This window comes from Eurypyga helias, unplaced genomic scaffold, assembly GCF_000690775.1.
Source record: "Eurypyga helias isolate BGI_N326 unplaced genomic scaffold, ASM69077v1 scaffold40319, whole genome shotgun sequence".
Lineage (NCBI taxonomy): Eukaryota > Metazoa > Chordata > Aves > Eurypygiformes > Eurypygidae > Eurypyga > Eurypyga helias.
In genome coordinates, this window is record NW_010274825.1 from 16,620 (window position 1) to 83,941 (window position 67,322).

The following is a 67,322-nucleotide window of genomic DNA, read 5'->3' on the forward strand; positions in this document are numbered from 1 at the left end:
GTCAGTGTCCAGCCAAAGTATCTAGAAGCTTGGCATGATGGTTAACATGATCAACAAAAACCCTAAAACCCAACCTCACCCTGAAAATAGAAATCATTTTGTCTCTGTCTGTTGATACCAACAATAAGGGTGGTGAGGTTCTGTCCACACTATTTTTCCTCCAATTCTGTAATGCACTAGTGTTTATGTCCAACAGTTCTTTCAGAAAGGTTCTCTCGTATGTATAGACTGTCCAGCTAGTCACATACATATCCTTTTAACGTCACAGGCAAGGAGAGAGGATAAATAATCCACGCATGCCAAAGGCAAGGAGGAGGGATAAATAATCCCTGGAACAACATCACTCAGCCCAGAGAGGAAGGCTGGTTCTACTGCATGTGTCCCTCCCAGGACTGAGAAATTGCTGTGAGCATCCCCAGAAGAAGGTTTTGCACCCCTTGGTCAAATAGTGTACAGATGCTGTTGATCCCGAGGCTGGCCGAGTAGATGAGCAGATGGGGACAAGGGGAGACGTGGCTGCTGGCAGCAGGCAGGCAGATGGGAGGAACGACAGTTCGCAAGGTACAGGGCAAATTCACCCTGCTCGGTGCCACACCACCCGTCACACACTCCTAGAGAGCAGAGGGAGGGCTTGGGAGTACCTTTAATTTTTGGTTTTAGGAAGCCTATGACTTGGGTTTTTTTAATTTTAAATCTGGAAGTAAGAAAATCCTACAGCAAGATTTCTGACAGATCAAATATAAATTTACTATGATTCTATGAAATGGGAACACTGCAACGGCATGTATTTTTTAAGAAGTTAAAATTAAGTTATGAGCAGCTGTTTATTCCTATTAAATGCTGATTTTTAAGCCTTCCTCAGAACTAAATCTGGATTTTTTTAATTTTTATTTTTAAAAACCTCAAATCCCTAATAAGGACTTAGATTAATACATTTCAAAAGCCATAGCTGCTTTAGTACAGAATGTGTCTCACGATTACATTGGTTTATACACACATACAAATCCTATTGATGTTCATGTATCACTAAATATCCCAAGATAATATTTTAGGATTAAGCTTCAGTATTAATTTTTTTGTGTAAAGCATCCTTTGATTTAGCATTAGATTTACAGAGGTCCCATTACTTAATTGCACTAAAAATCACAACAGCATCCTGCAACTCCAAAAAACATCGACCAGTTTTGGTTAGGGATGTGAAATGATATGCAGCTCTGTGTGAGCAGATCCACTGGGACCTGAAGCTGGACTTGGGAGGGAGAAAAAGAAATAAGGGATTTGTTCCTGTGGGTACTCTGTCACTGAATCCTGCCACTGATATTCTCGTAAGACATTGTGCTAGGGCATCCACTAAAGAAGCCTCAGACTCCTGACATAATGTCCATCCCCTCCTCATCCAAGAGAGCCTGTTTTTAGGCAGTAGAGTCTGCCCTCATTTTCACCCCAAGCAGTCTTCCTATTTTTGTGAAGACAGGGTAAAACTGCTGTTTTCATTACAAACTAATTAAAGCAACAGCCAAATCACAACCCTCCTTCAGAGCAAAGCAAAACTACTTATGTGCTATTCTTCTTTTTAAAAAAAAATTGTATTTTCACACAGAAATGTGATGAAAGCCTTCAGGCCTACCTCTTTGGTGTAAAGATATATATGAGTAAGTAAGTGACACATTGTAAGTTTTTGGGAGAGTTCAAAATCTTTACCTGGACTTAATCTTTGCAACTGACCTCTATTCCTTGTCCAAGGCATCCAATGCATCTGCACCTCTGGCAGCATGTAAAATAAACCTTGCTGATAATTAGGCCAGTTTTCTGACTTCATTCCCTCACCTCTGCTGATAAATAAAACTGAAACAATATAAATGTCCACATGCTTTCACGTGGATCCTTCATTATTTACAGCTTTCTTGAACATATGTAGCTGTTCCGTTTGACGTTCCTGCAGTCAGTTGCTTGCCATTTTCCTCGCTTCTGCACCAATACACAATTTCTTCCTCTCTTTGGAAACTGGTAGGACCCTCTTCTCCAGTTTATGTAGGTTACAGGTTCTCCTCCATTCCACTCCCAGTGTCCAGGATTGACTTGGTCATTCAAGCCTGTGTGAAATCGATAAGACCAAATCAGTGATGTTTATTGTCTCTGGAGCCTGTTGCCAACAGAAGCATGTCGTTCTACCCCATTGTTACAAAATGCATACAATATTGTGCTGAGAGTTAAAAAAACCCCAACAAACGTGGAGGAATACAACTAAAATACAATTTAATATTTCATAAGGCCATCTGAATCACAATTAGTGCCATCTGAATAAGGGAAAATATACTTCACATTATTGGCTATCTAAAATGTTTTCTCTCCTTCCATCCGTTGTATGTCTATCACCTCCCAGATTTCTCTTTTCATACTTAAGATGCCAAACAGCATGTTTTATTCAAGTCTAAGCAGCCTCAGATGCATCCAGATTCCTTCTGAAAACTAAATCCCACAGATCTTTGTAGACCTTGTTTACACTGTTGAAATTAACAGTTGTAAAATTAGGTTGTGTTAATTAATACAACCTAAACCACATCTTTTCATGTATCCTCTGAGTGATTAAGACCAACATCGGTGGCATATTTTGAGACATGACCTGCCTTCTTAGCTAGAATGGTCCAAGATTAGAAAATTGACACAATGGTCTTGTAGTCTTTATTCTTAACAGAGGATTTTATTTCTCTCAGGCTGACAGAATCATGATACCATTAAACATGATCCCAAAATAATGGTAGTTTTAAATGTTAATTTAGTATAGCTAGTAAATCCATCTATGAAAATTAATAAGAGCTGAAAATTGCATCTTATTTTACCAGCTAGTATTTCAAAGGAAAAGGTTTCAAGGCAAAAACAGTCCAGCAGTAGGCAACACGATAAATTCTTCTTTTTGATAAAGACTTATAAAATTAGCCAGGTAAATTATGGCTTTCATCTTATGCCTCGCTCTGAAATAATAAAAGTGGTAGAAAGTTGAGGAAAATGCAACGTTTGGAAACCAGGCTGAAACTGCTGCAGCAGTTTCTGCTTCCCAAGGTGCACAGGAACTTTAACCCTCAGAGGGGACAGGCGGCTGATGTACTTGCCTATCCAAAAGGGCTTCCTCCCGCTGAAGTCCCACAGCCACTGCATGTGTTGCTCATTAGCCACGCTTGCTAGACTCCCCAGGTATCTAGGCTCAAGGAGAGACGACACAGTAATTAGCATTCCACAGAGTGACAGACAGCTCCCAGCGACTTACCAACAGGGGGCACTGATTCTAGTATAAAGCATATAAATAACGTTTCACGGGAAAAACACTACTTACTGGCATGAAAGAATAATTACACGAATATAAAGTCTTAAAATTCTGGATTACTTGGAGAGGAAAAGTCCTAGTCTGATTCTTTAAATCAGCTGGGCAACTGAAAGAGAAGTATACAGAAAATGTGTGCCTCATACTCACAAGCTGTGTTTTAAACACAATCATTGGTGGATTCTTTTCTTTAAAATAACTATCTGCCATCAATAAAATCCAAGCCACTGAAAGATACAACTTCACCCATTTGGTAGTAGAGCAGACAATATCTTTTTAAAATCGTGTTCTGACAAAACCAAAGCTTTGAATAGCACAGTTGTTAAAATCTTGGCCATGTTTCAAAATGCAGCTAAGTGCATGTAATGTAGGGGTCTGGCTTAGACTTCTAGTGTGGTTCTGAGAGGTAATGCTGGGTTGTCCACAATGACTACGCATTTACTTCAGATGGGAGAGCAGTTGTGTATTAACCAGACTGTTCCAGAACGAAGACAATGCAGAAGCTCTGCTCTCTGTTTGTGCTTGAAGTATGCCAGCCCCAAAGGAGGACTTGCAAGCCCTACTCACTGAGTGGCCTTGCCACTGAAGTCTTTCAACTAGTACCAAGCATGCAAGCACCAGCAGGCTGCTCTTAAGCCGTTTAGAAATCAGGCTAAATCCTGAAGCATTAAGAGACAAATGGCATCCTTTGCATTTGCCAGGAACTGTCAGCCATCAGTGCCTCCACTTTCTTACTTATTCATCTTTTTGTCTGCCTTGGTATCATGTCACCTTTTTACCTGTCACACCCTCTGATTCTGAGCCTCTGCCGTTTCTGTTCTCCCATATTTCTGACTGACACTCAGTCTAACGGTGACGCCAGCCTCTTCAACCTCCCAGAACATCCTAGGAGGTGCTTGATGGGGCCCAAGTAAACAACACTGCTCACCAAAATATATTTTAAGAGAGCCTAGCACTTTTCTAGCAGCAGAGTAAGTCAATGGCATTATGAGGATTTTGCGGCTTTCATGACTGTTGCCAGATAAGAGTCAAAAGTTCAGTATTGCTCCAAGGAAGGTAAAAAGTGTCTTTAAGAGCTGGGTCAACAATCAGACCTCGAATGGCATGGCAGTCTTGAATCCACTATGGAGACAATGAACAGATGTTGGGGTGCAAGCCCACCAGAAGTCTCCTTGCCAGTAAGAGATCCATGCCTGGATCTCCATTCCCATTTGCTGCCTGGTATCTCTTCTAATAGTACTGCTCCTGTGGATGCCATATCATGATGCCTTACAAGATGGGGAAGCAGGCAAATTTTACGTATTCAGGATGAATTCACAGTGGTAGCCCACAATATTCTGCACAGTCCCTACTGCAGAAAATCCAGACCACTCCTTAGTCTGGGCACACAGGGGGGATGGTATGGAACCCATTCATTGTAATGCTGATGGTTGCTCCAGCTGCAAAGGCTGCCTCCATTGCTCTTGCAGTCAACAAAAGCAGCAGTGGATTCACCCTCTGACCTGCCAAGGCCTGCAGGACAGCTGAGTGTCAGCCCTCACAGGCCCTTTGATCATGGCTGCCCTAGACCAAGCACTGCACAGTAACATGGGTCCCACCAAGGCCCTCCTAATTTCTGTCGTGGTCAAAGAGCAAAGCGTAAAAGATCTCGTTGACATCTGTGCACAATCTCCTCAGGTGGAGGTGTGGCAAGATGGCCTCAGAAACGCTGATCATCACTTCACAAATGGCAGACTGTCCCAGCAACTGTCTGCTAAGGAACCTGCTTATGGTACAGGCTCCCAGAGCTGCATCCAGCGAAGCTCCTAGCAGAGGATTTGACTGTAGTTCTCATCGCGGTGAAGTTTCATGCGTGGTGTTGGTGCCAGTGTGTCCCAAGGATGACATGCTTCCACACTTGAGAGCCATTCTACCAGGCACTGAATCTGCAGTGAACCAGAAGCAAAGCTGTTACACTGACAAAAGCTCTTAGAAAGTTTTGTGCTCCGTCTTCTTCCTCAGACAAGTGCAGGAAAGCAGGCTCAGCTAATTCAGGGTGTCCTCCCAGGGTAATGTTCATCGGCAGGATGCCATTCCCCATCACAGTGACTGTGCTTGGCCACTGTCCAAGCCTGGGGCTAAGGAGAGATTTGGGCAGCAGTATCCATGGTACCACTACTGGTGAGCAAACCCAGAAATAGGGCATTTTATTTGGCTTCTGCCTAAGGCCAATCAAAGCCCTGGAACTATATCGTTTACTTTAAGTAAGTATAACTTAGTCCTGTTGTTTCAATTGTTTCAGAAAATATGAAAACAAAGAGCATCAATGTGTATCAGTAACTGCTCTATCATTCATGACGTACAGGGGTGGTCTGAGCTATAACAGTTTCAGACTTCTACTTCAATCCAAGTACCAGTGAGAGTCTTGAGCACTGGGAAAGGAAAACGCTGAAATAATTATAAGGTTATCTAATCTTTTCTCCATAGGACTACTTTCTAAATACAGCCTGAGAAACATACATGACTGAAGAGAGAACAACCATTCTCATTGTTGCACTTCGTCAGGGGTTTTGATGTATTGCAGGGAAATGAGAACAGTCCTGAAGGAACATAGCACTTACAATTATATTACTAACTGCACCTCTAGGCAGAGTGCCAGACACAGGAACTGACAAGATAATGTTATTTATGGAGTTACGTAAATCTAACACTTCCTAATTTAAATTACTCTTGAGAAGGGGTCCTAATGTCCTATTGAAAAAAAAAATCCAATCAAAAATCATATCGTTGATTTCAGTGCTAAATAAGTCTGTTTGAAATTATTGCTGTGTGCTTTAAAATTTTTGTTATCAAAAGCATCCATCATCTTAGAGCAGTTGCCCAAATTAAGGGAAATATTTTGGGTAGTGACTGACCCTGAAACGGTTATATGCAAGTGGAATATGCAAAACACTGAGTACAATGCTGTCTTTAGATTAAATTATCCAGTACATTTAGAGCTCTGTACCATTCTGACAAATTTAACTTCGGCAAAAGCACACTTGACTGGCTAGCAGGAGGACAAACTGCTGCAGTAAATCCACGTCCTGTACTGACGGTAAAGATGGGGAGTGACTGAGCGTCTCTGCTTATCCCAGGCTTTTGTTTGATCACCAGGGAGTAATCCTGGTGCCTTGAAATAGGTGTCTAGTGTTGCTTACGATGCCTGGCGGTATTCAAAACATGCAGGCGAGGCTGACAGACACGACGGAGCCCTGTGCTACTGGAGTGTCAGTTGGAAGTCAGACAAGGGACACTGGGCCTTCAAAACGCTTCTGGGTATGTGAACCCCTATGCTGGAGTCACAAGCAATAATATAAGTTCCACCAGTCACTTACAGAACTAGCACAGCACTAGGAGGAGAGGCGGCAGGGTCCATCACGCTTTGCACTAGGTGACAGAGCCGTCATGAAGGGTCTAACCTATTATTTTAGATGTGGTTCTGCCTGTGATTCCCAAGGACTGAGGCCATGTGCTGCTAATATACAAACAGCAAACAAAATAACAGCCCCTGCCTTACACAGCTGGCAGTAAAGGATCTGACTATATTTAAGGTCTAATTAAATGTTTGACTTTGAGAAGATGAAGATGTAATCCAAATAATAAAGCAAAGGAGACAACTCTGGGCTCTGTCTGTCCAATAGAGAGTCCCTTCAGTGGCAGCAGTGAAACCGTCTCACGTGCGAGTGACCCTGGCTGCACTGACCCTTGGGGAGGACATGTTCCTACGGGATAAACAAGAACTGTAACATAAATCACCAAAACTGCTGCTAAATCAGGCTGCTGTGGGATTGCTCAGCCGTAATATCCCCCAGATGCTCCTCTTTGTGTTGCCAAGGGCTTGTGTGTACAAAGCAAACCTAGAGAAATGTGTTCTTAAACCACCTTTCTCCCCAGTGTATTGGAGAAGGGTTAGAAATGGTGCAAGATTTTTAGAGCATTTAGATGAGATTTTTTTCTACCCACACTACCACGATGGCATACAGCAACCTGCATCAAGACAAGCACATTTTTGTGTCTGCTTCTATCCTTGCACATGGAAAATGAAGAAAAGTTTGGTATGACACCTGCAACAAATGGGTCCTACATGTGTCAAAGCTCATTAGAAGCCTAAATAGTTTGCATAAGCCAACATACATGTAGGCATGTCCAGACAACAATTGTTTCTGCAATAAATTGATAGCATTGTTTTGATGGAATAGGTTGGCCTCAAATGTCAGGATAACAGTGTTTTTGCTAAGAGGTTAGGAGGATGACTAGCTGGAGGCTGTTACTGAAACAACTTTAACAATGCTTGTGCTTTTTTCCTGCTCTACATAACAGAAAAAGCCTAGCAATAAAATTGAATAGAAGCTTAAAATAATGCCATTTTTGTAGTAAAAAAATTATTCTTATTTTTGAGTTAAATAGGCTCATTTACTGAAAGTCAATTCTAATATTTTAATTTAATGCCTAATGATTTTTTATCTATTAAAAAACTGAAGATTGACCTCTGTGCTGATTTTATTTGTTTGTTGGAAATACCAGATATTTAAATGTCAATAATAGAAGTATTAATAACAGAAGTACCACAATTGGTGGTGATTGCTGGCAGGGAGCTGGGCAAATGCTCAACATAAGATCTATTAAGTTATCTTTCTGTACCACTTTTAAACATGTGCCTGAGGTTGTAGTTTTGTAAATCAGTTCCAGATGGAGGACAGGAGGTACTCCATTTACCAGGATAAAGCTTTCTTAGTCTGTGGTAATCTCACATTAATTGAATCATCACTGTCCTAGGATTCATTTGCTTGTGGATTCAGTGCTATGCCTCGGCTTTTTGTGTAGGTGTTTAACGCTGTCATTAATTTACTGTTGTTCAGTTTAACTTCTACATTGCACATTATAGCCTTCAGCAAGAAGGCTACAAATAATATAGGTCACCAGGAGCACACTCTTATAGGAGATGGGGAACACCTCCCAGCCAAGAGTTTCCCAAGGGATCAATTGAATGTTGAAGCTGCCAGAAAAAAACAAACAAACAAACAGACAAACAAAAAACCCCACCAACTTAGAAACAAACGAGAATATTCACATTTTACAGCTTTGTTTGGGTAAGTAACAAAACAAAAGCAGGCTATAGAAAGCCATTTCAGAAGCTGAAATTTTAAGTAAAGCAATTAACAGTGTGAGATTTGTGGTGAGCTCACAAGAGCCAGTAAAATTTACATTTTAGTAAAGAGTAACTTCCGTCAGCTCATGGGTATTAGAACTAAGACTTTCCTTTTACCTGTTACCAAGACAACATAATCTGACATAACTGGGTGGAATGAATAAATATTTGTTATGCATGCTTGTCCATGTTTCACGTTGCCTGCATGAAACACTTATGAAAGATACTCTGTTTCTTTCATCTCTCAACACTTCCCATTTTCATTTTTCATTTCATGGGGTAATGGTCTTTTATAGCCCCTCATGTTTTTCAGCCTGGTCCTCCACATGCATGATCGCAGGGTAAGCTCAATGGAGAGCATTTCTTCCAGTCCTTAAACTATCACTCCTAAAACCAAAATCACAAAGCAATCCTCCAAAGAGTAAGATTGGCAGATTTTCTATTGCTCTCCTACTTTGAGACAATTTATTATTATTATTTTGTTGTTGTTGTCATTGTTATTATTATTTTTACTGTTGCTGTTATTGATATTGATATTATTTATATCCTTAATATTATTGATATAATCAATACCATTAATATTAATCAGTATTAATAACCCTAATAATTAATTGATTAATTAATTAATTGATAATTAATAGCTCTAACCCTAGGAAATCATCCTCAGTGCAAGATGAACAGCTTCAGGAGTTCATGTTGTGATCAAGATAGCATCACCACCTGAAATGTTATGAAACTAGCAATATTTATATCCGCCGCTGGGTCTGAATCCCAGGGCTTGTTCTGTTCTGGGGAGAGCTGTGCAGCACAGCCAAATTGGGGCTTATCTGAATGAGCTTGGCCTCGAGAATAGCATTCAGTTCAGGGCAGCCACAGTGCGCAGCAGACACATTCACTTGGAGAAGGCTCTTACTGCTCTCTGCAAGCTCGAGCAGCAGCGTTCCAGCTGACTTTGTGGTTCACTACCAGGAAGTAGCAGCTGCCTTCGTGATGGCTCCATCCAGAGGGACACTTCTTCATGCTTACCTCCTAAAATAAAAGAGGAAAAGGCAAACCAGAGTCCTGCTCACAGTGATCTAGGTCTGTGCGGTAATAACCACACTGAAAGCTGGAGTTGCTGCTTATGGCCTCCCCAGAATTAAATTAAACATGAAGTTTGGTGTGTATCTGTAGAGTTACAGCATTGCTTAAAAGATGTAAAGAAATAAATGCCTGCCAGAGGAGCCTGCAATTCATAACGAATAGCGTTACAGGTGACACAAGGTTTCAGTTCCAAAGATCCTCTGGAGAGACCACATCAGTTTGGACACCATTTTCTGTCTCCTGCAGTCTGCGTAGGGAATACAGAGCAACAAAATCCAGCATGACATCTTACGTGGTGTTGGGGATGTGTGCTTCCAGAATACTTAAGTGAGCTAATTTTACTAACTCACTCATTCACTCACAGACTTCGTTCACTGACTGCCTCAGGCCTACATCCCCACAAGCACCAACATCAGTGTCCACGTGGTTCATCCAGGAGCACCGGTGGGTGACAGAGAGGAAAGGCAACCCCAGCAATGAAGCCCTCACCACATCTCTGGGAATCCTCTTTTTTCCGGTGACAGCGAACTTGACTCTGGACAACTCTTTTATTCCCTGTACAAGTCAATGGTTGTTACAGGACGGTCCTTTGTTTGAGAGTCTCAGTCATTGTGGACTCCATGCTCTGATTTAGATGCATACTCAGGATGACATTTTTACCTTGCTTTGGGAATTCCAGAATTTCCATATTATCCCATCACACTGAAATAACTTTTGAGTGCTTTCTTCATAATGCAAGAGACCTTTTAAATCTGGAGTACAGGCCTTTGGAAAAGAGTAAAAGTCCTGGAAAGAGAAATGTCACTTGCACATTCGAAGGAAAATAATTACACACAAAAAAAAGCCACATGAAACAGATTTAATGGGTCTTATATTAAAAATTTATGACATGAAAATTCTTCAAGGGTTGAGTTGTTAATTTATCTCTGTATTGGATAAGCTCAGCTTTGGAGTGGGAAGGGCTAGGCTGCAAATCTCAGAGGTGTTAACTCATTTTGTAAAACAGCATGACTGAAAACAGATGGTGAAAATGCGTATGAAACAAAACATCTCATACCTGATGTCTTGAGCTTGGTTCAGATGCTAGTTCTGCCTTATCAGCTTGTGGGATTTCTTTCTTCCTAGAGGAGGTGACATACATTTCTGGTTGTTCTTGGTTATTTACTGACACATGAGCCTTCTTGTTTGGTTTAGCTGACGAGGTGCCATCCTCTATTTTGAGTGATACCAGCCCATGATACTTTGTTTTACGGTGTCACACACAAGGAGGAGAGGGAAAAGAGAGAGTTACACACACAAGCAACTCTTAAATAAACTCCACCAAAAAAAAAAAAAGGCATTATTAGACAAATTGTTGCAAATCAAGGAGAAGTGACACCGAAGAAAAAAGATACATAGAAAAATGAAGTATTGGTCATAATGAATAATTAAAGTTGATAAAGCCTGAAAAGAACAGAATCAGAAAGATATCACAGAAATGTCTGAGCAATCCTCTTACTTTGAAAACCACATCAGTTCCATTTCTAAATACAGATGAAGGATGAACCTGAAAAAGGTAGAGCAGCAGAATGAGATGGGGATATGCAAATACAGAATAGAAGCAAAAAGACGTTATGCAAGATTTACTGCAAGATCTAGGTTACAAATCATGCAGAAAATATCTTGGGTTTAGTTATTTCTCTTTCTGAATGGAAATGGATCACCTCTGAAAACAGCCATTAAAATTCACACATTACAAGTGTGTTTATAAACAGATTCCATTAACTTGTAAGATCACAGTAGCAGAATGTTGCTAAATCACCTACTTAAACCATTGATGTAGCTTAAGCAGGAAAAGCAAGAGGTGAGTTTTAAGTAACTGTTCCCTGTTTAAACTAACAGTATTTTCAGCTTTACATCTTCCAGAGCAGATTCACAGCTTCTCTACATCGGCTTCAGTTGCTTCTTCTAGCTGACACATAATTTAGACAAGATTCAAACCTGCATAATTGTTTGATGCATGTTTCCTCCCCCAACTCTGTTCTTCCTCTCTTACATACATGGATCTTCAAAATATTTTTTTTTTTTTTTTAAATTCCACACCCCTCCCCAACCCTCCCCCAGGGTTTTTAGATAGCTCTCAGCTCTGACTCAAGGCAAACCCAGGCAGTGGTTACTGTATGGCCAGGTAAGATCACTACAACAATATGACAACTAAATGAAGATATCAAATCCCAGTGAATTCACAAACCACTTCATCCCTGCACTACAGAAGTGTCTTACTATTCTGCCATTCCCAGTGACTCTCAGCCTGATCCTGGACTGATTTGCCAAGTTCTGTTCCTGCTGTGAGTCCCTTCCGTGCTCTCTCATGCCTTTGGAAGGAGGCAGTAGGACCCCTTCCAAGGGAGCAGCGCCAGGCCTGGGAGGTGATGAGGAGCCCGAGGAAACTGGAAACAGTGTGCTTCTCCCCCAGAAGTCGTGCTTGCTTTGGCCAGAAGAATGAGAATAGCTGCACTGACCTGAAAGCAGAAAAAATGGCAGATGGTCAGTTCTAACTGCATGAGCAGATAACTGGTCATGTTGACATGGGCACATAAACAGCTTGTCATTAAAAGTTGGATGATTCTTTCACTTGATGTGGTTGATTTGCTGTTTGTTCAGTCCTCATTTGTGGGGTTTGCTATGCTACGACTGCAACTACTACCTGTATATGTATTTTTATACAAAATGCGTCTGTCTACCCACGGATCAGAGTTTCAACCAAGCGTATTCTGAAAATACCTGTTTTCATGTGTAGGTTGGGGTTTGGAGTGCTGTTTGTTTGGTCATGGATAGACAGGTATCTTTAACTAATTTTGGTGATACTTCCATCATGCCCACACAATTTTCTCTTCAGAAATACAGGACACTATCGTTCCTACAAAACAGTTGTGTCACTTAAGTCCTGATTTACATCATGAATGTTAAACAGAAAACAGATCTGAAATTTTAAATGGAATTTTTGTAAAATGGAGCCTAATTTATTGCAACATAGGTATTTAAAATCCTATTTCACTGAGTGCTAGAAGAAACAAAACACTCTTCAGCTTTCAAAGGACTCAGCTGCTTTGCTACTTGTTTGTATATTTCTATGGTTGCTTTTTTTTTTTTTTTTGGTGTGAGTTTAGGCACACCACATACGATCACTAAAAAAAAACCAACAAGAATGCAGATATAAAAGCCTAAACTCTGTAATGATCACTGCTGTGTACTGTTATGTTGTGGACCGTGTTTGTTAAGCATTAGAAATGTATTTCTGAGATTTGGGTTTAATTGTTAGGTTTCTTTTTTTGCGAGGAAAATAGATCTTTTTCAGAGGTGTATAACAACCGTTATACAACAACTGGCAAAAAAATTCTAATAGACCTAAAAAACATTTTTTTCCCCACTTTAATAAATGAGAACTGGACTCGTGTTGTTCTGAAAAGTGTTTTCCTTCCTTGCACCCTTCTCATTTTGTACTTGTTGCTTTCCCCATGCTGTGTTTCCTAAGAGGATGAATACGATTGTGTGAGAGAATAAAGGGTCTGCAATTGTCAAGCCTGTTTTCTCTAAAAAGAAATTAAGCATTTTGATCTGAAGGTGAGTGTTAGGAACAACTTGTGGTTGAAAATAAGTAGCTGCTCAGCCAAGATTGTCCCACCTTCTTAATGATGAAGATCAAAAGAGAATACCTCCTTTTGAGTCCAAAATTTTCACTACAGCTTTTGTCCGGGTGCCAAGAACAGCATTCACAGGGGAGTTCAGAACTACTTCAAAGACTTCATCATCTTCCTCTAATCCATCATAGGTAATTGCTATATTCCACGTCTTGGTTGACATTCCTAACAGAAATAAACATTTTAATTACTCTTTAAGTGCTATTTCAATCAATCCAGGTGTCAAAGAAATATATTAATTAACATGTCTGCAGCTAGAATGGAGTAGCTGGTGTATGCTATTGTGCTCCTACCAACTGACTGGACTCCTGCTGTTCTCCCAAATAACACCAAGTTCGAATTTGTTCCTGAGCAATGATGATTCAGTTCAAGTGCATACACTGTAACAAAAAGCTGCTGTAGATGTGGGAAATGGCACTACAATATATAGATTTAGGGCTTGCATTGCAATTTTCGAGAGAAAATGTATTTTATGCTTTTTAACTTGAAATCTTAATTTTAGAAACTCAACAATTATTTTAAATACCTGATCAAAGACTATCTTAGAGTCAAGTACAACATTTTGGGCAGATTTTATACTTGGTTACAAAATTTTTTATTCTGTTTCTTTCCTTTATTGAGTAACTTCAAGCTTGCACTATGAGAATATGAAAAGATCATTCCAAGGTAAATGACTAGGCTGGTTATTACCTGAAAGGATACAAAATTTGTTGAGGAAAAGTCAGAGGCAGCGGGACAGAAACAGAATTCATTGTACACATTGCTGTGAACAAAACATCTTGGGAACTATTTTGCATCACAAAGTCAGTGCTAATGTCCAAAATTAATATCAAAGATAGATGTGCAACATTGTCAAAAGAAGATGACTGCATCCTTATGGCACTTCGCATAACCTCTATTTCTTTGCTCCTTTCCCGTATGAATCCTCTAGCCAAGAGAAGCTGTCAGTACAAACACACTCATAAATTTGGATAGGGTCATCTTGTCCTCCTTCCCATTACAATTCATTGATTGCAGTCTAATGTGTCGATCAGTCCGGTCGATCAGCATAGTTGAGATCTGTTTTTAAAACAAACCTATCACCCTTACTAAATAATTAATAAGTACTACTAATGGATATGTATCAGACATCTTGAATTTAGAATTAAGAAACTGATGCCTTGAATGTAACAGTCTGGAGGGTCCTTCCCTAGGGCTAAGCCTAAGCAAAGGACTTCTGAAGAGGGATACCCAAAAAAGGCTGTGATGGAGCTCATCTGGCTTAACTGAGAAGCTGGCCAGAAAAGGGGAACAGTGTGTATCTCTCCTGTCCACCTTCACAGTTAAATTTTCATGTGGCTTTCCAACATAATTAGAAAGACAATAGCAGTAACTCCAAACTGTCCCATGCTTGGAGAACCTGCATGGGCCAGCAGAAATGGAAAATTCTAGTAAAGGGCCTTGCACCAAAAATCTCTTTGCAACAATCTCTAGCCATTTCATTTCGGAGGTTAATGAGCTTGACTGCATAGTATGTTAGAGGAAAGAGAGCTAGAATTGTCAGCAGTACAGTATGAAGGAGTTTCTACTCTGGTCTCTCAAATCTTTCTTCCATCTTCTAATTTAAAATTAAAAATAAAATCTAACGCTAGACAAAGTGTCTCAGAGAGTGGTTCATTGGTTTCAGAGGTTTCATGTGTGTGTCACGAACATTGGAATTTAGGGCAGATTTCCACCTTCCCACCCTTTTTTTTTTTTTTTTACTGAGGTCTGGTGAGTGTCCCCCTTTGTCCACCTCTGAAAACTAACTAGCAGTCACTTCTTCTAAATCTTTATGTAAAATATGTCTTTCTCAAGATGGGCTGTAGTGGCACATTTCTGAAATAGTCAGAATGTGATTCTAACTGAACTTAAATCTACAAGTTTTCCTACAGGATAGCCAAGTGTATATGACTTTATCCATAGGATGCTACATAATCTCTGTAGCATGCAATGTCTTTTTAAAATAAAGAAATAAATAAAAAGCTTAAATCATAAAGTAAAAATCCGTAGGCTTTGGGCTGGAATTGGCTTGTTATATTCCCTATATCTGGTTTTGAAATGCAAGTAAGCACTTAAAATAACTTTTACCATCAAAATACATGCCATTTATTTCAACTTTTCACAGATTATATGTTTTCTCTCCTCAGTAATCACTGTGACTTTCTGCCATTGAAATCTTACCTGGGATAACCTCTGCTGGCATTGGAGACAACATTCTGGGAGGCCTGTATGGACCCCGTTTTCTGAACTCAAATAAATCCTGGACTATGCCAACAGGATGTGCTACAAAAAAATTCAGACTTGCATATGCAAAGGAAGTGATTATGACAGCAAATTGCTTTTCATTCCCTATTTGTACTATTTTTATGGGCAAACCCAAGTTTCTCAGGTGAAGCAGAATTTCTGAATAGTAGATTGTGAAACTCTCACCTGGACTGGTTTTTGCCTAGATCCAGGTAGACACCCAAAGCATAATAATGATATGTGTGCACAACAGAAGAAGATATTTTTCAGCAGCTTCACATTTGTCTTCATTTTTATTATTGAATCTCCCCCAGAAAAAAAAAAAAAGAAAAAAGAAAAAAATCAAGCTCATTTTGGTAACAGAGTTACTCTAATTTCTTGAGATTTAAAGCCTCAGCCAAGGTCAGAGTGGTGTTACTATACAGTGCAAGCAGAGGTGAGCTCTGACACTTTTCTGGTTCTTGTGCACCTTTCTGGTCTTGGATACCTTGCCTAACTTAATTTGTACTCAGTTTTTTTTCAATTTGACCAGCATCTTGGTCAAATCTTTAAATCTTTAAAGCATCTTACAGCTCAGCTCAGGGTGAGTCCTACCCGGTGTAGCTGTGAGGAGATTAGGAGACATTATTTCAGCACTTTTGATACTTTAAGTGATGTAAAGGGACCATACGCCATCTCACCCTAAATAAGAAAGATACTAATTCACTAAGGAAGCCCACAGCACATCCAGAAAATGAGTCCAAGTGTCTTTAATCCTATTCAGCTTCACTAGCCACAAATATAGAAAAGATTTTATTCTCCAAAATGAGAGTTTATACTTTCAAAATCAGGGGATTAATTTTTATATTATTCAGTGCACTGGTTCATACCTGGATCGAACTGAACAAGCTTGGAGGGAGTCACTGTAAAGTCCTTTCCCAGCACAGCAGATATTTCATTGACCTGAGAATAAATCAAACAGTAAATGCCAAGCTGCAACGTGTTTCATCAAGCACCTACACTCTGCTGTGTGCTGAAGCTACGGTGTGCCTCTCTGAAGAGTCTCAAAAAGACATGCCAACCCATGCATGTTCTTAGACTGAAAAAAAATAAAGGCCTAAAGAATAAACCTTGTGATGTGCAACTGTTATTCTGTCCTTGCTCATGGTTTAAATCTCAAAATTAAAAAAAATTGCTCATCATAGATTTTTGCCTTGTCCTCTCCCAGATTGCTACATGAGAGCATCAGATAACCCTGCTATTCACTAGGCCTGGGGACCAAGCCATGAAATTTGTGAAGGCAAGCTGCCCAAAGCCTGTTTTACAAAATTATAACCTGCAGCTTTCAACCTATTTTTTCTGACATAAGACAGAGGCTGTTACTGAAGATATAGGGTGTTCCTTAAACTTTTTCCTAGGCTGATGGCGGTGGGGGGAGATACAGGGGAGGCTGCCATGACTGTGGAATTGAAGCTCGCATAGTTCTTTGGGTCTTACTGCCTGAGCAGGAGCATGGGAAGTCCCAAGGCCCAGAGTTGCCCAAAGCCTGGATTTCAAAATGGCAAATTCTGGAAATCCAGCTTCTGAGCACAGTGCCAGAGAAAGCTGCCTGCTCTTTTTCAGAAGGTTGTCAAAACTGAAATGCTGCTCCAAAACATTCCAGTTCTGGTTAATCAACATTTCTACTTAAAACTTGGAATGTTTTGCCAGGAAATTTTCAGCTGTCTGTACCAGCAAGGTCGATGTCCTGGTAAGTCTGGTTTGAATTGCATGGCCTTCGCTGGTCACTGAAATACCTTTTAAGTCTGAGGAGACTAACAGACTCCACCACATATTGCTAAGTTTCCATTTGGGAGCTTGGCTTTTCGCTTTACCTTGACTGCGATAAACGCAGACTCTGCAGAGTGTCCTGTCCTGGTGATTTTCAGAGACACCACTCCCACGCTCTCACACACTTCATATTCAGTCTGTTGCATTTCAATGCGAGACCACCGCAGCTCCAGCCTGCGGGAGAGGAGGGAAAGATTGTGTGAAGCCAAGCCACCTCCCGGGCTGCCACCACCCCATGCTGGTCTGGGGTTCGGTGAGAAGCCATCTCTCTCCTGGCTGCTGATTTAGCCAATACACATACCGAGTCTTTGTTTCCAAATCAACACATTTGTGTGATTTGGCTGATTAGAAAGAGAGAGAGGTGGTTAGTCAAGCCCTTTCAGTAAACCCCTGGTCTTTCCCAAACCAAGCCTGAACCTCGTTTCATAACTAGACGGGTTCTGCAGTAATTTGGAAAAGAGCAAAGTTTGTCTGTGACAACAAATAGGCCAAGACAAGCTACCACTGATTCTTCCTGCTTCCCTTTATCCCTCTGGTTTTATTTTAGCCTCAGTCTGTTGTATTTTCTCTGAAATATCCTTCTTTCTTCCCACCTTCCTTCATCTTCCCTCTAACTCTCCTCCTCCAGAGTATAGGTCACAGTCCAGGACTTCACTGCTTCTCTGTGAGTCCTCTCCCCATTTCCCTTGCTTTAATACTTTGCTCTTCAACCATGGTACTTTGCTCTTCAACCATGGAAGTGGCTGAGTTTGGGCGTCTCATACAATGAATTTTAGAATCGTTTATAAAGGCTGTGTCCAAATCTCTGAGGATCGCATTCTACACACGGTAGCAAATAAAGGTTTTGCCTTTCTAAAAGCTGTGTTTAAAAATTAATAAGACTCAGAGACCAAAAAGAAGGAAAACGAGCTGTGCTTCTTACAAAACAGTTACAATTTTTCTAAAACAAACTTCCAGACCTTTTGGGGTTGACTAGCTCTAACACCAGTGGAAGTTCCATCCTGTCCTATATCCTCTGATACTTGTGGTGTGGACAAACCATTTAGAAACTCAATTGCTTTCTTCTTGTTAAAGAGGATGTATGTGCCAGATGTAGTCCAGCAGCATTCAGATAAAAACTGGGATTCAATTATAATAATACCGACATGCAAATCAAACTTGTATTTTGAACCAGTGACCACTAAGTGACAAATTGTTTAAAAAAGAGAAATTTTCATATGCCTTTAAATCCAATATTAAAAATATAATTTTTTTCCTTAAAGGCCAAATTCCCCTTTTTTCTGAGGTCCAGTGCAGCTAACAGATAAATTCCACCCCTCTGAAATGCCTGTTTTCCATACAGAAAGTGCTTTCTATTCGCTCTCTTCATAAAGCTATGTTGTGCCTTGCTATTTATATACAAGAAGCCATGCTTTCTCACGAGGAGCGGCAGCGTTTTAATGATGGTTTTAATATCGGTGCATTTGTGAGCCAGCACGGTGCAGCTGGGAAGTGCTCAAGCTGGCTGTGTTCGCATACGTTTGCGTATGGGGACATCTTTTGTCGCAGTGCGTTAACTGCCCTAACGCTGTCTCCAGCTCTGCTCAGTCTCCGTCCTCTTGCTGGCATGCAGGGAAGTGCTCTGCAGAGCAGCCTGGCCCTCAGACCCAGCTCTCTGCTCCTTTTCCCTCGCCACTGGTCCTGGTTTGTAAGTAGCCACTTTAGCCGAGGAAAACAGTGTTAGTTATTTTTCTCAGTCACTTCTGGTTAAATAAATAGGTTGAACATTCAGCCCTATTTTCAGAAATAAAGAGAAACTTTGCCCCTGCTGTAGGGCTACTCCGACGTTTGGCCGTTATCATCAGAGCACAGTTCAGATGATGGCCCAGTCTCTAATTTTTGTACATTAGGCTTATCATACGTCACAAGGAAATTTTGATAATATGCCTAATACAAATTTTGGCAGTGGATGACAAAGAAGATGCTGTGTGCCCTCCACCTCCTTTGAGTGCTCTTTTGCAAAGGTAGGGCCGTCATGGCTTTTACTGCTTGAGAGCATTCCCTCCTCATGATCTCAAGCTTGTGAAATATGCATTGCCAGCAGCACAGGGCAAGAGTGACCTCCAGCTGCAGGACCATGTACGTGAAGCAACAGTCCATTCCCTCAGCACTCAGCATCTGAATCTCCAAAGGCCCCATGGCCACTTAGAGTAAACTCCATTATGTTTTTCTGTGAGGCCCTGAAGGCCCTTGAGAACTGTGCCCCAGTCTAACCAGGACCTAGCCCTTTGTACTTTGCCTCTCTGATGGGGAGAAAACTCTATTCTTCAACAAAAGAAATGGCAGATTGAGTCATAGCTGTGTTCACACCTGTGCGGCTTCAAGCCCGAGATGGGCTCTTTCAGCCCAGAAGGCAGCACGCACCATGCACCCCAGCACACACTGTTGGGGGTTGAAGCTACCTTTGGGGCACTGCAGAGTTCCCGCTAGCATCCGTGACTTGAAACTCCAAGTTGTCTGAATTCACTTCCCGCAATGGATTAATGACATAAAGTATGATTTTGCTGTTTAAATCTTTTTGGCTAAACCCTTCCTGTATAAATCCACCTGGGAAAGAAGAGAAACATTCAGGTGAATCAAAAGCCTGTTAATAAGAACCACGTAGCTCATATAGACGGTTTTCAACTTTTCATTTTGTTGAACACTTAGAAAATTTGAACTTACAGAAACCTGGTTTTGTAGCTGAACAGCAACATCCCAGATTGTTATAAACCCCAGCCAATTTCTTCCTATGTGACATGTTTATCAAATGGCCAAGTTCAGTATTCATCTTTTTTTTTCTTGACACAAACAAAAATTAGTTTCTTGATGACAGCTGTTAACAATCATCTCAAACCCTTTAAGAATTCTTGATGAGCATGAGTCTCCAGTTTTCGTGTAAAAGCTTTCTTACTACATTAAACCCTGGCACAAAGGTTGCTAAGAAATTTTGGTTTCCTCTATCAAGCAAGCATTAACAGGGTAGGTATTGGAATCTGGCCTAGTACATCCCAAAATACAGAGATTACAGAAGACATCACCTGTTGTTGTATTTTCCAGGTAGCCATAATAAGGACCTCGTAAAATCTTAAAAATTATTTTGTCGTCTTCTGTACTGGGGTCAGATGCCTTCAGGGACTTGGAAGTAATATAGATCCCATAACTGCCATTCTTCAGCAGTTCCACTTCAGAAAAGCAATGGAGATGAACAATTTTTGGTGCCATTTTGTCCAAATGATCCACCTAAATCAGAGTTAGACAAATGTATAGTCACTTCACAGCGTCAGGTTATTCTCTGTTCTACTTTTGCTAAAAGCACAGTAGCCTGCTCAGAGTGGCAATAGCCCCTTTGACTTGCAGTCTGCTCCAGAAGAAGTCTGATCTCCAGTTAAGTACTACTTCCCATGAGAGGTTTTCAGGCCCAAATTGCCCGGTCGTTTGCTGCATGCAGCAGGATACAGCGCACACTGGAGAGGGCAACCCAAATTCTGTGTACCTCTGCCCTGATGTCCCACACTCCCCACAGTCCTTCTCCTTTGTGATGGAGTTTTCTTCACAGCAAATGAAAACTCTGGCAAAGGTTTCTCACCTCCGTTTTATAATAACAAGCATGGAAACCCAGGGATTATGATAATCGCAGTTACAGACCCAGCCAATATATCTCCTTGAATCTGTGCCACCTTTCACAACTTCTGATGACTCTCCCAGCACTCCGCAACGGTTGTTGCTATTTCTGTATCTCATCTTCTGCTGAAATGGCACTCTGCACCCATCATATAACTTCACACTTTGTCATCAGGAAAAGTTAGGAGCCTCTCGTTTTGAGACATACATAACTTTGAGATACAATGCAACTAGGCCTTCTCTGCATAATGAAACATGGCAGATAGACACATACAAGAAGTCATAGCAAAGGCGTCTGAGATTATGATACAGTGGAAAGGACTTGAAAATGTGGGAAATGGGTAGTGAACAGAAAGACCCTAGTAAAGGAAGGGAGAATCAGAGCAGGCATCTTACAAAGACTTCCAGAAGGAAGACAGGCTGTCCAGTTGCGGGAGTTGAAGAAAGTGGCTGTAATTCAAGATTCCTGTGACATGAAGATCAACAGTCAGCCTCATGCAAAACAGTGGGTCAGGTACCGAGTGGGAAAGCAGAGCAGGAGGAAGTTCTTTCCTCTCCATAGCTGGGCTCAACTTCAGGGTTGAGATTTCTATGTAAAATATTTTAGCAAGTATAAGTATATAAGCATATACTTGCTTATATTTTTATAAGCAGGGTGTCTTTCATCTCTTAAATGCAGTCTCCCTGCACTCTATAAAATTTTTGCCTGAGTAATGCATTGCGGCAAGTAGTTAATTCTCCATTCAAAGAACACAGAAAGCAAACATTTTAGCTGGTAAATACCTCAGTTAAATCATAAACTGTAGCAAGTGGCAGTTCTCACAAAAATTACTACATTTTCCACCTCATCATGCAATATATATCTCTCTTAAGTAGGCCTGTGGTCACACTTGCCTGAATCGTGAATGCCACTGGCTCGTTCTGCACCCTCCCATTTACGATGAAGCCTTGATTAGTCCTGTCTGTTGCAACAAATGTAAATCTGTCAATCTCAGAATTCCCACCTCGGTGCTTGTATGCAACATCCCTGTTGTCCACGTCTTTCTGGGTGAAATTGTACTGCAGTAGCACAGCCCCTCGGTAACAGAGATGGCCGTACTGGGGGAGCTGAGCCAAGAGGAAGGTAAGGTTTTCTTTGGCGGTGTCTGGGTCTGAAAGCTGCAGGACATCAGGAGACAGGAGTGCCATAGCACCTTCCACTAATCTTAAGCCCGTGTTCCTAGATAGCGTGGGCAAAGCTTGGTTGGCTGCCTCCAAGGAGATCATGAATATCCCATGCTTAGTTCTCAGTCCATTGCTGATGATGAATCTGGCAAAGAGAGGCAAGGTAGTCTTCAGCATGTGTTCTTGATTCACCATGTACTGAAATGAAATGATAACACACACCTTTACTACAGGACTTGCCTGTGTACTACAGGACTGCAAAAGTAGTAGAGCTGGCCAGAGCTCAAACCCTGACTGTGGGCGTGTAACTCAGGAACATGAAAGCAGATGGCCAGGTATATGGCAAGAATTACAATGCATCTGCAGGAATCTGGGCAGGTGCCAGGGGAATGGCTTTGGGGATGTACCCATCAGTCTCAGCAGTCATAACAGGGCTGATCTAATCTTCTAGCTCAGGTACAGACGAAGCAGGTCTGAACGCCCCTGTCTGGGAGGCATATTGCACCCCCTGGTGTGCATACACTTTTTTACACATCCATAGGTGCATCTTCACCTGGTTAACAGGCGGTGGCAACTGCCAGGGAAGGTGCTGGCTTTGTCTACAACTTACGGAAAGACTTATGTAAAGTGCATGGTCTGCTTGGACAATGGGTTTCTTATGTTCACTGTTACAAGCTTTTTGTATGCCCAAAACTACCTAAAAAGGCAAGCCGGAAAAAGACCTCATTCTCATCTCACTTTACGCGTTTGTTTAGGCATTAACCCTATCTGTAAATTTCTGTATATTCAGAGAAATTGATGTATGTTTCTTGACAAAACTCAAGTAAGGTTTTACCGAAATACTATGATTCTTCAGAGGTATTGGGCAGAACTATACAGGTTGCTAGGGTTATTTAAAAAATTTAAATGTCCATACCACGTATTTACCAGAGGGGCAGATCTGCCAAGTTCTTATTCCATGCTGGGAATTTCTATTAATAGCAGCATAGTTTCTTCTAGTACTCTCTCAAAGAGTAATATTTCTTTAGACATGCTAAGGAGTTGATTATGGTTTACAGTTAATTTTCCTTTCCTAAACAAGAGAAAGATAGAAGTGCTCAAGGCTGGAGAGCACATACCTATCAACTAGGTATGGGCACAAGTGACCGCATGTCCTGCAGAAATTTATTATCAAATTTAGTTGTGGATAAAAATAAAGAGAAAACCAAACTTTTAGCCTTCTCATTCAACCTAGAGTTCATTGTCAAGATTATTGCTTAAGCATTTTTTCTGAAAGCAGCTACACTGTGCATTGTCATGCCTGTAACAAAAACTTTAGATGTCTATATGACTCTAAAAATTGCTTTGAAAATGTCTTATTATCCTTCATGTCCCATCACCACACAGTACGTAAGTTACCTTTCCTTCTGTGGAAGTTGCTGTAGTGATACTGTACAGTACACATGAAAACATCTTGGAGAGTGGTTTTCACCCAGGTTTGTTCTGCCTGAGCCAGAACAGAGTCTGCTTTGCATAAAAGTTTGTGTGTGGTAGACTATTCACATTCCATGACCTTCCTTTTTCTCCCACCCTCCACTGTCCAGTGCTTTGAACGCACATCTGCGGTTGATTTTAAGTGGGACAGGATCATGCGATGGTGGTTTCAGACGACATGAGGTCCAGCCTAGCTGGCTGTTTTCCACCTCGCATGCTTCTAGCATACAAAAGTGAAGTGGGGACTGGTTGACCTTTCGATTATCTGCCTTCATTTGCTCTTTTGACTACAGACCTCAAAGAAGTATTTAAATAATTAGAGGGTCAGAACCTGGCCTATTGTTGCGTGTCTTGAATGTAAGTGACCTTCAGTAGTCATGGAGTAGCCTACTGTGTCACACAGACTGTCCATCTAAAACTCTTCATTGCCTTCACCAGTGCTGGATGATTAGGGCTTGATCAACTTGTAAGCTGGCAGTATGCCATGAAACAGATGGGAATGAGCATGGGCAGACCAGGGACTATATAGCAGTTAGAAATATGTTTACTGAGGATGGTGTTCCCAGCTGGGAACCTAGAGACATCTGTCTGCATTGACCTAGTGTTATTGTGCCAATGGTAGAAGGGTTGTGCTATTAGTAATCTAGCTGAAATCAAATACAGAACTAGAATAATGATGATAAATACTATGCTAAGGAAAAAAAAAAAAAAACCAATCCAGGCAAAACACTGTCAGTCAAGACCTTAACAATCTCTCAGGAATTCTGGAAGATGGCAATCGAAGTGAATTTCCTCTGGTCTTTTTGATGGCTGTAAAATAATTTGGATACTTTCTCAAAGTATATTTAAGTGAAAGACTTAGATAATCCAGTTCACGATACTGAAGATTTGTTCACGACAGACTTCTACAGAATACCAGATAGGAACAAACCTCCTGGTTGTATACATCAGACTGAAATTTACAATGCAAATGTCCTACTCCACTTGATTTCACAGGTGATGAAGCTGCCTGTCCAAGACATCCTTTTTCCTGCACTCTGGGACATTTTCGTTGTTTATTTCTGGTTTATGGCTGCTTCATCTTTCCTTAAGAATGGAGAACAGCCAATATTCTCCTCACTCTGATGAAATTTAGGGGACAACTCTCAGGCACAGTTAGGAGGACATGTTGCATGGTTTGATTTCACCATTACCAACGTTTCATGCTTTCTGCAGTTTGATGGCAACAGAGTTGGCTGTAGGACCTACCATCTGTCATGGCATTTAAAAGATAAAAATGGAATCATAAATAGTGCCAGCTCATTACAAAATCGAGTCAGCGTGTCAAAATGGAGGACATTAACATGTTCTTTTAGTATCCTGCTGCCAGCATCTGATGTCAGGTTGCTAATCACTTGAAGTCATCTGTCCAAACAAGCACTGCCAAATCTTTCTTCCAGGCCAGCAGCACCAAACAATACAGGCAAATTTATGTCTGAAGGAAGTACTTCAGTGGAAAGTAAAAATTTGATCAGTTAATCCCCCACACCCCATAATTACCCATATAATTAATGCAACCATTCCTTGTTTAAATAATAATAATATTCTGCCACAATATTTATATGTCTACACAAAACCAACTTATTTTCAAAATTATAACATCAAGGAACATCCATTATTGTGATTAAAATAGCTATTGAATATCAATATTTATTAAAGCATCATAACCTTACATTTATAAGGCTGACTTTTGAATTTGGTTCTTAGCCATTGGCCTAAGCAGAAGAAATGGGGTTTGTCCACATGCACAGTTTCCCTATAATTGTTCTGTCTGATTTCATTAGTGTGGTATAGAAGTCATACCAATGCAAGCCACTCCTACCCCGCCCAACCTAGTGCTGGCATGACTGCAACCTTACTTGGCTAAGCTAATTCTAGTTTTGGTGATAGTGCTTCTCAATCAAGAAAAATAAAGCCAGAGAATATTTGTTCACTTTTTCTGTTATCACTACAAGTCAATCAGACAAATCTAACTAGAATTTCTACCACACTTAATTTAGTGGAGGGGGGAGTTTAAAATGTTTCGGCCGAGGGAAGTCCCCAGATTACTGCTAGCTTAACTCTGGATGTCACAGGGAAGTTTATGTGATGTCTCAATGCACCATTTGCTTGACTTCCCTGCAAAAAGCTCTTAAACTGCATGATGCAGCATGTCCTTGAATCTTCATCATGCATCATGGAAAATGCCGTTCAGATCAGGAATCTATTCATAAGAGAGTGTAAAAAGGGGTCTTTTCTGAATTAAAATCCTTATGAGTTAATGCCTTCATTTTTCTTAGTCACAAATGAAAAAACAATAAGCTTTTATTTTTGTGTGGAACATTTAAATTTTACAAATTGTCCACAATCTGTCAAAAGTTGTTCCCAGAGGAAATTGCCAATGCTAGCAAGAACTCAGCATTCTTCCTTTAGAAACATTTTACTTATTTCTGAGCTTTTTTTTTTCTTGAAGGTTTTCTCTTTTACAAAACTGTCCCCAAGACTGAGCAGCAATACTTGTACTCTGTCTTTACCTGATGATAACTCTTTACATCATTCCATTCTATAGCCAAGGGAGTTTCATTTAAGAACAAAATAAGGAAATACTAGGAGTGCACCTAGTCTATGCTGGAGTAAAGGAAAGGTTCAGAACCAGGTGAAAGTAAACTTGAATATCACTAGGCTGCTGAACTGGAGCTATAGGTAAACAGCTTTACCCAAAAAAATCCAACAGTCTACATAAATTTCTGATATACTGTGATGTCGTAATAGATAAGTGGATTGGTTTTCAGTATGTTCAAGAGCTATTTATGGATTCAAAAATCCTGGAACTGAATGAATATGCTAAATAAGAATAGCCAAGAAAGCAGTTGTCTAATACCTGGACTTTTTACCAGTTTTACCACATCCTGCTGCAGTAGGAAACCAAAGAAAAATTCCACAAACTATTTTCTTTGTCCTTCTCCCCCACTTAAATCTTAACAGCTGTGTATGTTTGGGTCCAATAATAATACTGAATATCACTGAGTGAGTGAGTCTCGAGCTACAGTTTCAGTATCAATTAAAAAATGCCTTTATTGCCAAAGCAGTCACAACTATGTGTATTATAGTAGAAATTTCTTTGCTATATAAGTATTGCGAATTCCCACCTTCTTTTAATAATTTGTTTGTTTGTGCTGTGTTGTGCCTTTTTAAACACCCAAGAAATCCAGAAGGAAAAGTCTGGGGGGTGGGGTGTTATGCCTTACCTGAATGTATCTTCAGGAACTGCTGCCTTTGTGTTGTGAACATAGCAGACTATCTGTCTCGCAATATCCATTTGACTGAAGCTCGTAATGGGGAGGCCAGGATAGCTGACATACTCTATTTGTCCGTACTGGGGTGGGGAGGTTATCATGTAGAGGAGCTCCTCTGGCTTGTCAGTACCATCCAGTGCAAGGAGGATATCAGTTGTAATGTAGCCCCGATCCCCTTTTGGCATTCTAAGAGGTTTTATGAAAACAGCAATGTCTCCTGCAAGATAGACAAAACAGCACTAAAATAGTCATGTTGAATTATAAGTTGATCTCTTTTTTAGCCACATGCATGTCATCATCACCAGAAAAATCGTAAGACTGCCAAATTATAGTGAAATTCAGGCTGGAAGGGACTTCAGGATATCTGTAGTCCAACCTTCTGCTCAAAGCAGGATCAGCCGTAATATCAGCCATAACCAGTTGCTCAGGGCTTCATCCTATCGGGGCTTGAAAACTGCTAAGGATGAAGACAGCACAGCCTCTCTGAACCCTTGTTCCAATCTTAGCAGTGTCAGGTTAACTTGGTCTAATTTAGTTTTCAATAATAGGTGCAATAGAGGAAGAAAGGCTGTAAGACTAGAGCATAAACCTAGGAGAGACAGCTGTTCTTGAGCAGTGTTTTGCCTACCTTATTACATTCTTGCCATTTTTTGTGCTTTCATTTACCCAGACATAAAGCTAGTTTCAGAAGGATATTTTCAACTCTATTTGAAAAGTAACTGGGAGTCCTGGGAGGCAAGGCACAACACATTGCCTTAGATAGAGTCTTTTCAAATCCCAGCAACCTTTCTTCACCAGCAGGAACATCAGGGCTCCAGCCAGCAGTGAAATCCAAGCAAACAGACTTTCAGGATCTGCAGGAAGACTTGCTAAGGGCCCTACAGTGCTCAGGAAAGGATCAAGACATACTCAGATTATCTTTGTTTCAGAAATAGGCACTGTAAAATATCAAATCTGGCAAATCTTTACCCTTTTCCATGTCCTTGATAGTTATGTAGAAGTCCACAGCTGGGGATCTGTTGTACCCATCCCACAGATAAAAGGTGAAGCTGTCTTGGTTCTTGGATCCTATACCTCCTGTATGGACATATCTCATACGGTTCATATCCAGTTCTTCCTGAGTACACTTCATTCCAGTTTGGAGAGTCATCCAGCCTTGGCCTACCTAGAAAGAACAGACCTCCTTCATTAAACAGTTACTCTCCCATGCATCACTCAACACAAAGAAATTGTGTTTCTTTGCAGTTATAAAGGCTGTTGCTGGCAGCTACCTGGCTTCCCTTCTAAGCTATAGACTCTTTCCTCATAGTATGTTATGAAGGGCAGTAAATAGCTTGATTTGTCCCAAAGCAGCTGTAAGGCTGGAAGAGGTACATTGATCGTGAGTAAGATGGAGTAAATGGAGTTTAGCTACTTTTACTCCAGGAAGTACATTTCTCAATGAAACACCAACAAGATGAAAAGGAAATGGTTCCTGACCAGCTTATGTTTTCTATTTCTTAATTTCACAAAGCTGCTCTTTGTTCTATCCAAAACCATATCTACAGGGATATCAGAAATAAACCTATGGGGAACCTCGGAGAAGGACAGAAATGTACAGACCCAGTGGTCCTCTGATGGAAAAAAATGTGAATTGCCCAATAAAATTTCCTGCTTTTCTGAAGACAGCATAGTGTTCTATATTGGACTGATCTGTGGCTTTGACACCTAGCCTGCAACAACAGTGTCACTAGCTTTGGAGCGAAGGTTATCAGGGACAGAGAGCTCAAATACATGCAGGTACCCTATATGTTCAAAATGTTAGACTCCAGCCAGTAGCTTTCTGTGTGTGGGACACCCTTAATTCACAAGTTTTACGTGGTTCACAGATTATTGCAGAGATCCAGCATCAAAATAATTTACGGGCTCACAGGGTTTAGAAACTGACTTTTTTATATTATACATGCATGCAATTGAAGAGACTCTTTTGTTTTCTTTGTCCTTAAGGCTTGTCATTAGTCAATAAATGGTCATCTTTCCTTCCATTTCTTATCTTATTTTCTGCCTTTCCTTTTCCTAAATCCTTTCCATCTTCTCCCTTTTTTTTCCTTTCCTTCCCCCCATACTTTTTTTCCAACTTATGATTTGTTACTTGTTCTTTCACACACACCTCCATCCATTCTTTATGAATCCTGAAGTAACTGAAGTAATGGCTTCTCACCTTTTTTTGATCAAGGACTTCCCCTCCTCAACCCCTCCCATCTTTGACGCTTGTTTTTTCCCCTCCCTGGGCTGATTCTCCCAGCACCTCTCTCCATTGTCACCTCAGATGATCTGCCATGCTTCTCACCCTGCCCCTCTTCCTGTTGAGGATCTGATCTTCAGTGTCAAAGCCTCTGGGACAGCACCATTGTGTGGTTCATTGTGGTTCTTTCAACAATCAAACTGGCTACAGACATCTACTTCAAAACATGACAGGCATTTGGGAGAAAAGGAAGATGAACTTCATTCTACCCTAAAAGGAGAGTGTTCTTTGCATGCCTGCTTTTTGTTGAAGTACAAAGACTAACCTTGAGCTGAAGCTGCCCATTTTCTGGAATTCTTTCAAATAAGTAGTAAATTCTCTCCCTTGGGGTATCTTTATCTTCAGCTGACAGAACAGCACTAGAAATTATTCGAGTTTCACCCATGTTCACCTCTATATTGTTCTTCCTGTGAAAATTAAAAGTCATGTATTGATGCAATAAAAGAAAAGTAACCTTTCCAATATATAATTTCTCTGCCGGGAATATGGATTACTCAGATGCTGGCAGAAATGACAAGGGCTGAAAGAATGTAAGGAGGGTGCCTATTTCAGTTCAAAACAGGGAAAAAAAAAAAAAAGCAAACAGGGTACACAAGCTTCTCCTTACAATGGTGAAAAACAACAAAGCAGATACCTACAACAACTTGGGATTAACCCCCACCTGTCTTCTCTCCCTGGGCCTTATTCTGCTTACCTTCACACAATTTATAAGAGGACAATGTAAACAAATGGGCTGTATTATATGTTACTGCTACTATAGACCATAGCACTGCTCTAATGAACTAGTTGTTCATTAGAGAAAAGGCAGTCTCTCAAATTACTAGTCTGTCACTGCTCGCCTTGTTCTTTAAGAGACGCTACAAAGACCTAACTGTCTTCTTCTTTATGCTCCCCATTGCAGAATCTTCCTGGGTTCTTGATTCAGAGAAGTAGGTTAAGGCCACCTATTCTTTGGCAGAAATGGCCATCACTAGCCACAGATAAAATCTGAGGTAGCTCTAGGGAAAAAAATCCCACGTTGTTTGAAGTTAATGCAGAGTCTTACTCCAGGTTGATTCTCAGATCCTGTCTCTTCTGTTTCTGGTGTCAGCTAGTAAACATCCTCCAGTTTGCCTCTGCACAGCCAGCTTTAGCATTTTGCTGTTAGTTGTCTTACATTTTCGCAACGTAGCACCCAAACAGTATTATCAGACTGCACAGAAGTTTCAAGGAGGTTGGAGGGGATTCAGCATATTCAGTCACTCTGTGGATGGGACCTGCTCAAGCCAATCTACCCAGGGGCCATGGAACAGGTTGGATAAAGACAGACTCCTTAGGCATTTGGGCAGATACGCTCTGGATGGAAGCAACTGAGCATGTGCAAGCCATTATATTTCAAAGGCCAAATACAGATAGATTTTTAAAATAATTGCTAAAGACACATTCTTCATATAACAGACCTTTCCTTTGCCAAGCTGCAAGTGCCTGCTCCAAAGCAGAATGACGACTGAGATTTCCAAAGGGAAGTTGTCACAATTATTTAGTGATTTTGGAAAATACACTTACTATTCTCAGAAACAGTGGAAACTTCTTTTCCTTACATTTCATATTCAAACTGATGTGCATATGAGGCATAAAAATTTCATGTTTGGCAAAATGAGAAGCAAAGAAAATGGAGTTATATGACAAAATATATCAAGTCATATTAAAGACAGATCAAGCAACCTTAAGGATTTCTTCATACCAACAATAAACATGCTGGAACTATGCAAACAGAAAGACCAGGTATCTGACTCAATGACTGCATAAGCCAGGAAGAGAAGATTCAAACAAAAAAATAACTGATGATTAAAAACATTTAGCAGCACCTTGAATACTATCTATTCCCAACTATTTTTTCCTCCATGACAGTTAGTTGGTTAAGTCCTTCTATGACCCGTGTGTCTTATTTTGAGAAGAAGCTTCCAAGGGGAATATGAAAGAGCTTTACATTCCCCAAGGGCACTCCTTGCTACAGGACACAATCCAAGAGGTGACAGATTGAGTTTTTGGCAATCACTGTGAATAAGAGCTACTGTTTGCCAGCGAAAAACATCCCATCCCAGATTCTTCAGTCTGTTGACCATAGCAAATGAAGATGAGACCTGAAACTCCCTGGGGTGGAAAGGAGACTCCAGATCATAAGGTGGGAAAAAGCTTACAGGTATTGTCAAACATTTGCCTGTGAAACACTGCAGTGGCATAAGGGAACTCCTACCCCACAGTAAAGATATGGTGACTGAATGTGGGAGCTAAACCACTTCAGTGCCAAATTGAACATGCTTCCTTAAAGCACTCCTGCATAACCGCTAACAGCACGCTGCATCTCAGTGGAAGAGTTACAGGCAAGAAGCAGGAACTTTGTACAATGGAATAGCTATTTTGCAAGTAGATGGTTTGCTATGTGCTACTGTTCACCACAGGAATGGCAAATGGTGAGATCTAACATTGCCAGACAAGGCAGCAACAGTGTCTGAATCTAGCTGAGCAAGGCTAAACACATTTGGCTTCTTGCACTCCATCACCTTCCTTTAGAGAGAAAAGGTGGAACATGGCACATCAATCTTTACCATGTGAGGAAAAAATAGGCGATTGTCAGTAATAATAAGTACATTGTATGAATACATAAACTATACCCTTTATTCTAACTAGAAATGGACTTTCTCTTGTGTTTGCATTATGTGGTCCTCGATAATCTTTCAACTATAAAACTAACATTTGTTAATGCAGGGAGGTCTACATGGTAAACAAAACATTCAAAACTCTCTGCAATGGCAAATGTAGGTCTGATCTGAAAGCAGTCCAAATATCCTGAGGAATCAGAATCACTTCAGTGACAGCCTGATTAACAGGCTGTGATTCATTTCTGAAATGCAAACTTTAGAGGTTCGGAGTTATACCCCGAAAGCCTTCAGGCCCCCAGCTCCCCATCTGCCTGCCTGGGGCTGGAGAACAGCCAGGAAGATGGAGGCCTTGATGCTCTGTGGCAGGTCATCAGCTAAAAAATGGGGATCCCAAGGGATCATTAAAAAGTCCAGGAGGTTCAGCTCTCTCGCAGCCAGCTGCCTATCTGCAAAAGGTCTGCCAGACAATTTCTGACCATGCCTAATTCATTTATGACTCCTAGTGTTGAACTGTAAGGGGAGTTAGCATGTACCTTTGCAGAAGCTAGATTACGTCTGAGAAGTAGAGTTTCATAATAAGGAGAGTCATTAAGCTGAAAGGCTTTCCCCTGCAAGGCAAGGAGCCCTCCACAATCACCTTTGTGGATTTTCACTTGCCAAAATCCAGAGCTGCTTTCAGAGAGGTGTTTTAGACAGGCAGTTTCCCCAGGTAAGGGGAAAGCAAAGTGAATACCATGGTGGTCAGTGGGCAGGAGAGGTATGCAAAGATCACTGCTCTCTGGTAAACATCTTGAAATGAGTTCTGAAAGACAAAACAAGCACATTCCCCCCCTTTTTTCTCTATTCTTTTAATATTGAGTGACATTAAAGCGTGCCCTTCTTTAACTAAAAACTGTTTTTATTGAACAGGCTGATGGAGAACCAGATGGAAACATCTGTACTGACATTAGTCTGTGACTATGGCATTCTCTCCCCATCAGTCACTGTTCTGCTGTTTTGATCACTTTAGGATCGTTTTGTCTGAACTCATCCCTCTGTCAGAGACAGGAACATGTGGCTTACTTGCTCAGCACTGGTTTCTCATCATTAACTGGAATGACCTTTACTGAAATGGTTCTGAAGACTTCATGTTTCCCATCTGATAGCTGGATTTTAAAGCTGTCAGTGAGGTTTTCCGAATTGTCGTGCATGTACATCAGCTTCATTCCTACACAGGGGGCAGGGGAGTGGGGGAGAGGAGGGAGAAAAAGAAGAGAGGGAGAGAGAGAGACAAATAGAAAGAACAAATAAATACGAGTCCTGCAAAATCTCTCACATCATTTCACTGCTTCCATCATGCCGCTTCCATCTCCCCTCCTCATATGCCCTGGTCACAGCAAGTTTGTTTCAGCTACCAGAAGATGAGCTTGGCAAACCACTGCTGTTCATTAATCTGACAACATACTGTTGACTCAAAGACACCAGCCTGACCTGAATAAGGAGTGACTCCCTTCACAAAAGGGTCTCTGTTGGGCTGAAAAAGGCACATTTCTTCTCCTTTCCTCATTCCCACTTATTTTAACATGGAAAGGATGACACTATCAGGCAACACTTTTCTGTGCCTTAAACAATCCTCAGGGAGCTTTAAACAAGCCTTGACGAGGACATCTGGCCTCGTGGCTATGACTAGAAGACAACGAGATCTGGGCTGGGAGTGCCTCTGTCACTATTGTGAACAAGAAAAGACGAAAGCCAAGCAATTGGAAGAGAGTGAAAACCAGGACCTGGGAAGGATGAGAAATTTTGGGTGGAGACATGATATTTCTGAAGGTTCATATTAACCAGGCAGAGACAATAAAAATCTTTCTCTGGGTTTTGAGGGCTGAACTGCAAACTAAATAGGAAGATTGAATTCATGTCCCTCTTCATATTGATAGATCCCATATTTCACTAAATGGCCACAGTCTGGAAGAATTCACCATATTCATGGCATTGTCAAATACACTTTCTGATGACAAGTACCCTTTGCTGCTTCAAAGCAGGTTAACTGATCATGCCAAGCTATAAACACCCAGTTCATACCTTTATCATTAGGTATATGAAGGTATGGTGAAGGTATATATTGCAGCCATTCAATATGTGATGGAGGCTTATAGGAAAGTGGCCTGTAGTGACAGGACAGGGGGCAAGGGTTTTAAACTGAAAGATGGTAGGTTTAGATTGGGCATAAAGAAAAAATGTTTTACAGTAAGGGTGGTGAAGCACTGGAACAGGTTGCCCAGAGAAGCTGTGGATGCCCCATCCCTGGATGTCTTCAAGGCCAGGCTGGATGAGGCTTTGAGCAACCTGGTCTAGTGGAAGGTGTCCCTGCCCACGGCAGGGGGGTTGGAACTAGATTGTTCTTAAAGGTCTCTTCCAACCAAACTGTTCTATGATTCTGTGATCATTTAGAGCAGTATTTTACACCATGATCAGTTAATGTGTTTTTAAATTAGTCTCTGCCTCCATTCTAGGTGCTGTCAAACATTTTGAAATCTGTTTGCTGATATGTCACAATATTCTCTTTATCTTTTCAGGGCAGATGGCCTCCCTAGTCATATTACTACCCCTTCTGACATGTAGGCCTCTCAGGGTAATTTTATTGGCAGTTCTTAAAATTGGAAGACAACATTTGCATTAAATAGGTTACCTTCTATTTCTAAACATTGTCTTAGAAATGCACGTAAGGCAAGTGAATAAATAAGTGTTGAACGTTTCTTACTGTGGCACCTTGCTCCATTAAAGGAAGGAAAGAGCAATGTCAGAAGAATGCTGCACCTACCGTTCTTCAGTAGCTCCATGGAAAACTCATGAACAAGCAACCCATGGCTGTGGTGGTCATGGTTAATTAACTCTTTATAGTGTAGAATACTATTGCCATGAACTCCATTAATAAGGAACCCATACGAGGGCCTCTGCACAACCCCAAATACCAAATGGTCTTGGGGCACATCCAGGTCAACGGCATTGATAACAGAGAGATCCAACTCTTTCATCTCCCCCTCTTGAACCTGAACATGAGAGAAAAAAGTGTCCAATTCTTTTACACAAAAGGAAATTACAGAATTTTGGCACAGTTTCCCTATTTAAAGTATTTTTGTGTGTGAACATACATCTTTGTTTCCTCCATCCCTTTACTAGTAGCTTTTGATCCAGCTACTGATTTCAACTAGTTTAAGAGACATAGAGTAGTAAATGGTTACAGTGATGAAAAGGGAAAGTGAGATAAGAAGTTTGTATGTGCTCCAATTGTTGAAAAGCTCTTAGGTAAATAAACTTCAAAGTAAGTGCTAGGGAATGTACAGAGGAGAAAGCCTTTAAATATATAGATATATAGAAAAATATGTATGCATTAAAATGTATACACTGCACTTTTTACTTTACAGTAAGATAAGCTTATACTGCCCTACCATGGTGGTTACAGAATTATTATTTATATTAAAAGCAGTCTTCAGAGAGGGGAGAGGCTATACCAGGAACATAAAAATCTCTACAAAACCTTGTAAAAGCTCTTAAGAAACCAAAAGAAGCATAAAGAACCTTCTAGATGACTTATTTGTTTAAAGCTTTGAGCCTTCTTTTTGTTTTTACTTAACTATAAGTTACCAAACAGAGCTGTGTACAGCTCCAGTCCCACAGAAGCTCTGTCATACAGGTTTACATGGGATTTAACTGGGCTGTTTCCTTAACTGGGCTGTTTCCTGAACTACATAATGTAAGGGAAAGATGAAGAGGAACAAATGTCAGAACAATGTTCTTATTTATATTAAAGAGTGTTTTCTGGAATAAAATAATTCTATGATGACAGGCATTTTGATGCTTTCCTTACGGTAATATTCCTTGCTATGAATTCTGGGACTTCATCATTGGTTGGTTTGATCAGCACGAAAAATGGAGTCTCTGCTGAGCGATGCAGCCCATCAGTGACATAAAGTACAAAGTGGTCTGCTGTTGGCTCCATTCGCATGTGCCTGGCTTGTACATAGTTTATAGTCAGGGCTTTCAGGTGCTTCAGCTGAAATGAAGCTAGAGATTTTAAAGAGATGATGAGTTAGCACAATCTTTTCCCACCTTTTGGTCTTACTTATCATTAAAAAAAAAATAATTAAGTCCTGTCTTTCTTCAAAGAACAAATAACATGGATTTTGTGAGTTCTCAGTCGATTTTTGGCTGAGTTACACTGCACATGTTACCGCAGGACACATGCCTTTCCCCTGAAACAAAAACGCATCCTTCTGCTTCTTAAGGGACTATGCTACTTCATTCTTCTCGGTTCAGTCTGTACAACTGACCCTAAATAACAAAACCCAAACAACAGGTAAGAAAAGGTGAGGTCTAAGTAGTTGCATTGATATTTGATTTACAGGCCAGGAAAATGGGGACCAAAAGACTCAACAATTCTCGGTGTCCAGCTGGAGACACTGGTAAAAGCTGGAAGCATTACAGAGCGTGTTGTTCTGCTGAGGGTGAAACTGCCTGACAGGGTCTGAAGGTAGACAAGGGAAGAGACCCAAGTCAACCATTGTCACTATCACTTTTTTAGCTTTGCCTTGCAAACAAATATGGGACCCAGGCTTTTCAAATTCTCAGCTACAGCATTTAATCGACAGAATTATAGGTGAAGGGAAGTGCGGGAGCATTGCATGGGAGAATGACGGGGGAGGCAGAGCGAGCAGATTAATGTCCGATATCACCACTTCTAATAGATTGCAGCTGGAGTACATAAAGCAAGGATTGGCTTGTTTACTTCAACTGCCAACTCTTCACATTTGCAAAGCTGCAGTCTCCCTTTGAACTCTTCACACAGAGTCCCACTGCTCTTCATTTGCCAGCACCTGCCTTTCTCAATAAGCCCATATTAACCCACACACCTGCAGCTGCTTCACCAGATTCCACCGCGCGGCCCCCCGCACGCCCTCCGTATTTCATCTACTTGATTACCACATGTCATTATGACTTACCTGTACTTATACCAACGTTGCTCTTCTCAAACCCGGGAGAAGGCAGTACATTTTCAATGTAACCAAACTGGGGAGGAGAAACCAAGACAAACTCTAAGTCATCTGCAGTGCTGTCAGGGTCAGTGGCAAGCAAATGGTTGGTGGTAAGGGCTGCCGAGCCACCCTCCTCCACCACAAACCTTGCACCTGCACACAAACAATATGATAAGTGTTATTGCTTATTTAGCTCATTTTACCATTGTTTTTGTCAACCAGAATGGAAATAACAGCTAAGGGGGACAAGACAACAAGTACGGAGTTACTGAGGGATTTTTGGTTTAGGCTGTTTTTCTCTGCTTACACCTTCGGCTCCACCTTTGCCATCATGTAAGCAGAGAGCAAGGGGATCATGAAATGATTTTACTGGTTAGTTATTAGGTATGGTTTATGTGCTGCTCAGAATCAGTTGTTACCTCTGTTTGTCAGAGCATTAATTACATGAGAGCTGTTACGAATTGCTCATAATGAACAATTTTTCATGCATCACTGCCTAATTTCCCTGCTGGGAAAATGCTTCATTTCCAGAACATTACTTGGGTGAGAGCCTGCAAATTACAAAACTACTCATACATATGCTTAAATATTCTTTGAGATATATAACATGTACTTGAGGCTTACAAAAAAATGACAGTGAAAAAACAAGTATACAGAAAGCATACCTTTAATATGTATACTACTGCCCTCATCCAAAGCTCAGGAAGTCAAAGGGCATTTTACACTATGGATTGTTGTTGGACTAAATGTATATTATTAACACTCTCTCCTTTTAATCTGAGTATTTTTGATCCCAAAGAAAACTAGTGAAAATGTGCTTTCGTATCTGTTAATTTGATCTGTTACACATACCATCTAGATTTCTCTTTATTCACTAACAGAATTAAGTATAGATAATAAAAGATTGTCTACCATCATATAAGGGCCAGAGTCTGAATTTCTGTTGTATACATTGCATGCAGAGGTAGCTATATATCTGTGGTTTGGGTTTGTTTGGTTGTGAGATTTTTTTTTTTTTTGCATTGTATAAACCTGACACTTCTCTGGACCTAATTTCAGTTCAGGGTTGAGATATTGGTCACTCTTACTCAGACATAGCTGACATATACAGTAGTGGACATGTATGGATGGAGGGGAGCAGATCTGAGCACTTTATTCTCTAACCACATGATTTAAACATGCAGCTGAAGCGCCAAAGCAGTTACTCTTACTGCTAATTCAGTGGCTGCAGCGAACAAGCAAAAGGAAAAAAAAATATTCTGAAATTTCTGAACCAAAACGTTTGCATGCTGGTCTCAGCAGACTCTTTCTGATGCTAAAAGCCAACCAAACAAAAAAGCAACCAAAAAAAACCCCCTGAGCATTTAGCCATTACAGTACCACATAGCCCACATCATAATGCTATAGCGAGAGGAAGCTTTCACCAGTTGCAATTGATGGGGGCTGGTTGTCCACTGGAAGTACAGTGATGTTAAGGTCATATACTGGAAATGGATTGTGAAGTGGAACTGGAGGAGGAAGAGGTCTATCGTAACAACAGTCTTTCACATCCGGACCAGCCTCAGCGTCAGAGACGATGAAGGTTAAGGTCTCAATGGAAGGAGCCAGGCCAATCTCCCCACCTGGAAAAAATATTGCAGTTCAGAAAAAATGTTTCACCAAAACTTCATGAAGAATAATTTTGTGTGCTGCAAGGACAACCTGCAGTATTCAAAGGCAGAAGAAAAAAACAACAGCAAAATTACCAGAATTCTCAGTTCTGGCTGGTGGGGGTGCTGTTTGGTTAGGGATTTGCTTTGTGGTTTGTAATTAATTTTAACAAGCTTACTTCTGCTCTAGAGTAAAGCAGTGTAGAAAAACATATAACTAAGATAGCATTGCTAATAATTATAATACTATTGTTGCAATGTTATAGTGTCGTATTGTAACTGTAGTAAAATTGCTAATAGTCCTCAGGAGTCTGTTCCTTATGCAGTTATATGCAATATGTACATCTGTGCAGAAAGAAGGTTTTTTCTGCATTTTTTCTCGAAGGATGTAGGAAAAGAAGCATCCATGGCTGAGTGTATTCCAGTTCCCAACACTTCTCGCAGGCTGTGTCTTGCATTGCTGCAAGACGCTACTAGTAAGCTGCCTGCAAGGAAAGGCAGTGACTCTGCCATCTCATGCAATATCTACTGGCAGCACATTTCATGTGTAGAAATTTGGGAATGAAAAACACAGGCATTGCACCTTTGAAGGTCAGCTTCTGCACTTCATTGCCTCTGCAAGACACTGACATTTAAATAATATTCCTCGTAACTTTAGGATGCTGAAGAAAATTTGTTATGGATGACCATAATCAAGTACTTCCTTCTCTAATACCAGCTGTTCATTTCAGACAGCGCCAAGCCTGAAAATATCATGTATATTCTCCATGCTAGCACAAAATTACAGACTAATTATACAGAAAACCAGAGCCTTTGGAAAAAGAAAAGAAGACTAAAGCTGTCATCAGAGACATAGAAAAGAGAACCCCTTTAATGCTAATGCAAGTACAAAATTAAGTAGGAAAGGGGGTTAACAAGTTCTTGGTTTCTGTGAGTGGGGTTTTTAAAGTATTTTTTGGATGTTAAAGATAAAACAAAAAAATAACTTTTTTTTAGCATTATGGTTCTCTTGAGGAAAATCTTAACGTCATTTATCTTGTGGTACAGAGAGACTATAAACTGTACAAAAGAGCATATCCATCTAGATTGGAGAGGCAAAAAAGAAGTACCTCAGGTTGTTAGCAGTTTTCTATTAAAACTCAGCATCTTCATTTACAACATTACATTATCTAAACATGACTATGGGAAAAGGTTGAAGCATATTTTAACTTCATGAACCATATAAAAAGACTCTCTTTTGTACCTAATTTAATAGCAATTTTGCCAAAAAAGCCCAAGATATTTTATCAGCAGCAGCAAAGGAGATCCTCTAGCATTATGATGCTTTTATGTACTTGCTCTAATACAATTTTCAGTTCAAACAGGGATTTGGAGAACACATTAAAATATTTGGTAGATGTGTATCATCAGCCTTCTCTTGAAGCCAGCTTACTTTTTTCCGTACTCACAACGCACGTGGGTTTCTGCAAAGATTATATGGATTCAGTTCAAGATTTTCTGCCAAAAAACTCTCTAACCACCTTCCCTTCTAACTCTGTCCTTAACACACTTACTAGTGTGCTTATATGTGACTAAACCGGAGATGACATCAGCTTGGGAGAAACGATCCACAGCAATACCAGCCTTCCGCACTACCCCATGGTAAGGCTGGCCCACCAGCATGAACATCAGTTTCATGTCATCACTGTCTGCATCCGTGGCATAAATGTACTCTGAGGAGAGGACCACTTCTTCACCCTCCAGGCAGTGGAGCATGGAAGCGAGGCCCGTACGCATAACAGGTGGCTCGTCATTCACAGGCAGCACCTAATCAGAAAAATAGTTTAAGATCGTTTATTTTTCATTTCAGTGGAAGCCTGTTGTTTTAATACATTGCTTTCCAGCCCAGACCATCAGCACAGTGCCAGTATCAAAGTGCACTGAGCTCTATGAACAAAGCGAAACCAGCTTAATTAGGATTACTCTTAAAATTTGAAGACAAAAGTAAACAAAACTAGATAATTATAGCTTGAGAAAGGAAACTCACTCCCCATGTAGTACAAAGAGAATAATTCCAGACAGAAGAACCCGAGCTAGAGCTAGCACAAATGACTTTAAGATTGTACAAGCCAAATCTCCTCTCAAATTTGCCACCTGAAAGCTAGGGTTGAATGGGAGCCTACCAAGTCCATTTTCTTCCCATTTCCGAGGGAATGCAAAGATTTTCAGAAGTCATGCTTTGCTTTCTTCTACACAGGTAATTGCTCTCAGAAATATGCAATACACTGACCTTGACCTGCAGGATGAACTCTACGAAGTGGATGCCATCTGTAGCTGTAAAGAGGACATCATCACTAAGGGTCTCAGAGCCATCATGCCGGTACCTGTGAAACAGACGAAAAAAGAGCTACACAGATTTCACACAGACAAAGGAGCTGTGCTTTCTGGTCATGTCAGTCAATGTGGATCCCACCCAGTATAAAAAGCCAATCCCTGTGCAAGAGTGTCCACCTAAGACTGCTGGTTCTGGATCAGAGTGTCTTCAGAGGGCTTGTGGGGTCTCCTACAAGAATAAAAACCCCAAGATAAATCAGACATCAACTGGGAAAATGGTTTCACTGTCATCTATATTCTAGCTACTTGTGAAGTGTCTACCAAACATGTATGTCCTCAGTGTGGTAGGTGCCCTCTTTGACTTCTTTTGATGGAAGCCGAGTCAGGGAGCTCTAATTCTACGTGTGTGTAGAAAGTCAAGTCTTGTTCTTGCTACAAACATAGCAGCAAAATTTTCATCTCTAGGTTAATCAGTGTTACTACAAGTTTTCTTGTAAACCAACCAAGTTTAATAAACACACAACTTCCTTAGAAGTAAAAGTCTGGCAACCGTTGCCTTCCTCACAGGAACTGCAAAGCTGGATACAGAATTTGCCTTTTCATCTGCATGGGACTGTGCTTTATAAAGAAACCTATCCACATCAGAAATAATAAGACAGCCACTCTTCTAACCTGACTGCCAGAGTATGCAGGTCCCCACAGGAAAGCCTGTCACCTTCATTCATGGGAATGCCATCCAGCTCCACCACCCCATGCTGGGGCTGTCTCTGCAGGAGGAGGAAGAGGTGGTCCCGTTTTGTGTCCATGTCAGAGATGAGAATGTGTCCCTCTGTGACAGGGCTCAGGCCACCCTCTTCCACTCTCAAATGGCTCGCGAAAACCTGCATGGAGGATAAATGCTGAACTTTTCTGCTGCATCTCCAACCTAACAGGATGATTTCAGTTTCTCTGAGTGTGTGACACCTTAAAGCCAAAATGCTAAACGCTGTACTCTTTTCTGCTGTGTTGGAAAAAACTAAGGAATATACTAATAGCAGACCCTAATACATGCAGCCCACTCCTGATCCTATTCACCGAGGGTCCTGGCCTTCATGGCCAACAGGCAACACAAAGAGAGAAGTTTTGCTAACTAGGATGTGGCATTTGTATTTTTGTACAGCCACTCAGACAGTGAAGGTAGCCATCAGCTTGTTAGCACAAAAGATCACCTTGCACACTCACCGGACTTCACCTTCTACTTCAGTCCCAATGCAGGCTACGTGTGAGACACTGAAACCCTGATTCCATGGAAGGTTTATTTTTTATTTCAGTCAGATCAGGACATCTCTCTGCATTTCTGTTTCTAGAAGCCTTTTCCAAGTCCTTCCCTCTTGCCTTCACCACCACCCTACCTCTGGGGCTTGATTGTCCACAGGAAGAATTGTAATGTTGAAGCAGATTCCGTACAAAGTGCCACCATGCTGATTGCTGACAGAAAAAATAAACTGGACTTGCTGAGGTTCAGGCCCAATGTCCTGCAGTGGCGGCATGTAGGCCACTTTCATGTAGTTCACAGCATGCTGCAAAAAGAGAAGGGGTGCATGTCAGAAGAGATAATGGGAGTAGCCATAATTCAGGGCATTAGGGACTTTTCTCATCCCCTGATTAGACAAAATCCAAACTGTCAAAGTTAATTCCAGAAACTTTTCATGTACTCTAGCTACTGGCAATACCCGGATTAAATGCGTCTTTAGCTACAGATAGGCACGTACAGGTTCAGACACTCAAAACCGTAGCAAAATATACGGTCACGGTTCATAAGTGATAACAGAGGCAGTGGCCTTACTTTCTTGATGGAGCCCTTTGAGAATGCTGATCCCAGGGCCTTTTCTAACTCTGTCTTTAAAACAAATAGTGCACCAAAGCGCAGCTTTTAATGTAATATCTCCCATAGCAGCTGAATCTGCCCTCAACCAGTATGAATAAGCTGCACACCCTGCCTCCCCAGGTGAGGGTAGGACAGTGAAAGAGGCTGCAATAACCACCAAAATCTCGGAACCATACACCAATATTAGGCACATGACTAAGGATTTTGTAGGCTCAGAACTCTCACCATGGTATGGCAATGATCACCATTATGCAACCTTAACCATACAGCAGGATATAAACCAGGGCACTTCACTAAGGCATCTGTCAAACTACAGAAGCATGAAAACTGAACAACAAAACCCTGAAAAATACGTGTTCCAGCCTGTACCGTACCTATCGATGGAGACACTGAGAAGAAGCAGGAAACTGCCAAGGCCTCATTTCCACATCTTGTATATTTTTGTTCCTCATTAACATGATGCTGGAGCCAAATTCAGCCTACCCTAAGCAACCAGCCCCTGCTGGTTTCAGGAGGAAGTTGTGTTTATATACTGCAGAACTGAAGCATGATGAAAATTTGTTTTAAAAGGTGGAATTCAATTAGCAAAGTTTTGAGCCTCGTAAACAGAAGTTATGACAGTAAGGCTCCTCATTTTTCACCTCTTTTTTTGCTGTTAGAAAGAAGGCGTATACTTGTAACTTTCAAAAATTGTTTAGAACTGGTTATGGTATCAGGTAACATAACAAACCTGAGTAAATGATTGCAGCGCAAGAGCAGCAGGATCCTTGACCAGCTTGGGAATGGTGTCCACCATAAACAGCTTCCCAGCATCTGAGTGGCTGTACAAAAATATATATGCCGCATTCCCGTTAGCAATACTGAAGAGCAGGAAAACAATCACATAGCTCAACATTGCATTTCAAATTAACTTCCCCCTTCCAACTGCATTAAAAAGATAAACATTTTTCTTTCTTCTGTGTTTGTTATTCATTTAAACATTATCACAGGAAACTGACCACAAGAAATATTTTCAGGATGGCCATGAAAAAACATTAACTACCTTATAAACAAGCTCTGGGCTTGCTACAAGTGTGTCTCTGCACACCCCAGATACCATTTACACCACCTGCAAGTCTAGTCCACCACATTCGTACTACACACCTGCATTTATCTTTACATACAAAAGCAAATTATTTCTCATTTTCATGCATCTTATAAACTTTTGAAATGCAACAGTTTCCAGCAAGCCGGGTTTCCAACAGTAGTAACCAGAGAACTGGATCACTATGTGGCTATTTGACTGAATAGGGAACAGCCTAAACGTCCTTCTCCTGATATGCGTACTGATCCTCTGTTTCATGAGATCAAAACTGAAAGTGTTGATCTTCAGCTTAAGCCATACAATGGCTGGATTTACCAAATTGTTGCTGATGCTGTCATGAATTCACCAAATGGTGAAACAGCATCAGTGACACGTAAACTACTACTACACCCATTCACCCCATACCCCTGACTCCCCAGTAACCTATTCTGCTCCACAGGTTTCTTGTCCAGGACCAAGAGTCCTTCACAGTGGTAACAATACATATCCTAGAAAAAACTGTAGCACGTCATCTCAGTCTGAGGCAGGCCCAGGTCAGCCCCACTCTAGCAGTTAGGAGAGGTGCTGTGACTTGTGCTCAGGGTGGTAGAGGATGCCACAGGCCAGTGTAAAATACAAGTCCAGCAAAATGAAATAAAAATATTTCAAATGCTTTTCTCCTTCTCATTAATTGTTAAACTATTGGTTGTTTTTTGGGTTTTTTTTGGGGGGTAGTGTTTGGGGTTTTTTTTAATTACTCTATGTATTATTCTGTTGCTTTCAGCCCTAGCTCACCCTTAATCATCAACAGGAGAGCTGCACCCTGCTATTACCACCTGCACTTTAAGCAAACAGATGAAGAACCTGAGACACAAGCATACTACTGCCAATGAGACTACTCCTCTTAGAGGGGTCGTTGCCCTGTCCCAGCTGAAAGGTATGGCAGGTCACACCTACCCATGTGTGCAAGAGAAAAATGGAGAAGTGGTTATGGTGTATGTGAGCTCCCTGTCTTGCTCTTCCACATCTACGAAGTGGAGATGTTTCTTTGTTAGATGAGCAATCTCAGTCTCTTTGACAACCAGGTGACGGGTCACTCCTGGGGCTTCTCTGGGTAGCTGGTCATCCACTGGGATAATGTGCACCATCATCACCTGAAATCAGGAAGACAGTAAAATCAGCAGCCATTCCTCTCAGTAAGAGAGTGTCCAAGCATCTGCTTACAAATGTGCACACACAGAAGTGGATCACTGGAATATGAGATATGGGATGTGTCTGTCATACCATATCATGAACACACAAGTAATGGAGATAGACAACAGTTAAATGCAAAACCTATGAATCTTAGTGGTTTCCCTTTAAATTAAAAGCAAGTGTGTTGGGCTCCTGAGTGAAATTAATAGTCTCTTCTCAACTGACTTTCAAGGAGGCTGTTTATTTTGTTTTTATTGTCTCTAAATCTAATTTGTTTTCAACATTTCAGTTTACGCTGTAGGAAAAAGTCTTTGCAATGGACTTGTCACTTTGCTGCCAGGCAGAGAGAATTACCCCGTGGAAAGCAAGAACAAGAGCTAGTGCTGAAGAACATTATTTGTGGTGATGACTGGCAGAAAAGATCTATACTAGTTTGATTTGGAAGCCTGTCAGAAGTAAGATCATCAGCCAGTTGAAGGAAAATGATGGACTTCGCCAAAGACGCTTCAGTTTCATACCTGTGGCTCTGAGAGATTGGGAGGGTCGTGGCTATCACACAGCACAAACTCAAGAGAATCTTCAAATACTTCTCCTCCCAAATGATGATAATAAATTATTCCACTAAATAGATCTTTCTGAAGAAAACTGCTGACAGAATACCCTGTTGAATGGAAGAATATATCTTCTATCAAACAGTGCGTTATTTTAATAATTCATAAAAATCATCTATTAGCTGTGCAAGTAACTGGTGAAGCATAATGTCCTCTTTCTCACCCTAACTCGGGTGACCCCTTTGAAATGTTATCTCAGTGTCTTCCACATTTCCTGAAGATTATCAACTTCTTTCCTATGTCACTTTGAGGTCATTCAAAAAATGAAGCAACACAGCAAAGAGGCCTAAAGGCCTGTTTGGAGGACAAAAGAGAATTTACAGGACTAGCAGTCCCTGCAGTCTAACACAGGAATTTCTGAGTTCTTTTAAATGGAGAGTTTTCTTTTAGCATCATTAGCACCATCTAATAGCTTTGAACCTGCAGATAAAATAACTCTTGACTAGCCTAACGTTGTTGGAGGAGAAAAGTGCAGTAGGAAAATAGACACAAAATGGAAGAATTATCAGATAAATTGTGTTCACAGGTGTAGTTATCCTCATGCAGAGACCAACATTAATTAATGATACGGATTTACGCTATAATGAAAGAAGTCCAAATTTGCCATGATGTGTCCTGAGCCAAAATAAGTTGTGTAATTGTAGTATTTAATGTAGTTAATAAGGAGGGGTCAAAGAAGAGTGGATGTGTTTCATTACCGATCAAGTTTGGTCCTGGTTTCTTCATGATTTCTCCAGCCTGTGGTGGCTTGGTAATATTGAATAATATGTAATCATCACTGGAATCCAAGTCAGAAGCGTGAAGCATGGAGCCCTGAATCAGGATTGTCTGTCCCTCATGAACTTCAATGACCACATTGCTGATAAGAAATGGAGGGCTGTCATCTTTAGGGAGGATATTGATTGGAAACTTGTGGCGAATACTGTGGGGGCCATCAAAAATCCTAAATACCACAAAGTCCTTGGTAGAATCACTGTCGTCATGATGGTAGTGAACAACTCCAGCCTGAATGTCAGAGACTGTGAACACAAATCCTTTCCCTCCTGTGGAAACAGTGGAAGAAAACACATCAAAACCGTGCAGTTCAGCCCAAAGGAGAATCCTTCTGCCAACATGAATGTTATGAAGGGAGAGAGGAGGAGAATGCATTTCTAATTAGAAAAATCAAACATCACTTACTGGAAACAAGTTTGCAGAAATTGGAACAGTTAATAAGAATGCAGAATTTGCAACTGTGGTAGCAGAGAAAATCCTCCAAATGTTCACTGCACTAAAGATAATGGGAGATTCAAGGATTTTTAGCTTCAACTATTTCCACTTAATTTCAACCTCTACTTTCTTATCAGAACATTTTACATGTATTTTAAGCATCAGAGAGAATATGCTTTATAATTGCAGCTCAGCAATTCATTGCAAGTAAAAAGATAACGCATGTGGGTCTTGTTTTTTCTGCATGTTGAGGTTGCTGTCTATAATAAGACCATTTTACACCTCTGCCTCGCTAGACATGTTATGCACACAGACAATATTCAGGCAGGTTAAGTTTCAGGAACTAAAGCTGATGCTGGAAGGGATGGTCTTCAAGGAAAATACTTTTTTGCCCTGCATGCTGTGTAACATTAGCAGAGACACCCACCCACTCCTTTTGCTCCTTACTTGAAGAGAATTGTGGGCAAACTTTAGGATGGAAGAATAACCACCTCACCACCAAACAAAAGCCTGTTAAAGGTGACAGAAGGCAGGGAACAGCACCATACATACCTCTTTCTTTCAGGGCTTTCCTTTAGTTCTAGGACTGTCATTACCAAACCCAACAGAAATACATTAGAAACTGGGTTGACACTGTTCCCTGCAGTTGATCGGAATGCCTCCACTGATTCAATGGGACTATTTGCCATCACCATTAGAGTTATGGTACAGTTGGAGGACTAACCCCAAGCTTGCCTTTAAAGTTTGGACATCAATTAGTTCTTGCTAGACAAAAAAAAGGCAATTGCCAAAAATGGTGGTGACAGTTTCCTTTGCATGTGCCTATGTAGACACATAAAAGAGAATAAGTTGTGGTCACTGGGTAAGAAATATCCACCCCTGGGTGGCCCATGGAAGGCTGAGAAATCCCGGGAGGCTGCAAGTAAGGATGGGTCTGCTGCCACAAGTTGGGCTGTAGGCCATGCATGCTTCTGCAGGCACAGCTGGTCTGCTGGTCAGCAGCCCGCCCTACACCCACCTGTTGGCTGGATGCACAGCCCCCCCTCCAACAGCATTTCTGGGGCTGAGCCCACCTAACACTGCTGACACCAGAGTTTCTGTCTGTAGCATTACTGGAGAATGTATTGAAGACGCTGAACGCCCTGGCAGTAGTTTCCTGAGATGAAACATCTTTCTGAATAGTTCCTGTTTCCACTAAATTCCAAACCTTCCACTTTTATCTAAATACTTGTTCTATGTCTCTAAGCTATGCATTTTACATGAATACATTTAGAATCATAGAATCACAGAATGGTTTGGGTTGGAAGGGACCTTAAAGACCATCTAGTTCCACCCCCCCTGCCATGGGCAGGTACTCCTTCCATTAGACCAGGTTGCTCAAAGCCTCATCCAGCCTGGCCTTGGACACTTCCAGGGATGGGGCATCCACAACATAAGCTATCAAAAAATCCATCATTGACATAGGCAGCCTCTTTCGACCCTGCCAATGGCAGGGTGGTATTTGTTACCTAACCATTTTTCCAAAGAGAGCAGTACTGTGTTGACGCATGAGATTACAAAGCAAAATTAGCAATATTGACAATGCAGAAGGCTAACAAATTAGAAGTCTAATATAATTGCCACTTTTTGAAATAAACCTTAAAGCTGACAGTAAATAACAACCACATCCAAATGTCTGTATTTGCCAACAAAGCAAAATTGCTCCTCATTCTTAGTATCTTCAAGCAAAAATGTAAGATGTGAAAATATAGTGACTGTATTTCGTTTAAGTCTTGCAAGCTCAATGAAAGCATAGCTAATTTCTTTAAAATTTCAACTTCAGGATGTGAACGTCCATTAAGAAAGTACAAGTTTAAAGAGTGACTGTTTCAATACTCCTGTTTTAAGCCCTGTGTCTAGTGAGGTTGCAGCAGGGGAGGCCAGTCCGCAGCAGGAGCAGAGCTCGCCGCCCAGCCTGTTGGCATTTCTCTTGTGGCAGTGGCAGCCCACTGTCTCTCAGGGAGGCACCCATCCTCATTTAGCTTTGGTGAGACAGGGCAGCAGCAGGGCCTGCTGCACTTTGTCACTAGCTGCATTAGCTCTCTTGGGCTGAGCTCACCTCCAGTGAACCAATTTCATTTCCAGATGAAAGTGGTGTGTAGGTGAAATACCAGACCTTCAAAAGTGTCTTCTGTTTAAGGACGTTGACAACACAAACACACTATTTGCAAAAATGCCTAAGCTATGCAACTCACTTTCTTCATGAGCTTGTGATTTTTTTAATTTCTTACTGTGCATCCAGGTATTGCCTTCCATACCTTCATTTCCTTGTAAATCTCTCTCTTGTGCTGGCAGCCTTCAGCAGGGGTGACATATGACAGGTTCTATCAATGTCTTGTTGACTGTCACGTTACTGTCACCAGTTGTCACTAGAGAAGATGTTTCCAGGCCCTTAGGTTGAAATGATTTACCTCTCACTGTGAGCCGCCCATGTTGTAAGCCGTCAACTGTGACCAAGCGAACATTTTGGATGTCATCATTGTCTACAATTTGGAAGTGTTGCCATGTGATCGGTCGGGATTGCCCCTCCAGGAGGCTGAGGCCTGCAAAAGAGCAGAGCGTTATTTCGCCAAAACGCCTGTGACATCCAAGACTGTCAGCGTTTCCCGAATAAAGGAACCTTCCTATAAAGGCTTTTGCAGTCAGGAAAAGAAGTCTGTGTAATTCTGTTTACATACCTACCTGTGACAGCCTAAAAGTTTGATAACAATTTTTATTCTTACATATGTCCCTTAGTCAACAGTCTTTAAGGATTTTTTTTTTTTTTTTTTTGAGGGAGAAATAAGTATTCTGGTTCCAAATGATCTAATAGACTAGCTAGGCACATTTCAGGGCATTTGCACAAACTGGAATGTTACATTTGCAATCCCACAATGTCTGAAACCAGGCACTCAGCTTCCTTAGTGAGCCTGTGTTTAAAAATGTGTATTGATTTTTACTCAGCACCTTCCCTTTTCTACTGCTCTTTCTCTGGTGTTAACTTCAAGGCTCGTTTGATCTTATACCTTTGCCATTTGATGATTAAATATCAATGTACATTTCACTCGAGATGGGAGATCCTGTCCTCTCTCCAGTGCAGGCATTATAATTCTGTTTGAATTAGCCTTAACCCTGTAAGGTTTCTAGGCTTCAAATGGCTGGTGGTGTATCATGCCCTCTTTTTCTAGTTGTTCATTTTCGCAGACTTCCACTTTAAACAGTACCATCAAACCTTGCTCTTTCCCACACACTATCCTACTACTCCTATTCCATCATATATTTATCTTTACTATTTATACTCTTTTATGTCCAGTTTGTTCTCAAAGAAAATGCCGTATACAGAAATCCTGATTTTCCTGTAACTTTTTTATTTATTTTTCATTCCATTTGAAACTTAAGATTTTTTCAAGGTGTTGTAAGAAATTCCCCCCAAAATGGATAAAGGGAAAAAATAGATTCACACTCCTTCAGTTTAATGATCCTTAAACTCCGTGTGTAAATCTGAATTTTAGAGCTTTATCAAATGTCTGTGTAAAAGCATTATAAATGCTGTAGCAAAACAAGCTGGGGAAAAGAGATCTCACCTGTATTCCATGAAACCCGGGGAGCATTTGTATCTGTTGTTCTGATAGAAAGATGCACAGTGATTGGTGAACTCCTTTCAAAGTAGAAGTCATGAACCTCAAACTCCACCTGTTGTGAAAACAGTCAAACTGTTCATTGAAAACAAAAAGAGCCTGACAACCAGCTATATGCCAAAATGCGTATCGTGTGTTCTTACCTGAGAGATCTTAAAGTATTATGATAATATGTTGGCAAATGAAACTTGATCCAGCTTCTAAAAACTGATTTTGAGTTTCTGCACTGAATTAAGTATGAGGCTTCTGTGCTCTTCACAGTGAATGCTGGGAAAGTTAGTTAGCAATGTGTGCAAATTAATGGGAAAGGTAAGCGTTTTCACTGTTGTTTAGGGTAAGTAATTAACTCATCTACTAACACACACCTTTATATTCATAACAAGAGGGTAAAGGAATGTTTCCCACCCTTTTAACATATGTAGGACTAAAAAAAATATGGAAGAAATGTTGTGGACTGTCATAGGGGGGATAAAAACCAAACTCTTGTCAAATTCTTGAACCTGTGATCAAAATGCTGCAAGCAGAACAAAGAGGAGGCACTTAAAGAGCAGGTGGTTTGTTAGGAAGACTGATCCTCATACTAGGGAAACAGAAAGAAAGGAAGTTTCCTTGACAGCAAAGGTTAAAAAAAGACAAGCCATCAGCTTGTCATCTTTAAAAAAAGACAGCCATCAGCTGCCAAAGTTTGTGTTACTGTTCCGCTGCCATGCAGTCCACCCTTTCCCCAGCTTACCTTGCTGCGATTTTTGGTATCTTCAGTTTCATTACTTTAGTAACAATTACATTGTTTTGTTTAGGTTGTTGATTAATTGTCTTAACAGATAGTTGTTTCATAACTATTGGCATATTTATATACTCCTTTAACTAATTTCACTTCCTCTTATTATCTCCGTTTTAAGACTACTGCTTATTTCTCAGAGTGCTGGCACACTACTGAATTAAACAAAATATCTAGCAGTACCGGTTGCTGAATACATAAAGTACACTGTACCCAAAGGAGGAGACATACATGGCCAGCACTCTGTGGCAGATCTGGAAGGATAAACATAGCCAGCAACCAACGTGGAAAAGGTAGAAATGGTGGTCCCATAAAACACAAACATGTCTGCAGCCTTGGTCTTACAGATCGGCACCGTTTTATTTACCCATATACTCCAGACCCTGCAGATACCAGCCTGCTCTCATCGTTTGCAGCATGTTCTCTATGTTAGTGATGAGCTTTTACTCCTCCCAGAATGAACTGTTGGGAGTCCCTTTTGTTGTCCGTATACCACCATTGCCACAGCAGGTAGGCTGTGAGATCAAATGGCAATTCTGACATTTAGCTGGCCCATCTTTCATGGCTTTAAATATGTCACCTGCCCACAGGTCACAAGGATCAGTACTGTCACATGGAGATGAAAGCTACATGGGAAAGGAACTATTGGTCCTTCCAAAGCCTCTTGGATAGGACTGCAAGTAGTGCTATTCCCCCAAACCCTTCATTTAAAAAAAAAAAAAAATCCTGTTTAGATATTCTCAGGGGATAAAAATCTTTCAATGCAAAGAAATTCTTAAGAAGTGAGCAACAAGTATCTGGTTTGTGTTAGAGAGTTAAGCTGGAGTCATAGGAAAGTGGTAAAAGATTTTTCCTCTGCTCCTGCACTACATATCATTAGAGAAACCTCCTTTTTTTTTTTTCCTGAAAAATATCCATTACAAATTAATGCATTTATTTACAGCTTACTGAATCTTCAGGATATGAAAAACAGCAAATGCTCATACGTTACAGTGTTACCTCATAATTCCTCCTCTCTGTGTGGCTGTTATTTGGAGGCTGATAAGCAATGAGCATGTCACTGAGATCTTTCCACGTGAAGGAGCCAACAGCTTTTGTGTGGTCGGACAGGTGAGTGATGAAGCCCCATGGAGGTGGCTTGGTAATATTGAATACAAGCAGAGGCTTGGGAGTTTCTTGGTCTTCAGCATCAATGGTTGTGGTTGTAATGGGGGTCAGAATAAATTGGTCCACTTCCAGAATGAACTTTGCCACTGGGGCTGCTTTGGGTATTTGATTGGGAATAGCTCCTTTGATCTGAACAGGGAGCCATGCATACTCAGTCTATAACAGGAAAAAATGAGACAACTGAAAGGGCAAAGTGAGCAAACAAAATAAATTTGATTTCTGTTACCTTCACATAGGTAATTAGGGTACATGTTAAAGCAGTAATTATTTTGAAAAGAAAAATAGAAACATTTTAATGAGAAAATGCCTAAAGCAGATATTTAAGCCTCATTACATGGTCTTCTATATTCACTTATTCATGTCCTTAATTTTGGGCTGAAACAACTTGCTTAGTTTGATGTAAGTTTAATTTATAACTTTACCTGACAGAAACATGCACAATCCATTAATTATTATTAACTGAATATGTTCACGCAGTTCTTAACATTATTACTGTATATGTTAAAGTCAGTGTAGCTCATGCTCTACAATAAAGGGGGAATTATGCCAGAATTAATTTTGCTCTCAGGCTAAACTACTTAAGCATGCCGGTAAACAACCAGGGGTGTTTCTCTGTAGGAATAATAATCTACGCATAGTGGCATGGACATAATGTATTTAATTTTCCCATCTGACAGCTTCGTAAGAACTGAACAAAGTTTTAGGATCGATCTCTCTCCTCTGATGTGAAAAAGAGTGATGTATTTAATTTTTTTGAAAACCAGGAAGACAATCAGACATTGTAAAGTTCAGTAAAAGTCTACCTTGTGCAGCATTTTGCTTCTGCTGTCTGTGAGGTCCAGCCTCACAGGAATATAGTCGATGTCAGGTGAGGGAGGGTCAAGGTGCTGGTATCGAATCCCCATCCTCAGAAACTCCTCGCAGCTGATTTTTCTGTTGCGAAGGTCTTCCTGTCCCAGCACACAGTTCCCATTTCTGCACTGCTGGCCCAGGCTGTGCTCTGTAACCCAAAGGAAGCAACAGTGAAACAGTTACTGCAGCAGAAATCAATGTGGGAAGCCTGTCCATACAGCTAAATGAACCCTAGACAGTGATGGGAATTAGGACTCTTTTCCTGACTTAATTTTTGCTTCAGGATTTTGCTTTCAACTGACATTTTCCAACTTCAACCTCCCATGGTCTCTTGTGTGGTAGGTCCTGCCTCCAACAACTCCCTGTGCTCTTCCTACTCAGTCTTGGCACTCCAAAAGCTGTCACAACGGTCCATGTCTAGGAGCCAAAACCAGACTCGAGTCAGGGGATTACTAACCCAGATCTGTGTTCTGCATTGTGCCTCACACAAACTTCATGTCCCTTTCAGTTTCCAGGATAGCTCAGCCTGTTCGTTAAACTTCACATGACCCACTCTTACCCAGCACGTCTGAGGAAACCCATTGCTGCAGACTTAATCTGCTGTGTCTCCTTGAGCCTGCTAATACAAACAACTAAAACTCATCGTACTAGGGCCAGGGAAAAAGCTCTGTGGCTGGTCTCCACGAAGCTGCTCTTGGTGCACTTCCCCGGTGATGAGCTGGCCGTGAGCAGGCAGGTTGGTTTCCGAAGGGGCTGTGGAAATGGTGCAATCCAGGTTCATCTTCCTGTCATAGTCAAAGGTGAGGACATTCTTGTCGATCACCCTGGACACACCATAGTACTCAGGGACCTCCAGGGCACGGGATCGCATTTTGATGATGTTGCAGTCTGGCTCAAGTAACTGCACGTGAAGGGTGAATGTTTCTACAAATGTTTCAGTTTCTGTAAACCTGCATGTGATAGAAAGAAATTAGTTATGCTTCATCCCATTTTCTGTCGCTCTGTGAGGTTGGCAGTGGCCTCACCTTTTAAATTGAATTAGTTGAACCACTTTCTCTCTTGTGCCCTCAAACCCCAGATCACCAGAGACCGTGAGGTTTCAGGCACTGCTGCCCACCTCCTCATGCTTGTAAAAAGGGTGTTTGTGTGATGGTAGGGTTACTTGCCCTGTGTATGCAAGGCCATGTGTCCCTGTCAGCATGACAGCATGGAACAGACAGTGCTCTGAAAGCACTGTTGTCAGTAGTAAAAAGAACAATCACTGGGTTTGTGTATAGACAAGCAACACATAACATTTATTACTTCTAACAAATACATTATTTGAGCATATCTGAAACACATTGTGACAAATGTTTCTGTAAACAGAGGTTCACTTGTTGGCTAATAATACTGTTGCTGGATCTATGTAGTTACGGTATGTACAGACGAACATGCTTTTACCATGGAAATGGACCGCTTGCTCTTCCTGCAGGCAGCTGGTCTCCTGGCAGCAATAGAGTGTAATCGCCCACCACTGCTTACCTGTACAGCCTAAGCATGACCGTGTCTTCATCTAAAATCGGACAGCCATTGTGGGTGTATTTGACTTCATTAAGAAGAAAGTGACAGTCAAAAACCTATGAAGGAGAAAGAATAGACAAGTACAACACTGCCAAGGATGTTAACTTCATGGCTTCTGTTCTGCTTCAATGAATGCATCCGACAGGAAATTTGTAACTGTAGCTTATTTCTGTGAATAGGGATTCACCTGTTCTGTGTTTTCCCAGCGAGAGCCAGATCAACCACTTAAATGTAGGGCTGCTGGCACTCACAGGGGAATGGGCACATAGGTGCAACTCTTCCAGGCTCTCAAGTCCCCCCTCCAGCGCAACATATAATTTGAGCGCACACTTCTCTACCACCGCAGCCTGTTGACTTACGGATGCAGTTGTAGTGGGAGAACAGCAGTGGATCTGAAAAGTCAGCAGTTCCTGCAGTACAATGTTAGATTTATTAGCTTTTGATTATGGTGATAGGTTGTTTATACAGTAAGTCCTGCTTTATGGCCACTACCATTGGACTACAAAAGCATGATCCTGTGAAACTTCTCTGTTGGAAACTTTGCTAGCCCAGATTTGTTACAAGTTTTTGGAACACTGACTTTCTGCCAATAGCCTTTTATCAGATTAAATGTCATCTCTGTGTCATATCAACACCCAGCCCCAATGTCAGTGTAATACCACAGCACAAAATCAAGCAGAATTACCATATGGTGTCTACCAGCTAATTGAAAAGAGATTAATTGTTATGAGACATCTGATACAGGTCAAATTTGGAAGAATGGCTGCCACAGTTTAACCATCTCAGACACTTGTTTCAGATCGACTGTGTAAAACAATGAACTTAATGGTCTATTGACTTGTGAAAGTAAGGCAAAGAGTAAAAATGCTTGACCCAAATGGAAAATATATGGCTTTGGAGAGTTCTGACACACCCATTCTTTGGAATAGGGATTTGGATTATGGCTTTTCATAGGTTTTTCATGTCCTCACATATGCCAGTTATCGAGTCTGGTAAATTACAATTCCCATGCAGCTTCATAAAGATTAACAGTGGAAAGCTCCTAGCATGGATAAGACCATGTGTAAGTTACCCTTGTGATAACAGGGAACCCTAACGCAGCCCACGCATAGATGGAGGATAATCATGTTTCATATCTACAGAGAGACAAGGCATATTCTTGTACGCAAGAAGGCAAAAGCTAATAATTGCATTTCCTAAGTGTCTTACTGTGAAATTAAATGTGGTTTTGATTCAATTTCTATGGGCAGTATTCACACATGATTAGTTCTTCTATGGACTAGAATAAAATCTGTTCAGCATTCACTAATAGACACGATGAGGCTGTATCTATTAAGGATTAACATAACATACATACGTGGCTGACTAAATAGCTACATCTTTTTGCAGAAAGGTCATTTCTTACTACCAGTCATTTCTTAAAATACACCAAAAGAATCACGAAAATGACGTTGCTTGTCTGAATTAGCTACATCTCCCCAACCACTTTGGAGGATGGTGAAGTGGAAGGGGGGTTTTAGTGAGGTTCTGAAATCTTGTCTGCATTTGCAGTGCATAACGTCTTTGTATGCTCTGACTTTCAGTGTAAAAATAAAGTAATACCTTCATTCCCAAATGAGTTGTTAATGTGTAGTTAACAGAAGTGCATCAAGACCACTTTGGATTTACACTAAGAGATATAAGAACCAGTGACCTCTGTTTCTTTCTAGCCATTATACAGAATTAGAACTTTCTATAGTGGTAAAATAATTAGAGTTTATTAGTACTGGCAGTGTCCACTTCCACTGAAGTTATTCTCAGATCCTCAACCATCTAACTGTTCTATACTGTTCTATATTCCTAGTGATTTTAAAATGTATGGCCTGCTTTTAACTTTCACCAAGTAGCACATTGTACAAAGTCTTTTTTTTTTTTTTTAGGTAATGTATTAGTGGATTATCAGGTACATATACATGGATTTCCTGCTCTTTCTATTGGCTAAAATAATCTTGGAATAATCTGTAATATGCGGTGTTATGGAAAGTATGATTGATTTTAATTGTTGGGACTGCTTAGAAATTAAGGACAAGAACTGTTTGCGAAAAACAAAATTGCTCTCAAATGATGGAAGTTTTGACTATGTTGTGGCTGTCCTGTTGCATATTGTTTTAAAAGGTCCAGAAATATGTGTTTAATTATTTTTCAGTATTGTGTACAAGTATTTAACAAACAACAAATATGTCTTTTTCTCACTTAGTCTTTTCTTTCCTAGTACAAGCTAACAAAAATGAAGGTGATTAATTAATTGGATAGTCCTAAGTGATATCCTACCAAGAAAAAAAAAAAGAAGTAAGTAGTTAAGTGGTGTGTTACCTTAAAGAAAAAAATATCCATACATTGTACACAAAAGTCACCCATATTACAGCTTCCCATAGTTTAATGTTGTATGCTGAAGATGAGATTCTTCACTGATGTAAATCAGTGTAAAACCCTCAAAGTCGGTAGGGCTTTTGGTAACATGTAGGTCTGATGTGCACCTGACAATAAGATACTGCTCAGATGATGCATCCCTGTTCATCTCGAAGGGAACTGCCTACAGCAGAGGAGATGGTTTATCATATCAAAGAATAATTTCTTTCTTTCTAAGACAGCATTAGTTCCATCTCTTAATTGATAACATAGGGATGGAAAATGAAGGGCCTTTCCACAACGGTCTGTTACCACTGATTGTCATTTTATATATGTATAAGACACAATCTGCTTTGCAAAAAGAAACATCTGTTTTATGCTTCCTAATAAGTTTTGCTTTCATATGAACAGGCAACTCTAATTGTCTATAAATTTGCTGGGTAAGACAAAGGAGATCTAAATCTTTTCCTAATTACTGTCGAGCTTTTTTTTTTCTACTTCAACTGCTTTTCAATTACAATTTATAATTAAATTGTCATACATTCCTAGGACATTACTCACTTTAATGGCAGTAAAACAGATCAGACCAGAGACATTTTCTGGCTGCAGAAATTTCCTGGTAGAAAGACCATAAGTGGCACTAGGAGGGCTGGATTCTGGCACCTATTTTGGGAATGGTGAAAACTCAGGCAGCACTTTTCAGTGCTGGGCTCAGGATTTTGTCACTTAAAACAGAAGCCTTCAGCTTACAAATTGGGTCTTGTTCTTCCCCAGCAAGGACATATGACTTGAGACAGGTGGACTCCCTGTCTCACTGGCAGTCTCCCTGGGGTCCCACGTGGTGGTGTGTCTCTGGCACTCCCACCTCACCACTCCTGCAGAGAAGAGGCAAAGGCACCTTTCCTAACAGGACGGCACGCAGGCTGGGGGCCATCCCAGGGAGGTATTCCGGTCACTGCCAACAGCCACAGCCCTTCTCCAGGCTGCTAGCCCAGGGCCCCCTGCCCATCAGAGCTCACCCCTCCAGATGAGGTGGGCCTACAGCCCCCCAGAGCCACACTCGGCTGCCTGGGCTCACACTGCGGCTGGGAATGGATGGGCATTTAATGGATGTGGGGGTGGGAGTGGCAAAAGGCAAGGACCTTAGGTATTTTGGAAAATAAGGTATGATGAGTACACATCTCGTGGGTTCACTGGCAAACTCCTTTTTTCTCCTCATGAGTCAAACTAGACTGGAGAAGCGGAGAGGGGGGCCCACTGTCAGAGCCCCTGTGCTGACACCGAGCAAGCCCTTGGGAAGCCTGGGCAGGGGCACTGCACATCTTAGGGCCAGCCTTGAGAGGTGGTCACACATTGCCCTGCTCATTGCCCCTGTTTTCTGGGCATGCCTCAGCTCCTCTGAGTGCTGGTTCAGATGAAGTACTAGTCAGTGGTCTGCAAAAATAGTAATGATGACCAAGCCAGGAGCTTTGAAAAATCTACTGAGGCCGTTACTCCTGAATCCGCCTTCACAGAGACCACCAGAAACCTCAGAGGGGACGTTTAAAACAATATACATATACAGAAATACAGCAGCACATGCTGCATGGTACAGTTAACGGAAATTTTTGAAAATAGACAAAGCTTGATGGTTATGGTTCATTTTAAAACCGTTCATCTTCTCTCTACTGTTACATCTTCATGCCAATTACTTCCAACTCCTTCCTTCTATGACTCAGGTGGGGGAACTGGTGAGGTGAATGAGTACCACAATGGTCATGTGTGGATTACACTTCATTATTCCTACAAGACTGAAATTTTAACAGAAAACATTTCTTTTTTAAACGTATTTGCCATCTGCTAGCAATTTAGCTGTTGGTGTACACAATGTGCTTATTGTATGAGATGATTTTGTTCTTAATTGCTCCCTTAGTAGTGGCTGCGTGACTAAAATGCAAAACGCTCTAGCGGGCTATGCATTACCCGAGGGGCACTTGTTACCCTCACTGCAGCAAAACAAGCAGCTGAGAGACAGGAAACCATCTCTCCAAACCGAAAGGTTTGAAATACCTGTTTGCCACTTGTGAAAGGAGACTCTGACCGAATTCCCTTTCATGCACTGCTGTTACTGAGCTCAGCTTTTGGATTTCAGGGGTGCCATCCTCTGTCAGGTGGCTGCATTTTAGCAAAAGTCTGAATCTCACAGGCCACTCGGTTTCATGCCTTTTAGTCACTACCAAAAAAACCCAAAAATTTAATCAAGTAGCTCTTCCTAGTTTCTCCCACACCTGCACACATGTGGACACTAGAGCAGCATATCGGAACCCAAATACCTGCGGAGTTAGTTTCCCAACCCTCTGTGTTATTGGCTCATTAATCACAACTTCTACTTTGCAGGCATCCTTCTCTCTGGGGATGGAAAACTTGAGGTCATCTTCTGACAGGAAGACAGACTGTCCCTTCATCACTTTCAGCCTACGGTTGACACTAATAAAGGAGCAGCAGACAACTCTTAGTACAACAGGCAGCAGTAGAAACAACCAGCTTTTCTCAAAGGGCTTCATATTGTGAGAAGATGCCAACTCTTTTCCACCAGGGAAAATGTTCTTAACAAAAGATGTCTTCTCTTTCTCCACCAGCAGATTTTCACCATATAATCAAGGACCACAATGTTAGTCGCAGGTAATGATACACCACATGTTTTCTATTAAGATGCACCCCTTGACTGAAATTTGGACAGATGCCTTTCAAAATATCCTTGGGTTTTTACCAAATTCATTGGTCAAGCCTGACAAAATGATGAGTGTGTTCTCAGAGTACTTTTAAGGTTTGCTAATCCTGAAAAAAAAAAAAAGAAAGAAAGAAAATTTATAAAAGACATTGAGCAACTTTGGGGGAAAAAAAACCAAACACACGCAACAAACCTGCCATTTCTTAAAATTGCAATTCATTTCAAGCAGCAGATAAACTTCACCTTTGAATACTATAAAGTGCACACATGTTCAGAAAATCAGCTATGTACCAATGAGACTTGTCCCTCAACAGACCAGCTTTCAATAAGAATTCCAGTCACCTTCAATCCATATGCACATACAAACACTTACTGTGCAGGATCCTTTGTTATTGGCCTTTTTTTACTGCTGGACCAAGTACAAATTAATAAGAGGGTATGAACATCCAAGTAATTTGAAAGTGGGCTAAAGGGAGAGTGGCCTTTTGTTAAATCTGGTTTTGCTTTGCCATTGAACGTGGGAAAAAAAATTCAACCTTTAGTTGGAAACACCTTGTCGGTGCCTCCCTACTCTTCCTGCTATAGCAAGTAACCATGCCAGGACATCCACACAGAAACATGTGATAAGGCACAACAAAGCTGATTTTTTATTTTTTCCACACGCATGCACAAACAGTAATCATTCTGAGGCAAATTCAGTGGAAACAAAGAACGAAAGTTAATATGGAAAATAAAGTTACATAAGCCTCTCATGCCCCCTGTTAGAATTAGCCATCATCTTTCATGTTTATAAACTCAGAAGACAGATCCACTCACTTCAGCCCAGATTCAAGACTGAAGATGCTGGGACTAACATATGTTTGAAGTTAGATGTATGTTGACTATGGAGTCTGGGCTGCAAATCATAGCTCTGGTTTTCAAGCTTGTTGTCTGAAAATCTTTCCATTTTGATCTAAAATTATGCAGCCAACTCAGTCTGAACAAAAAAAAATGAGAGAAAATGTAGAATTCTACCCAGAGGAAAGGGAATTAAATTTATGGTGGAAAGTTTTTTAACATATTCCAGAAACAAATCAAAATCTCAATTAATTTTTTTAAAAGTTTACTTACAGAGACAGCTTTTACTAAAACCCAGATATGTAAATGTACTTGCTAATTTTTGATTCTTTCTAGTGGGATGGGTATGCACAGCACTTCATGGAAATGAGCATATCTGAGATAGCACTCCACTTCCTAAAATTCACAGTTTTGAAACACAGTATGCAATCCTGTAAAGGACAGCTTAGAAAGAAGGGGAGGATAACAGATTGCACTTCAGCCTCTGAGTGAGAGAGTATAGTTTACAGCAAGCGCATCCTTTTAACCTGAATATCCGACTGGCATTTTATCACATAGTGCACGGATTGCCAGCAGTTATCAAACGTAATCTGTGTTTCCACTACCAGCTATAAAGCATGGGGAGGTGTTCTGAGTGGAAAACACCTTCATTGCTGTGCCCTCTTCCTAATTCCTGACTGAAACAAGGTGAAGACAAGCCTGAGGGAAGTGAAATAACTTTCTTGACATATGTCTCAAGAAGATGCTCTGCCTCTGACTTCAGGCATGCTGAAGGCATGACTTCAGGCATGAAGTCAGTCTTCTCTGACTTCAGGCATGCTGGGATCCTTGGCCAGCAGGAAGCTCCTTGCTAAGAGACTGCCATGGATTTTAAGTCCTTTGACTCCAGCCACTGATGGAGAAGCAATGCATGAGTAAGTCACAGCTAGTTTCAAAGACGGCCCAGTTTCTTAAGCCATACAGGGGCTTAGGGAAGAAGAAAATAATTAGGTATTTCAGACTCTGACTAGGACCTGACAAAGTGCTAAGAGGCAGTCATTGACTCTGAAGCACTGGCACAGTGATTTACAGCTCATGACAATGCCAGTAACTTCGCACTCCATAATATCAGGCTAGGACATGGATTTACAGTATAAAATGCTGTTATTCGCAGGGCACTGCATACCTTATGATAAATGATAAAATTGAAGACTGGACAGTTTTTACTTTCTCTACTCCTGCCTGGATATATACCACAAAAACATATTATAGTTCAGAGACAGCCTAATGTCCAGTTCAGAAATGGCACTGGTTGGGAAGCATGTTCTCCTCACACCTCCTATATGTGCTTACAAGAAGGGAAAACCACTTGTCTTCCTCCAACAGGGACTGCCAGGGTCATTCATGCGGAAATGCCTGCACCTTGAAGCCCAGGTGGATCAGTGTTCTGGTGCCTGCCCCATAAACCCCAGCACTGGGTGCAGGTACAAACCTCAGGCAGTGGTTTCTTTGCTGCCTTTTCTTACCCTGCATCAAACACTAATGGCAGAAAGGCTCCAAGAGGAGCCAGGAGCATTTCGGCCAATTTTGTGGTGGGTGTGTGAGCCATTCTCTCCTACAAAATTGGTCCCATGTTGTCACTGTATATTAAAGTCTAGTTTTGACTGCTTTTTCTTGCAGGTACTGCTCCTGTATCACCATACTACATGGTACTTAACGCTGGTCCAGAGTGACAGTGTCCGGCTCTCCAGCAGCTGTACAAGATGCTGCTGCCATTATTTGGTGTCTGCTTCAGACTTCCTTACATTCTCCTTACTTCTCTGCCTTTAATATCACAACTGAGCCTGATTCATCCCTGCTATTCCTTGGTGTGTCAACTGTGTATCCACAATGAACACGACTGAGGCATTTAATTCCAAATGCACTACAGTAATTCAGATCTACTTAGAGGCTTATTGAAGTAATGTTGTTCATTAACAATATGTTAGGAAAGTCAGTATTTTAAACTAAGTTGTTTCCTCATTGACTTTCTAAGGGTTTGTCTGCATGGAACAACACCTCAACCAGCTCCAAATGCACAGTGTGCCTACAAGCTCACAGGATCATAGAATCATAGAATGGTTTAGTTTGGAAGGGACCTTAAAGATCATCGTGTCCCTGCCACCATGGGCAGGGACATTTTCCATTAGGCCAGGTTGCTCAAAACCACATCCAGCCTGGCCTTGAAGACATCTAGGAATGGGACATCCACAGCTTCTCTGGGTAACCTGTTCCAGTGCTTCACCACTCTCTCCAGGAAGAATTTCTTCCTTGCATCCAATTAAATGTACCCTCTTTCAATTTAAACCTGCGTTCTCTTGTCCTGACACTACAGGCCCTTGTAAAAATTCCCCCCCAGCTTCCTTGTGGCCCTTTCAGGTACTGGAAGGTGCAATAAGGTCTCCCCAGAGCCTTCTCTTCTCCAGGCTGAACAAGCCCAACTCTCTCAGCCTGTCCCCATAGCAGAGGTGCTCCAGCCCTATGAGCATCTTTTGGGCCCTCCTTGTGGGCTCGTTCCAACTGGTCAACATCCTTCTTATGTTGAGGGCCCCAGAGCTGGACACAGTACTCCCGGTGGAGAGTAGAGAGGAAGAATCACCTCCCTTGACCTGCTGGCTATACTTGTCTGTATATAACCCAGGACAAGGTTGGCAAAGCTAGCAGCTTTGGTCCCAGAAGCAAAATAGCCATGTCAGTTCAGTGATATATCATATACTAGTTGTTATCCCTTGGTGGGACAGAGCACAGGATTCATGAGGAGAGGCCAAGACTGCTGGCTTTGTTCAACCTGAAGAAAAGAGGACTTATTGCTGCATGCAGACATCTAACAGAAGAGTGCAGGGAGCCTAGAGTTACACAGCAAAGGGACAAAATGCAACTCACAAAATTCACAACAAGGGAAATTCACATTAGATATCTGGGGGAAAAAAAAAACCAAGTCACAGTGAACATGGTCAGTGGAACGTGTTTCCCAGACATCCTCAGAGATACTTAAAAACCAACTAAGTGGCCTAGTTCAACTTTGGAGCTGGACTTGCTGTAATAGTTGGCTGTGCTGAGAACAGGGGGTGGGAGCGATTACCTGCAGAGGTCTTTTACACCCTAAATCATGTGACGACTCTAAGCTGAAATGACAGAGTTTTCTGGTTCCCAGGACCCCAGTTCATTATCTCGTGTATTTTTGCAAAACACTACATTATACCCTACAAACTGCCCAGTAATTCCCCTAAGATCTAATATAAAACAATACTGGTATAAAAAATGTGGTGACAAAGACAAACACCTCCTTTCCTATAATTAGTGGTAAACTGGTCTGAGATTTGGGTTCCTGGAAAAGAAGTCTACCTCTGGTTATTTGGAGAATGGGCATTCTTTTGGCCCCTGACATCACCCCAAAGATATGTCCAAGGCATTGCACAAGGCACACTCAACAAGGGGAACTCTGAGGAGCTCCTCATTTGCTGGCAGACCCCTGCCCTGCTCTGTAGATGAGTCCAGGGGAGAAGGCGTAAGGAGAAGGGACCTCTGAAGAGACCGTAGATATGACTCTGAAGAGTTAACACAGGGACAGACCAGGCTGGGGACAATCTAGGGGAGGGTTACTGAGAACTTCAAATGTGGTTTGTTAAAAGTTTCCCCCAAATAGCAGAAGAACTAGTTTTCCCCCAGGGCTGCCTGTGTGCATGTGAGAAATGATGCAATGGCTAATTACAAACACTAGCATTCTCACCAAATACAACTGCTTTTCAAGATTCTCAAAAAAAAAAAAAAAACCCAAAAACCAAAAGAGGGAAAAAAAAATGCCCAAAGGAACTCCAACTCTGCTGTGGAGTTATCACCATCACGAAATATCTGACAAAATTTCAAAATTTTTCAAGTTTATTGCCTTCAGGAATCTGGAGAACTCTTTTACGTCCCTAAGAGCATCCATAAGTTATTGACAGCTAGATGTCTTTCAACAGCAGACTCTGGAGAAAACATACATCTGTTCAGGACCCGTCCAGAGGTACATGTAGAAACTCTCAGTTACGTATCTCTACACACATATGTCATTACAACTCCTGCATGATTTATTTCAAAGGATGTAAATATTAATTCATTGGTGGAAAGGTTTCCAGCACTTTATACAGAAGTTCTAAAAGCGCAGATGCCTGAGCCTGATTCAGAGGAGGACTAATGTGATGCAAAATAAAGACTGATCCAAACAATTTAGATAGCTAGCTATCAGTGAAAAACAACTGAAAATAAGATCAGAAACAGCAGAAATAACTCTCAGCTGTAATAGCCAAAACCTGACTAAAAAAACATAAGCGCTGGTGATCTTGAGACAAGTCTCAAGGACATGCAAAGTCTTCAATAGGATTTGGATGGGACCTTAAGTGTTTCGCCGTGTGTGACACAATCTCTGGTTGCTTGGGAGATTTCACTGAACAATTGCACCCAAAATTGCCTTCTTCTATTGCAAAGCAGGAAAGGGATTATGGAGGATGATTGTTGTGGGCAAGGAGTTGGACTGATTTGTTTTAATGAGCACCAGAAAAAGTTTACAGGAAGCAGAAAGAACATAGGATCTTTTTTTTTAGAGGATGGGATTAAAGAAAACAAATAGCAGCCTTCCACGATTTCTAGGAAACAAGATGAATATTATTACAGCAATTAAAACTTAGCCACGGGCAATGAAAGGATCCTGAGCTGTTAAATTAGGGGGTTGTCACTTCAGAATGTGCAATTAACACATGTGCTCCTTGGACTGTTTGCTATTTAACGTTTTTGTCCTGTGCACTACAAACAAGGATTATAGGTCACACAGAACCTAAGTGTTCAGAAAGATATTTGCTGAGTTAGGGAATGGTGGATAACAGTTGTCTTCTTTTTTTCCTCACTCAGTTTTGGCCTGTGAACAGAAGTCCTGTGAGCTTTTTGATAAATCCTGTGCACTTTTTAGGAAAGTAAGGAAAGAGCAAGTGTTTAATTACATGGTCAATGAACAGACCTTTCTTTATCAGGGAAAACAGCTGAAGGATGTGAAGCACATCAGATACAGCCAGATTATTAACATTTTTTTGTTGTCCTTTTTTAATTTGTGGTATTAAAACAGAATGCTATGAGGTAGAAAAAAAAATGTTTTTCCTCATTTTACCCTTTCACATTACAGCTATTTTAACAGTGATTATCAGATTCAAACCCAATACAGTTTCATTTTACAGAGGTTATTTCAGACTTCAGTGTTAACTGTCAGCGTAATACTGTCACTGTCGCACATTAACTTGCGATTCACCTGAACTTAGGGTATTTGGTAGTGGAAATCGAGCGCTGAAGTATCCCTGTATGCTGACAGGCCAAGACAAGTCTGAAAGCACATTTGACATTACATAAAGGCAGACAAGTAGTAGAGGAGAAAAATCTGGATATAACACCATAAGCATTATTGCACTGTAATGCCAAGTCTTGCAGCTTAATGCAAGGCTGAAAATAGAATAACTGTTTTCCACGGCATTGCTGGAAAGGCTGTTCATTGCTGAAGGCTGTTCACTGCTGCTCCTTCTAAGAGCCCCTCCCTGCATCCACCAGAAGTTGTAAGGCCAGGGGGGACCCTGTCTAAGGAGTAGTGCTCCACTCCTCCCCATTAAGCACAGGTAAGCTGTAGGGGGGGAAGTAGGGGGAGCTCAGGCAGAGATGGACAAGAAAATGAAGGGAAAGATAAACACTTAACATTTTCAATCAAACAAGAGGTAAGGTATACTTAACAACTTGGCCTTCAACCATTTCACAATACAGTTTTTAAAAGGCAGAGCAGGTCCAGTCCCAGATCAAGACTAACAAAAAAGGAGATGCTGATCATGCTTGCCCCTTAAAGAGCATCCTGAAGACAGCATTGTTCCCTGTTCAGTGTTAAATAGATCTGTTTATATTGTCAGAAGTACTTCCGAGATAGAGATCGAGATCGCATTGTAAGCAGACGCCTATTATACTGAAGACAACTGCAAAAGCAAATAAAATAAAGTCTTGGCTTTTGTTTTAATAAAGATAGACTAACAGCTAAATTGCATTTTCTGAATAAGCATTTTCTCAAAAGATCGATGAAAACATCTTTGCCCTCTTCTAAGCTTAGAAAACTGTCTTAACAGAAATTGAGAAGATGAAGATGAAGAAAGAAGATTTTTTTTTCCCTCAGTTTTTTTTCCCTCTGACTGACCATTCTCCACCACACATGAATGCTGAAACAGAAGAGAGTGCAGTGCAGAAACGGATCTAGAAAAGAAATAATTATGTCTTTTGACAGCTGTCTGAGGAAGTCTATAAAACACTCAAGATTCCAGTGGGGCTCTTCCACTGATGCTATCCATAGGTTACTATGCAGCACACGACCTTCACCCTCCTGAATCTCAGTAGTCACCGATTTCACATCTTCCCTTTGGAGTTGTAAATCTATGGGGAACAGCTGTTTGCAGAGAAAGTCAAAGCAGCCTAGGAGAAACACAGACTGAACACCACACCTCTGCCATTTCTCGGCTAATTAACTTTTCAGAGGACTTGAACATTTCTTTTCAAAACTTTCTTTTGGCCATTCAAATTGTGCTGGGTTCAGCCAG

The 67,322-nt window shown here is 41.0% G+C and overlaps 2 protein-coding genes across 2 annotated transcripts; both read right to left on the bottom strand.

Annotated features, from left to right (window-relative positions):
- Positions 1-1,893: 1,893 nt before the first annotated feature.
- On the bottom strand, positions 1,894-10,814 carry LOC104515800 (FRAS1-related extracellular matrix protein 1-like). The gene is made up of 5 exons (XM_010159909.1): positions 10,630-10,814; positions 10,233-10,358; positions 9,403-9,518; positions 3,111-3,196; positions 1,894-2,093 (listed from the first exon to the last, which is right to left on the bottom strand). The coding sequence occupies exons 1-5, from the start codon at positions 10,711-10,713 to the stop codon at positions 1,894-1,896; spliced, it is 612 nt and encodes a 203-aa protein (XP_010158211.1). The 5' UTR covers positions 10,714-10,814.
- A 5,549-nt stretch (positions 10,815-16,363) lies between these two features.
- Positions 16,364-59,707, bottom strand: FREM1 (FRAS1 related extracellular matrix 1). Its single transcript, XM_010159908.1, has 28 exons — positions 59,477-59,707; positions 54,738-54,832; positions 53,865-54,166; positions 53,168-53,364; positions 52,197-52,520; positions 50,366-50,474; positions 49,214-49,345; positions 46,253-46,597; positions 45,462-45,604; positions 44,707-44,903; positions 43,417-43,507; positions 42,211-42,378; positions 41,492-41,700; positions 40,776-40,869; positions 40,060-40,312; positions 38,282-38,479; positions 36,825-37,010; positions 35,693-35,889; positions 34,646-34,874; positions 32,908-33,052; positions 29,469-29,610; positions 27,889-28,084; positions 26,872-27,136; positions 21,863-22,277; positions 20,386-20,587; positions 19,768-19,912; positions 17,371-17,500; positions 16,364-16,459 (listed from the first exon to the last, which is right to left on the bottom strand). The coding sequence occupies exons 1-28, from the start codon at positions 59,705-59,707 to the stop codon at positions 16,364-16,366; spliced, it is 5,436 nt and encodes a 1,811-aa protein (XP_010158210.1).
- Between the last annotated feature and the right edge of the window lie 7,615 nt (positions 59,708-67,322).

What these genes read in the sequence shown, in the direction of transcription:
- FREM1 (XM_010159908.1), bottom strand. Translation starts at nt 59,707, where the DNA reads ATGAAGCCCTTTGAGAAAAGCTGGTTGTTTCTACTGCTGCCTGTTGTA. An exon ending in CGCTGCAATCATTTACTCAG is followed by an intron (nt 42,379 to 43,416) that starts GTTTGTTATGTT and finishes CTCTTTTTGCAG; the next exon opens with CATGCTGTGAACTACATGAA. An exon ending in AGTCACATATAAGCACACTA is followed by an intron (nt 38,480 to 40,059) that starts GTAAGTGTGTTA and finishes TATTTTTTCCAG; the next exon opens with GTGGGGAGATTGGCCTGGCT.
- LOC104515800 (XM_010159909.1), bottom strand. Translation starts at nt 10,713, where the DNA reads ATGTATGTCACCTCCTCTAGGAAGAAAGAAATCCCACAAGCTGATAAG. An exon ending in AACCAAGCTCAAGACATCAG is followed by an intron (nt 10,359 to 10,629) that starts GTATGAGATGTT and finishes TTCTCTTTCCAG; the next exon opens with GACTTTTACTCTTTTCCAAA. An exon ending in GAGGAAGCCCTTTTGGATAG is followed by an intron (nt 2,094 to 3,110) that starts GCAAGTACATCA and finishes GATTTCACACAG; the next exon opens with GCTTGAATGACCAAGTCAAT.